The sequence below is a fragment of the Gordionus sp. m RMFG-2023 genome, chromosome 1 (genome assembly GCF_954871325.1).
Source record: "Gordionus sp. m RMFG-2023 chromosome 1, tfGorSpeb1-WG-v2, whole genome shotgun sequence".
Taxonomy (NCBI): domain Eukaryota; kingdom Metazoa; phylum Nematomorpha; class Gordioida; order Chordodea; family Parachordodidae; genus Gordionus; species Gordionus sp. m RMFG-2023.
The window spans coordinates 27213228-27278304 of NC_088775.1; the positions used below are offsets into that span (position 1 = coordinate 27213228).

General features: G+C 27.1%; 2 protein-coding genes across 4 annotated transcripts; one reads left to right on the forward strand and one right to left on the reverse strand.

Moving 5' to 3' along the window:
* Window positions 1-34750: 34750 nt before the first annotated feature.
* LOC135922186 (AN1-type zinc finger protein 2B-like) lies at window positions 34751-35621 on the forward strand. Of its 2 annotated transcripts, XM_065456610.1 has the most exons (5): window positions 34751-35048; window positions 35093-35135; window positions 35187-35376; window positions 35423-35441; window positions 35491-35621. In XM_065456610.1, exons 1-5 carry the CDS (start codon window positions 34994-34996, stop codon window positions 35493-35495), a joined length of 312 nt encoding a protein of 103 aa, XP_065312682.1. In that variant the 5' UTR covers window positions 34751-34993; the 3' UTR covers window positions 35496-35621. The 2 variants fall into 2 exon arrangements, with proteins under 2 accessions (XP_065312682.1, XP_065312681.1); XM_065456609.1 differs by having other exon boundaries at window positions 35423-35617.
* A 15136-nt stretch (window positions 35622-50757) lies between these two features.
* On the reverse strand, window positions 50758-53950 carry LOC135922932 (putative ferric-chelate reductase 1). 2 transcript variants are annotated; one of them, XM_065457479.1, is made up of 2 exons: window positions 53839-53950; window positions 50758-52674 (listed from the first exon to the last, which is right to left on the reverse strand). In XM_065457479.1, the coding sequence occupies exon 2, from the start codon at window positions 52628-52630 to the stop codon at window positions 50984-50986; it is 1647 nt and encodes a 548-aa protein (XP_065313551.1). In that variant the 5' UTR covers window positions 52631-52674; window positions 53839-53950; the 3' UTR covers window positions 50758-50983. The 2 variants fall into 2 exon arrangements, with proteins under 2 accessions (XP_065313551.1, XP_065313542.1); XM_065457470.1 differs by lacking the exon at window positions 53839-53950 and adding an exon at window positions 52717-52867.
* Window positions 53951-65077: the final 11127 nt, after the last annotated feature.

Here is a 65077-nt window from a genome sequence, read left to right on the forward strand (position 1 = left end):
CTATCGGTCTTAGACCGAGACCGGACCAATTGTCGGACCAATCTTTTTTAAGGACCGTGGTCCGAACCGGTCTTTTATTATTATTTAAGTTTGCTTTACTATTGAATTAATATAATTTTTTTGTATATTTTATTTTATGATATTTTTCTAGATGAGTTATTTTAGATTTTGTTAATTTTTATTTTACAATATGAAAACCATAAGTTTATAATAAAAAACATAGAGTATGTGTTTACTGCACTGCAGTACCAAATTTAATGTATCGTCAGCAATAAGTAACAAAATAATTGTTTATAATTTTTTAAGCAATAATGAAATCAAAATAAGCAGTATTATTATTAAAATATTTTGGTTATTATTTATATAGTTCTATTTTTTCTTAAGAAACTGTCTGAATAATTCATTGTCAAAATAACTTAACCTTATTCTTAATAAAATAATTAGGTACCTTAAGCAGACATCTGATAAAACATAAAATATATACTTCTAATGATGAAAATGAAAATATCTCAAAAACACAATCTACTCTTAATTTTAATATGCCCTCTACAAGCACAAAATCACTTACTTCAATATTGTTTATATAATACTCTTATATTTAAAAAAATGATAAAATTATATTAGGTTAAAAAAAAAGTTTTTTATTTAGGATCACGGTCTGGATCGATCTTTTTCTTAAGGACCGTAGTCCGGTCCGGTCCGATGATATCGGTCCAGTCCGGACCAACGACCGGACAGTGACCTTCACTACACATATGCACAATGTAGTTATTCATATTTGGCTAAAAAAATTAACAATTAGAGCTGAGTACTCTAGAAGAAAACCCCAGGGCTTGCAAGAAGATCGGGCTCATAAGATTCCTGGGCTCCCCTATATAATTTATAATTCATTATTTTAATCATCTTGGGGGGGGATTGTTTTATGTGGAGGGGTTCTCGACAGTGATAACCGTCGGAGGAAGCTTACAGAATGTGGGTAGTCTGGGGGGGGGGGGTGATATTCTATGAAAACTATGGCCTACAATATACCCACCACTAACCCAACCTCGTGGTCGTGAATATAATTTTTTTTAGTTATAGATATAAAAATTGATCCACAAATACACTTCCCCACCCCCCCCCCCTCCTTTCCTTCCTCAACCTGCAGCTTTCTGGCTAGAGCTTACAAAAACACATCACTTATCAGTTTAATTTTAATTATCTTTTTAAATTAAATATAATTAATATTACAATTTTCCAAATTAATATTTCTCAAAGTTAATTAATCATTTTAAAAAAAATAGACATGTTTCCGAAAATAATACAGAATAATAGGTGTCCTTTGTATTACTCTCCGACCCAAGGTTATCCATAGTGTATTAAGTTTGTCACGTTTCATTAATATAATAATTTTGAAAGAAGGAAAAAATATATTTAAATTAAAAATAATAAAATAAGGATGTATAAATTTTAATGAATTGAATAAATTCTCTACATAATATAAATTTTTCTTAAATTATGAAAAGTATAAAAAAGAATCAACTAGCAAAAAAATATTGCTTGGTAAATAATATATAAAATAAATTTAAACTACCTTATTTTTTTTTGTCATTTCGTGTGTTTCAATAAATCGAAAGTATTTAAAAATAAGATACAATTTATATTGTATATCAAATAAAAATAAAATTTTTTAATTAAATCCTATTAAGATTTAAGAAAATGAAATTTTATATACATAAATTGTTTATAAGGTTTTAATTTTAATTGTAATGTATATATTAAGAACAAAAGTTAACCCGAACAAAAAAACTTAATTTTTATTTTCAGAAAATAAAAAAACGCATAGTAATTCACTTGTTCATGTGAATATTAGCTAAAAATTATAACCTTTTTTTTTATTAACTACTATAAACTATCATTTTTATATTATTTTTATGATTTTCGGTGTTCGATGATAACGGCGAGATTTATTTGCTTAGTAAGTTTGAAAATTTGGATTAAGATAACATGACCTTTTATATAGTTTTACTAAACAAAAATGAGAAATATTTATTTAAACTATCAGTTTAGTTAAACCGGTAAAAACGCTTTTACCAACCTGAATTGTTAAAAAATTTGTTCTCCTAGCCCAGGATAACCGTTATTATTAACCGAACCTAAACCATTAAAAAGTTATCACCCGAATCTGAACTTACATCTAAAAATCCCTTTGAACCGGATGCATTGTAAAAAAATTATATTAATTTTATCAATTGATTTATTTAAGGTGTAAAAAAAATATTAAACTATCAGTTTCGTATAGTAGCAATAAAAGGGTAGAATACTTAAATCGAGTAATGTTGTTAAACCGCCCGATTAAGATATGTAAGCCTCGAGATTTGGTAAATGGAGGTCCAAACCTTTCTGCCATTTATGAGCGAAACCCCAGGCTTATTTAAATATTATATAAGCTAAAATATTGATCGCGCCGTTTTTAAAAATCTAGCAAATCGGACCGTTAAATAATCGGGCATTGCATATTCATTGTCTGCAAAACTCGGCTCATGGATTGTGTAGAAAAATTGTGATTATCCATTTTAGATTATATTTATTATAAAATATACACTATAAATTTTTTAGAACAAAATTTTGTTTTTAGGGTCAGGTTGGATATATGGAATTAATTTTATATTAAATTACTTTATTCTCATGGGTAGGGTTAAGTAAAATTTGTCTTTTACAGGATTCTATTTCATATCAATTATAATTGAATTATGAAGAGCTTTTGCTAAAAAATGGTTCAGACATTCTTTATATATATAAATGATTTAGAAAAATGTATTGGGATGTATACTTAATAAATCAATTATAAATACCTTAAAACCTATTTCATAAATTAATTTTAATTTTTTTAATATTATATATTAAGCAGAGATCACAAACAAACTATTAAAAGTAATTATAAATATTTCTTGAAAAATCTATTTTATTTTTAATAATAAAATGAAAAGATATAATACTCTTCAAATTGAACTTTATAAAGGGCTAAACATGAAGAAATATATACCTAATAATATAAAATAAAAATTGAAAAAAGGTTAAATGTTTTATTACAAATCAAATTTTCTTTCAAATATCTCTAAATAATTTAAAATAAAGATATATATCTATTTTACATTCTTTTTTTTATGTAAGAACACTTACTCAAACCTAAATACCAAGTGGCCATTATAATTAGTTTTGCTAAATTGGCTAAAAATTGACGTCGAAGAAATTCTAATTGATTTCCTTCTGCAATTCTCAAGGCTGAACCATTCCTTAGGTTACCGTTAAAAAATCAGTTTAACCAATGGAAAGATTTTTTAAACATTTATTTATAAGACTAAGTCTTCCTAAAATCATTGTGCAAGAATCTATTTTTATCGATTAAAAAAGTATATCCATGTATTTTTTTTATTATAGTCTATATTTATACATTAACTAACGTTCGAGAAATTACGTCATTTGAATATTAAATAATATATTGTTAGGACGAGTAGCCACTTTACAGTATTAATATTAATGATCAATTTATTTAAATTCGATCAAAAAGAATTAAATTATTTTTATATGCACTAATTAAATTATCAACAATTGAAAAAAAATAACGCCATCACATTGGCGTACGCAGCGGGGGGGGGGGGCTGGGTCAGGGGGACAAATCCCCCCCCAAGTCAAAAAATGCAGATGCCGGATCATATTTTTCAAAAATATTATTGTTAATATTAATTTATATTTGTTAATATTTATTCCTATCTCATATATATATATAATTAAATTTATTTATCACATTCATCTACTAAGTTATTTTATCAATTAATTTCGATTTCAAGTTTTCCTTGGCGTAATTTACCTATTATTTTCAAATTTTAGTGGCGTAATATTTATCTAAATTTCTAGTCAAATAATAATTATCTCTGAAACTCCTTGTCCAACAGGGAGAAATAAATTGCAAGCTTGCCTAACGAAATCGAGTCTCCGCCATCAGCAGTAACAGCTATTATGGAGTTAGAAGAGCCGATTATTAATTCTATTACTGAAATATCACAAGGGCTTGAAAGAGATATTTCCTCAGAAGCAAGAAAATTATTGGATTCAATACTTATTCCAAAGTTTTTTTCTCATTAGAATGTATTATTTAATTATACAACTATTTTATGTAATACTTTTCAAAAACATAACATTGACTTGATTAAGAAGATGAGAATAGCGGAGAGAATTTTATTAGAACTCAAGGAAATTAGAGCTAATGTTAATGAAGAATTTCATATTTTATATGTTATTGTTGAATCAAAAGTAGAGCTATACGTGTTTAATATTTGCCCTCCTCGACTTGCAGCAAGCAAGCTCATCGTCAAAACATTAATATAGGATCAGTAGAAGAGTATTATAAAACAAATGTCCCCCTTTACCAACCTTTTTCATATGGTGATAGAAAAAAATATAAATATTTGTTAGATTTTTATCATGAAGATGTTAAAATATCTTATGATGCCTTATTAGCTGAATAACTAGGATTAAAAGATTAACTATGGTTGAAACAGTCCCAAAAAATGCTATGGATGCTTTGCATTATTTCAAACACATTTTAGCAGTAGCGTACGCAGGAATTTGGTGTGGGGGGGGGGGGGGATAATTAAAATTTTTTAAAATAAAATTATTGTTATTTAAAAATATCAAGCATAAATTTATTAGGACTAATTCTAATATACAAATTTAAATTAATATGAATTATAAAAAATTAAATATATAAACCGATATATAAAAATAAATTTGATTTAAAAAATATTAAACGAATATAACCGGCGGCATATAAATACTTTAAATAAATCTGAATTATAAAATATTAAGTGGATATAACAAGGATATGATGACTATAAAATAAATAATCCATAATAGAAATTTAAATTTTTTTGAGCTTTTAAAATTTATATATAAAGTATAAAAAATCTAAATGTTGGAAATATGAATAATTATATTTTTTATGTAAAAGAAAAATATATAAGACATCAAAAAATGATAGCACAAAAAATATTATAGAAACATTATATTTTTATAATAAATCCAATCTTCGTTGGGAGGGGGAGCTAATTTTTCAATTATCTCATCCGTGTTTGGCGTCAAATGCCTATGAATATTCAAAAGGGCCAGACCATTCAACCTACTTTCAGAAGTTGTACTTCTTAGGTACGTTTTTAATCTTCTTAAAGAAGAGAATGTTCTCTCATTAGTTGCAGTACTAATGGGAAGAGTTGCTAATATATATAATAATTTCAATATATTGGGAAAATAATCTAAAAGATGTTTGAAATGATGCAAAGCATCATAGCATTTTTTGGGACTATATCAACCATAGTTAATCTTTTATACCATAGTTGGCATTCAGCTAATAAAGCATCATGAGATATATTAATGTCTTCATGATAAAAATCTTCCAAATATTTTATTTTTTTCTATCACCATCTGAAAAAGGTTCAGAGGGCTTTTGCGGAAGTAATATCTGCAGATTGATAAGTGTTTCTTGATAAATTAAAAACCTTTCATTTACTTGGGTTATAAATGTATCCAAAAGAGGTATAAAGACATTTATTTTATAATATTCTTCTATTGACCCTATATTAATATTTGGACGATAAGTTTGCCTTACTGTAAGTCGAGGGAGACAAATATTAAACTCGTATAGCTCTGCTTTTGATTCAACATTAACATATAAAATATGAAATTTGGCCGCCCTGGTGTTTTTTTTAAAAAAAAATTACCGGCTTGGCCCGGGTGTATTTAGAAAAATTAAAATACGATCCGGCTTGGGGGCCGGGCCTGCAAGTCTGTGAAAAACATACCTATGAAATACAACATCTGAAAGTAGATTGAATGATTTGGATCTTTTGAATATTCATAGGTATTTAACGCCAAGCAAGGATAAATAATTGAAAAATTAGCTCAAAACATACAAAATACAATTATTCCTAAGAAACTTTTTGTGTATTAATTTATATTTCCATTTAAATTTTTTATACTTATTTTAAAAGCTTAAAAAATTCAAATTTCAATTTTGAGTCATTTAAGTGATTCATATCGTGGGTTATATTCACTTTATATTTTATAATTCACATTTATTTTATAGTTTTTCAATGCCGGTTTATATATATATAATTTTTTTAATTCACATTAGCTTAAAATTGTGTATTAGAAAAGTTATTAGTCCTAATAAATTTATACTTAGTATTTTTAATTAACAATAATATTTCTTAAAAAAATCCCCCCCCCACCCCAAACCAAATTCCTGCGTACGCGCCTGCGCTATCACATTCAAAGACTTAAGAATATAAGGCAGAATGTAATGTATATGGCTAAAAAAAATCCAAAGCTTAATCTTTCAGTATATAGCAGTTTTATAAATTTTAAAAATTGTTTTGTTAGTATAATATTTGTATTATAGTCGTGTCGTGCCATAAAACTGATAATGGAAATATTTATTATAATACTGCTTAACATAGTATATAATAGTGATTGTATTTAGTTGGTTGTTGATAGATATTTTTATTATTTTTTTATGAATATTTTTAACAAAATAAACTCATTATTATACTAAAATAAAGTTAATCTATTTTAAATCAGTTTTATCGATTATTTTGACCAAATCAACTTTAAAAACCCATATACTTAATTTTTTGGGATATTTTAAGATTATTATAATGTTAAATTTAATAAATGTAAAAAAAAATATTATTAATAGATAAACATTAATCCTGCAATTTAAAAAAAAAATATAATACCTGTATTTATCTAAGAGGATATGATTGATATTTATTGGTTAAAAAATGGGAAAAAAGGAAACTAAAACCGCAAATTTCATAAAACCTATATATTGTGTTATTAATAATAAACTTTATTCAAATATACTATTGGTATATTACAAAAAGTTTATCAAAACAAAATAACTGTAACCATTTACATTTTTATAGTTTTATTTCACGTTTAAGAAAAAATAATGTGAAAATTTAAATTAGTAAATAAAAAATAATGAGTTTGAAATAATAAATTTACCTCTCAAAATTGATTATAAATTTTTTTATAAAATAATATCTAATAATGCATGATTTATGAAATTATTCTTTAAAATTTGTCGCCTGCATTATAGTAATTTTAAAAATTTGATTTCTTTTTATTTTTTTAAAAAATACAAGATGGGGTAAGGAAAAATAAAAATTTTGAATACTTGAAAAGCAGAAGATAAAATTTATTTTAATACTTGGCAGTTGACAATCATGTATGAGAGAGAGGGTGATGGAAAACAATTTTGAATATTTAATAAAGAGGGAAAAGAAAAGATGCATTAAAAATAAAAAATAAAACCGCAATTCAAGACCAAAATGGCACATGTGATATAAAAATTACATAAAATATATTAATTAAATTGCACCACTACAAAGAATAAGTACTTTGCACTAAAACATGTTTTGAATTATTGCCAAACGTGTTTTCTATCCTATATACTAAACTAAATGAAAGAATTACATTTTCATGAACTTGAATAAACGATCACGAATGAGAAAGACAACTTATTTAATTTGAAGACGATCATTGTTTGATATTGAATTAATAGTTTTTTTTAATAATTAAATAAATATATTCTGAAACTTTTTATTGGTATAATTTGTTAATAAATAGTTGAATAATTAGTTTATATTTTAAAAAACTGAAAAAATTAATATCTCAAAACACCCACCATTTTTTTCGGTTTTCCTCCAGATATCATATGCAAATATATTACAAAAAGATTTATACTAAAAATGTATTAAAGTTTGCAAATGGGCTGGTTTCAGACAAAAATTTTTAATTTCCTTGCCCATGATTTTGAATTCATAAACATTACTACCCTCCCGCTCATTGGTTAAAATTGGGATCGATCCGTCTCACCCTCTCATTGTCTTTTAATATTTTTTAATGGTTAGTTTAGTTATTTCATTTTGATATATTAGGAGAGACTGGGGCAAAAAGAACACTATTTTGTCAAAACTCTTAAATTTTATTAAAATATTAATAAAAATACTGCATCTACCTCAAATGGTGGCTAACTAAATGATAATTTTTTGACTTCTCAAATAAAATAAAAACCAGGACATATTGGACCACCTACACCTACCAGGGTATGTAGGGCCAAGACTCACATGATCAAGACCAAGCGCACGAGTAAAAATTTTATAAATGCACATACAAAGTGAACCATCATAGGAAAATTGCGCCTTTTACTGGGAAGACCGGTTCTAAGAGGCAAACTGTTCGAAAGGTTGAGTCATACCAAAGTAAGGTTTTTGAATATAGAAAAATACTAGATATGCCTATGAGGATGGGTTATGGGTTAAGTTAATTCATAAAAATTTCTAATTTTTTAAAAATTATATAATATTTATTATATAAATATCAAATTTAAATGATAATTTCTAGTCATATTATAAATATTAAAATTTTGACTAGTCGGTATTATACCTCTGAGAACTAACCCACAAACTCTTATTATCTGTAAAAAGTTAATTTTAAATAATTTAAAACACCATTTACGAATAATTTAGAATAAAGTTTAATCATTCTTGTTTTATTCGTAATACTCGAATAAAATAACGTATAATTTTTCACGAATTTGCACGATTCAATTTGAAATTGAAATGCAATATTTATGTTTCATCGCACATTAAAAACTCTTAATTAGAAGTCCTATTACAAAATAATTGTATGCAATATACTATCAGATGAAGGTAGGAAGAATTTAAAGTATTTTAACATATATCTTATTTATTCTGTTTTAAAGGGATAGCCAAACACAAAAAATTATTTGAATATTCCCTTTTTGCCAATAGCCGTTTAAGAATTTCAAAAAATTTATATAATGTATAAATTTAAAATTAGCATTATAAAATTTAAGATAAGATAAAGTAAGTTATATATTATATTTATAATATAAAAAACTTTCAAAAATAATTGAATTCACGTGGTTATCATTTTGAATAAGAAAATTAAAATAATTATTTTTTGATCTATTTCCAAAATTTATTATAACACATCAAATTTTCATGTCGACTTTCAATGAACTTGTGGACATTCAGTGATAATATAGATAATCTAATTTAAATTATGCATTTTATTAAAATATAGGCAAAAAATTGCTCATCTGTATATATAAATTAACATTTTTCTGTACAGTATAACCTTCTCACAATTCTCGTTTAATAAATTATAAATATAGTTATTATATATATTAAAATTAATTATGTGTTTTAAATATTTTTGGGGGATTCTTTTGGTCTAAATATTTTGATTATATTAGTGTTTATATAATAGTCTAAAAAATTTCTAAATCTATTCATCATGGGTATTATGCAAGGGAGGGTTTGGGGTCCCACACGCTTTAAATAAGGTTTCTAACAGATTATATAAAAAACGATCTTTATAAAACAAACTGGTATAAAATGAGCAAATGCTACTCCTTTCGGCTGGCCTATTTTTTTCAAAAAAAAATATTGGACAAAATTTTTATTTTGTATTATTTTAAAACTAATACATAGGTGTAGCCAGGTGGTGGGGGAGGGGAGGGGTGTATTTTTTTATTTAATAAGTAATGATTACTAGTGCAATTTAATATTTTTCATATAATATTTTTTGAAAAATACCCCGGCCTAGCCTAAAAAATTTTTTTAAATACCCGGGTCGAATATATTAAATCACCATTTTTATCTATAAAAATTAAAAGGAAATAAAATATATTTAAAAATTGGGTATAATCATATTTCATACTTCCAATTCGATCCTTATAAAATACTCATAATCATTTTTTTATGTAATATTGAATCAAATCAAAAGCAACAAAGATACACTTAATATTTAAAATATAATACACCTTTGAAGGGAAAATTTTATTTTCTCGTTTCCTCTATCCCATATTCCGGCAATTACAAATACTGCCAGGGAGAGAGCGAAATGACTGCTACTTATATTAAAGAATATTAAATTACAAAAGAAACTGGAAATAAGAGTTACCATCGATCAGTCCAATTATCCAAACTCACTTCTTTTACAACAAATGGGGAAATAAGATCATGCATATATGGATTTCATATTCTCTGAAAAATGATATAATGCACGGCAGAAAAAATTTACACACCCTGAAAAATAAATCTGGGCCGATTATAAAACCTGGGTCAGACAGATAAAAATTTTTAAAAAAAATCAGCAGCTCCCTGATTTATACAAATTCATAAGAATATAAATTTTTTAATTATATTTATATTACATATTTTTGAAAAATATTATATTTTGCAATTTAAAATTATATGCGATGCAAAAATATAAAATAATTTTTTTTCATAAATATAAATATATAACTTACCCCATACCATTAATTATCACGAAACACAAAAACAAATAGTTAATTTATAATAAATTTAAATTAATTAGAAGCTCTAAATTTTCTACTTTATTAACTATATTCATTTTTATTTAAATTTTTCACGTATAGCAAAAGTAGGAATTAATTAAAACTAAAAGAACATTAATTCACTGTCATGCGTCAAAAATAATAAGAACGTTTTTAAAAAGCACTGTAAAAGCTATTTATCTTTTATTTTTGTAAAAGAAAATTAATAGACAATATATAGCAACCTGGTTGATTATCTGAAGAAAAAAGGATGATTGATACTAGTTTATTGAGACATGATTAAATATATACTGGTTGTCTTTTTTATAGTATTTATTAGTAAGCCTGGACTCACCCCTAATTTTTTTAAAATCTATTTAATTATCTAATGCCAAAAATATTTGTTATTTTAAATGATTTAATTTTTCAAGATTTTTCAACCGATTAATTGATATAATGGGTTTGCAATTTTTAAAATTTTTTTAGGACCTGTCCGGATTTTTAAAAATATTTTTTGCCCAATCCTAAGCCGGGTTTAGACTGAATCAAAGGTCTCTGATATTTATACAGTAATAGATAAAATAACATTTTAAATAACAGTAAAAAATATGCTGTAAATAAATTTTAAAAAAAATGGCTGAAGTGGCCACACAACTAAAACTTTGAATTAATCATTTTTAAATTTTATATATGCCATTCAATTTTTCTCCCTTATTGAATATAACAATTAAAAAATCAGAATATGAGGCTGAATTGCCAGAAGTAGTCAATTCGCTATATCGGCTTTTTCTGCGGGTCTAAGCAGTGAGCGAATTTTTTCGGTCGCTTTTTAGCAAGATAAAAGAAGGTATCTGAAATTCTGATATTCATTTTTCATATTCCTTTTCATACAACGGGTTCAGTTTAAACTGAATATCATAAATATGATAGGCTTGAGACATAATTTATAATTTAATTTTATTTATAATAAGGTAGGACTATATGCACTATTGGAGTACTCTGTTTAGACATAAAAAGTACTCCCGTTGCCAATAAATGACTTTGCAGGACTCTATGCTAAATACCTCCAAAGTTTTAATTAGGGAAGGGCAAAAAGTATAAATCCGTTCCGTTTTTAATTATAGAACGTACATCTATGGCTCAGTTGAGTAAAAATAACTCTATATGAAATTTTCACAGACCGGTTGGGACCCTAACCTTACCACTTCTGCTCTCTTTATCTATTAAAAAAACTTTTAAAATATGAAAGAATTACAATAAAGCACAATAAAACTTGCCAAATTTGATTTATTTATAATTCTAAAATGATAATATTCTCCAATTTTATAATATTAAAAAAACACGGCTTGTTTTATCTTGAAATAAACACGTCCTTCAGACGCATTACGGAAAACGAATCGTTTTAGGATGAATTTTCAAAGATCGGCTGGGAATTATTAAACGGCTCGTTTTGAGCCGATTTTTAAATACGCCTAACTCAATATTTTATCTAGACAGGCCTGAAGATTTTGTTTGTAGAAGGAACAAAAGTTTGGATCTATTAGCGAAATCTCAAGGCTTAGGCAATATTTTCTAGCTAAAATATTGAGTTAACCGTTTTTAAAAATCGGCTCAAAACGAGCCGTTTAACAACACTACTGGGAACGGAGAAAATGGGGCCAACATCTTGATATATATTAAACTGACTTTTATAGAACTCTGTTTTGAATGGAAATGATGGCTAGAGGGTATAGACCTGGGCTGAAATGATACAACATGCTATATCTTTCCTGGTCTGATTTTCAGAGTGGCATTTTTAAACCAGCAAAATGACTCAAAGAATTGGCAAAATTTGTAACCTATGCAAAAAAATTGCAAAAAATCGCAAAAATGATTACTAAACATGCAAAATAACGCTAAAGCACAGTAAGTAAGGCTTCCAAAATGACAAATGACGCAAAAAGAATGCAAAATTGCAAAAAGCATATAAAATGACAAAAATAACGCAAATTTATAGGGTAACACACAAGATGATATAAAAAGCACTAAAATGCATAATCACAGAATAGCATGAGACAGCACAAAATATGGCATAAATTTTAGAAAAACACGGAAAATAATGCTGACTTTAGAAAGCCGCAAAAGGACGAATGACGCAAATGATAGCAAAATATTTTTGAAGATTTTATCTAATAAAAAAAATTTACTTTTCCGCACTTTATCCCATTTATCCCCCCCCCCCGATCTAGGAAATTTAAAAAAATATATATATATTTTTAAAATTATAATAATGGATTAATAGCTACCGAACTTAAATTACTTTTGATTGATAACTCTATCTTGTAGTAGTGAAGCCATTAGGGAGCGGAAGAGCAGGCATGATCTTAAAAAACTTACAAAATGAATCAAAATTTTAAACTAAGCAAATATTTATTACTAAATCTCTCAAATGATGCAAAAATCTTGTAAAATGATGCTAGCTCCCAAAATGATAGAAGCAGGCAAAAAGGATGCTAAACAACGCAAGATATGCAGAAATGTGAAGAGCACGCAGAAACCACGCAAAATGACTCATTATTCACTTCCAGCATGTTTAGGACTAATACCCAAACTACTTTCATAGTATATTCTGTATTATGAATTTTACCCAATATTAAAAAACACTTATTTCTTTATAGCAAAACGTAAAATCCTGGTCATATGACCCTGGTCTACACTATTACCAATATTATTGTAATAATCATATGGTTAGTGTTAAAAAAAAGTCACAAATTGCCTTAAAGAACCATATGAAAGTATATATCCCTGCTTTATTTAAAAAAATAAGAAAATTTATGTTTTTTATTACCTTTTTTTATTCTATATGAATTTATATTATGTAAATCAACTTGCCAAGGTTTGCCTGCCAGAATTTTTAGAATTTTGTTATGGATAATTTTGGCCTTATTTTTGTAAATTCTTTTAAAGAAAAATTAAATATGAACAAGTAAATGAATATTCAAAACGCTTCATATATATGATTTTCAAGATTTTTCAACTGATTAGTTGGTACAATTTAAAAATAATTTTTTCAAATTGCTTTCATTGGGTTTGTTTTGTTAAATTCTATGCCAATCCCCCTATGGTCGTTTTTGGTAGGTCCTTGGTCTACTATAATTTTCTTTTGAGCGATTCTCTTTGTTTTCAGTCAGCTGGATATGTAAAATGTTAACCTTTAAATAAATTAATTAAATTTTCTTGTATAAATGTGTTCGGTATTGCTAAGCGATTCAAATAATTTAAGCGATTCCAATTTTTGGTTACGGGAATTGTTTTAGAGAAAGATGAAATGGAGGGGTGGGGCCACCCGTTTAACTAAAAAAAATTGTTTTTGGCCCAAACCATCATTTATTGTTTTAAATCATTAGAAAATGTAGGAGACCTGCAGGCTTGGACTAAAAAGAGGCCCGGAAAATCCTAGCATAGGAAATATGGATCGCACCAAATTATTCTATATACATAAATGAATATCAATAATTAATTGATTCTATTTTTCAAATTATAAGTATATAATTAAAATCTAAGGGTGATGCTGATGCAAACCAATTTTAAGATAAATTGCAGTTAATCATCAATGTTTGGAGTTGTAATCCATTCATTAGCTTAATCAGAAAAGGAGGTGAACCACCCACTTTATAATTCACAATCCTTTTAAAATATAATTTTACACTAATACAACCCCCCACCCCCATACATCCACAAAAAAAAGGAATCGAATTTTGATATTTAAAAATTTAATATTTCTAATATATACAGTGTAACTTAAATATAACATTTCCATATAAGCATACAATTTTTTTGCTTCTTAGCATTGGCCGACTAATTGTCTTATCGACCATTATATTAATGCACATAAATGTCATTTAATCATCATGCTAACCATAAAATGGTGCTACAAATTCATTTAATGCACGACTAATCTAGTACTATAAATATTCTTGTTCCCACTTTAAAAAAAAATTATGATACGTCCATAAATCCAATACTTGATTGTATCATTATTTTAATTGTTTATTTTAAATAAATTTAAGTCAATTTTTATTTATTTTGTAAAAATCAAAAGTCTATATATCTTGTATTTAATTATTTCAAAAGGCACTTTTAAATAGTTTGCATATGTTCTCATTCAAGAGTGGGTTGGGGAGGTGGTAGAGAATTCAAGCGAGCACATGTGAATATTCCACATTTGATCCCAGCCACATGATTATGCTATTGGTTAAATCAAATGTCTTCCCTTGTTATTTATAGTTTCCCATTACATGTTATTCATAGTTTAAAAAAAATTATCTACTGAAAACTCTTTACTATTTGGATTGATTATAAAGATAAATAAATTCCCTATTAAAAATAAAAATAGCTATTGATATCTGCATATAAAGCTGCCTTTAAATCTATATAGCTATTTTTTATTATATTTCTAAAACGAACACTTTTCATTACAATATGATAATGTATTTATACCCATTAACATTATATCTATGTCTCCATATTCGGCAACATGTTTGATGAACAACTCAATAATATCTTTCATTATCACTTCTAAAGAAGGGCTAATTCTGTCTTGACGCTTGAAAATTTGGCCTCGCCAGAAGCTCTTTTAATCAACGTCTATATGATAGGAAATACATAGGAGGAAAACCCCCTTCAAAATCCTATACCAACGGTGATAATATTCACATATTACGAGTTTTTTTCATATATTTCACAAATTACAAACTATCAAAAATTATGAATGTGAAAGAGTTATTTGTTGAATGCAAATTAGATTAAAACTATTCTATACATTTGATGAATGTATAATTATTGTGTATTGTTTTTAAACTTGCTGGTAAGAGTGTCTACTCCCTTTTTAATTATATTTGGAAAATAGCCGAAAATTATCCAGAAATAAGTTATTTTGGAAAATTACTCATTTGATTGTATTGTATGCAATATATAGGCCAGGGGAGAAAAACCGACGCCATCCTTTACATCATCAATTTTTAAAAAGCTGTCACCCTAGACACTTTGATGTAAACAAACATACCAAGTTCTCTAGAACTGTAGGTTTAGTCGTATTGAACAAGAGAATGTACTCCTTAAATAAGGTAGGTCTATAATATATAAATTTAATAAATTTTTACATCATTATTTCATCTAGAAATTTAATTCATGACTTCCCAAGACCCTTAGATACTACCTCTCTTAAAAAGTGGAAACAAATTGTTCCACTCCCCACCCCCTCCCCCACCCATGTAGATGTTGCTTTTACTTATAGTTTTAAAAGGACAAACAAATTTTGAACCTTTGAATTAAAAAATTTTCATAAAAAATCCCTCTTTGGAATATATTAAACTATTACAAAATACAGATTGAACTAGTGAGTTGGTTAGAAGCATTACCAAGTCATAATCTAAATAACCTCTTATAATATGAACAATTAAGGGTTGCTATAAGCCACCATATTGAATGTGACATTGTTTAACCACCTATATATATTAATGAAGTGAAGTCAGACGATACTAAAGGGAGATTGGTTTTAATTGTAAACATAGTCAATTCAGATATGCAAGCAACTTTTGAATTCAAAAAATACTCATAGTATTACTAACACACTTCTCTCCAAGTACTTAATTTCTTAGAATTTTTAAATTCACTTTTTATTAATCCAATTAAAAGAATATCAGCAAAATAATTTGTACAAATAATTTATTTTTAGAAGAACATATAATTATTAGCAAAAACAAATAAAAAATATATCTTCATTTTTTATATAATTCTCCAAATCTTAAAAAAAAAGTAATAGTAAAAATTATATCAATTTCAAAAACTTAATTTAAAAAAAAATGTATATTATTAACATTTTTCCAACCAATCAACATTATATAATATTGTGATTGACATTCTGCAATATTTCACAAAAACTTGCATAAATTAATCGGATTACGACTACTACGAGAGCCCGAAAATTAAAAATCCTAAATCCTGCTAATATATTATAAGATAATGGCCTAAGGCCAGGTGATATAATTCAGTAGAGTCTCGATAATGTATATCAGGTGTGTACTCAGTGGGGAAGGAAGCAGGGGAAAAATCCCCACCTACCGGCCAAAACATCAATGCCGGCTAAAATATTTTTCAAAAATATTAATGTTATGATTATTAATATATATTTTATAATAATTATTGTTGTCTCTTATCGCATATATATTCCAATTTTCTTATTTATTATATTCACTGTAGAAAACAAGCTACTAATTTATACTATGTATTATCATCGATTTCAAATTTTCTTGGCGTTATATTATCTACCATTTTAAAATTCCCATCAAATCATTTAAATCTTTTTCCCTACAAAACTAAAGTAAAATATTTCAAAAAAATTGAAATCGGTTTGATTGAGAGTATGAGAATAGCTGAAGGCATCATTGGCGTATGCAGCGTGGGGGGGGGGGTGGCAGGGGGACAAACCCCCCCCCCCCCCCCCAAAGCCTTAAATGCAGATGCCGGATATATTTTTCAAAAATATTTTTGTTTAGAGTGTTGTGCACATTTAATTTAAAACATTTCAATATTTTTAATTCGTTTGTAAATAAGAATTTTAACTTGTAAAAATTGATAAGAATATATATAAATATGTTATTTTAACAACTTTTTACAAGTCAAATAATTTTATTTTCAAATAAATTAATAAATATGGAAATGTTTTGAATTAAATTTACATAGTACTATATTAATTTTTATTTGTATATTTATTCCTATCTCATATTAAATATATATTTAATTACATTTATTATCACATTCATCACTAAGTTTATCAATTAATTTCGATTTAAAGTTCTCCGGCGTAATATTATCTTATTATTTTCAAATTTTTAGTGGCGTAATATTTATCTACCATTTTTAAATTTCTAGTCAAATAATAATTATTCTGAAATTGTCCAACAGGGAGAAAGAAATTGCAACCTTGTCCTACGAGATAGAGTCTCCGCCATCAAGCAGCAACAGCTTTTATGGAGTTAGAAGAGCCGATTATTTGCTATTACTGACATATCACAATGGCCTGAAAGAAATTTTTCCTTAGAAGCAAGAAAATTATTGGATTCAATGCTTATTCCAAATTTTATTTCTCATTAGAATGTACAACTATTTTATGTATTACTTTTCAAAAACATGATGACTTGATTAAGAAGATGAGAATAGCGGAGAGCATTTTAATAGAATTCAAGGAAATTAGGGCTAATGTTTATGAAGAATTTCATATTTTATATGTTATTGTTAAGTCAAAAGCAGAGCTCTACGTGTTTAATATTTGTCTCACTCGACTTGCAGCAAGGCAAGCTCATAGTTAAAACATTAATATAGGATCAGTAGAAGAGTATATCTTAGATACAAATACATTTATAAACCAAATAAATGAATGGTTTTTAATTCATTATGCAGCACTTACCAATCTGCAAATATTATTTTCATAAAAGCCTTTCCAACCTTTTTCAGATGGTGATAGAAAAAAAAATATTTGTTGGATTTTTATCATGAAGATGTTAAAGTATCTAATGATGCCTTATTAACTGAATAACTATGTTTATAAGAATAACTATGGTTGATACAGTCCCAAAAAATGCTATGGATGCTCTGCATTATTTCAAACACATTTTAGATTATATTCCCAATGTATTAAAAGGGTTTTAGCAACTCTTCCCAATAGTAAACTAATGAGAGAACATTCTCTTTTTTTAAGAAGAATAACAGAGCCCTGCAGAGGTACCATTTGCAGGGCACGACCCGGATTTTTTTAAAGATTTTTACGGCTAAGCTCAATTTTCAGGCCCGACCCGGCCTTTTTTAAAATAAAATTTTCAGGCCCGACCCGAATTTTTTAAAAATAAATTATATTTATTTTTGATTTTTATAGCTAATAATAACGATTTCAAATATAGGCTGTTTTAAAATATACAGTCCGGCCCGGATATTTATTTAAAAAAATTTTCAGGCCCGGCCTAGATGTTTTTTTTTAAAAATTCAGGCTCAGCCCTGGTGTTTTTTTTAAAAATTTCGGACCCGGTACGGTCCGGCCCGGGGGCCGGGCCTGCAGGTCTCTGAAAAACATACCTAGAAGTACAACTTTTGAAAGTAGATTGAAAGGTTTGGATCTTTTGATTATTCATAGGCATTTGACAACAAGCAAGGATGAGATAATTGAAAAAATAGCTCAATCCCAACGAAGATTGGATTTTACATTGTAAATATATAACATACAAAATACAATTCCTTAAGCTTTTTGTGTATTAATTTATATTTCTAACATTTAAATTTTTTATACTTTATATATAAATTTTAAAGCTCAAAAAATTCAAATTTCTATTTTGGGTCATTTAAGTGATTCTTTACATATAATTTTTTTATAATTCACATTAATTTAAAATTGTGTATTAGAAATAGTTATTAGTCCTAATAAATGTATGCTTGATATTTTTAAAAACAAAAATATTTCTTAAAAAATTTTATTATCCCCCCCCCCCAGACCAAATTCCTGCGTACGCGCCTGGAAGGCATTATATTGAAACATAAAGAAATTAGGGCAAATGTAAATAAAAAACTTCATAAATTATATGTCATTTTTCAGTCAAAAGCAAAGCTGTGTGAATATTTGCCTACCTCAACTGGCAGCAAAGCAAGCCCATCGTTCCAAATTAATATAGGGTCAGTCAAAGATTACTATAAAACAAGTCGCTTTATTCCCCGTTTGGATACTTTTATAACTCAAATGAATTAAAGGTTCCTGATTAATCATGTAGCTCTTACAAATCTGCAACTTTATTACCTCGGAATCCTTTTGAATTTATTTCAAATCTTAATAGAAAAAAAATAAAATATTGGCAGATTTTTATTGTGAGGATTTAAAGTATTCTATGAATGGATATATTACGACGATTATTCCTTAATTTTTAGACACCCTCTTTTAATTAAATTTGGATCCTTTTCTATTTATTATTGTTATAAAATTAAAATATTTATATAGTCAAAAATCCTTTTTATATATTTTAGTAGCCACATAGACGATAGAGGAGTAAAATGCTTTATTTTCATTTTTAATTTATCACTTTTATTTAAAGTATAGAGCTCAGTTAACTACCAATAAGTAGTGGTGATATATAGTTCCGTTTTTGTTAAGTTGTGAGAACTCTAAAAAGACTAAACCGATTTTTTTTAGCGAAAACGATCATTATAACCGATCGAGGTTTAAACTTAAAGGAGAGCTCAATCTTGAAAAAAAAATATTCTTGAAATTGTTAGTTGTTAGGATTATTCGATTTACTTTAAAAGAAATTGTTGTAATTGTGGTAACATGCAAATTTACTAGATTAAGAAAAACGCCAGACAGGCAAATTACTTTTAAACAAAATTACGAAGCCCAAAGATATTCAAATCTACAAGAATTAAATCTCGGTGCAAATTGAGATTTTGCAAATGTTGATTAAAGAAAGAGGATATATAAGGAGAAATTATGATGCGAAAGATGAAGATTTTAATTTTAATTTTTTAATTTATTTTGATTATGTTTTTATCTTATTATTTAATAAAGATTTAGTATCATTTTAGTTCTAACTTTTCTTATTTGACGAATATTATAGAAAAGTATATATAATCGAGGATATTAGTCTGATGTATCATTTTAGTTCTAACCTTTCTTTATTTGACAACGGTTCTAATCACCCAATCCTTAAAAAACATCAAAATGTTACATTGGTGTTGGAGAGCGGAGGAGACCGGGCCATTACAATAATTCAGTCTAATTAACTCTGAAAAGAGATTCTAAATAAAGGGGGAAGGGGATGTATGAAATGACTAAGACAAAGAGAGCAATAAAACAATGGTATCAATATTAATGATCGTAATTCGGAAAAGGATAGAATTAGTCGTTTAGCTAAAAAGAATTCGTCACAAGAGATCGTTATAGGTACCAGTTATCGTTTAGCTAAAAAGAATTCGTCACAAGAGATTGTTATACGTACAAGTGATCGATGTAGCTAAAAGAAATTCGTTATAAATTGTTATTAAAGATAGTTAACTGTTATTTAAGTTGATAATATTTAGCAAAATATCAGGTTGTTGATTAACCAAAATCTTCATAAAGAGAAACGGCTTTTCGTCATTAGAAAATTTACGCCGCAATCGAGCTCAATTAGAGATCGGATTTTTATTTTGGATCAAAAGATACAAGAAATCATTATCGTATAAGAGATCTTAAGGCAACGTGGATATCTTTACAAGCGACTAGGGAGAACATGCAATCAATTCCAGACGAAGGCAAGAAACAGAATCTACCGGTGAGAAGAAGTAATCGAATACATGCACGACTATTGGTCTTTCGCAGAATGTGGGGTCTAATCTAAGTGGAAAGGTGTTGTAATTGTGGTAACATGCAAATTTACTAGATTAAGAAAAACGCCAGACAGACAAATTACTTTTAAACAAAATTACGAAGCCCAAAGATATTAATCTACAAGAATTAAATCTCGGTACAAATTGAGATTTTGCAAATGTTGATTAAAGAAAAAGGATATATAAGGAGAAATTATGATGCGAAAAATGATGATTAAATTATGATTTTACGAACTTAATTTTTTTAATCTTTAATTTTTAATTTTAATTTATATTAATTTATTTTATGTTTTTATCTTATTATTTAATAAAGATTTAGTATCATTATAGTTCTAACCTTTCTTTATTTGACGAATATTATAGAAAAGTATATATAATCGAGGATATTAGTCTGATTTAGTATCATTTTAGTTCTAACCTTTCTTTATTTGAACGGTTATAATCACCTAATCCTTCTAAATTCTTCAAAATGTTACATTGGTGTTGGAGAGCGGAGGAGACCGGGCCATTACCATAATTCAGTCTAATTAACTCTGAAAAGAGATTCTAAATAAAGGGGGAAGGGGATGTATGAAATGACTATCGACACAAAAACAAAGAATGAGGTCAATGAAACATGGTGTCAATATCAATGGTCGTAATTCGAAAAAGAATAGAATTAGTCGTTTAATTAAAAGGAATTCGTCACAAGAGATCGTTATAAGTACAAGTGATCGATGTAGCTAAAAGAAATTCGTTATAAATTGTTATTAAAGATATACGGTTAACTGTTATTTAAGTTGATAATATTTAGCAAAATATCAGGTTGTTGATTAACCAAAATCTTCATAAAGAGAAACGGCTTTTCGTCATTAGAAAATTTATGCCGTAATCGAGCCCAATTAGAGATCGGATTTTTTATTTTGAATCAAAAGATACAAGAAATCATTATCGTATAAGAGATCTTAAGACAACGTGGATATCTTGACAAGCGACTAGGTAGAACAAGTGGTCAAGACAAGGATGCTATCGTTAATCGTTGACAAATTATCGCCAGTTGCTTATCAAAACTTTAGTATAGGATAAAAAATCGATGATCTTAGAAACAAGAAGTCGTGGAAACCATCGTTACTCGCAGACAAATTATCGGCAGTCATTTACCGTCATTAGTTACTAGAAACCGTTAGAAACAAGCAAAGACTAGGATAATTTGGGATTAAAACTAAATATAATTAAAAGAGCTAGAAGAATGTATCGGGAATCATGATAACAGATTCGTCAATGGCCTATAGAGATCAAGAGATAATCGTTTACAAGGGGTTGACAAGAAACGGAAGGAATCAAGAATTTCAGAGTGTAATCGGATACAAACAGTCCTTAGAAGTGAAGAATATTAGACAATAGACCGCCGTCGTTAGAAACTAGAAGACATTAAAGATTAAGACGAATAGACTTGGTGGAGAAACAAGATCAGTAAAGTAAAATCGGAAGAAAGGAGATCATTCGCAGAATGGTGGAACTAATCTAAGTGAAAAGGTGTTGTAATTGTGGTAACATGCAAATTTACTAGATTAAGAAAAACGCCAGACAGGCAAATTACTTTTAAACAAAATTACGAAGCCCAAAGATATTCAAATCTACAAGAATTAAATCTCGGCACAAATTGAGACTATGCAAATGTTGATTAAAGAAAGAGGATATATAAGGAGATATTATGATGCGAAAGATGATGATTAAATTATGATTTTACGAACTTAATTTTTTTAATCTTTAATTTTTAATTTTAATTTTTTTATATTATTTTAATTTTTTAATTTATATTAATTTATTTTGATTATGTTTTTATCTTATTATTTAATAAAGATTTAGTATCATTTTAGTTCTAACTTTTCTTATTTGACGAATATTATAGAAAAGTATATATAATCGAGGATATTAGTCTGATTTAGTATCATTTTAGTTCTAACCTTTCATTTGACAACGGTTCTAATCACCCAATCCTTCTAAAATCTTCAAAATGTTACAGAAATAATAAATTGGGATATTTTCTTTATCAAGTTTTTCGGTGTCCTTTTGCCAATGAACCCCCCCCCCCTTTTTATTGATTGACTGATATTTAAAAAGATTAAATCGTTGAGAACATATTGACAATTAGTGTTGTTAAACGGCTCGTTTTGAGCCGATTTTTTAAAACGGCTAACTCAATATTTTAGCCAGAAAAATATTGCCTAAGCCTCGAGATTTCGCTAATAGATGTCCAAACCTTTGTTCCTTCTACAAACAAAATCTTCAGGCGTGCGTAATATTATTCTAGATGAAATATTGAGTTAGCCGTTTTTAAAAATCGGCTCAAAACGAGCCGTTTAACAACACTATTGACAATGATAAAATATTATTTAGGCAGCGTCTACATAACAGAAAATTTATTGGAGGCAAACACCCTATAAAATCTATCCCTATTCCCCTTTAAAAAAAATTGCGGTCTCCGATGCCAATATTAACCCACCCATTATGATATACCAATCCAATTATATTAATTTTTTAAAAAAAATCATCATATATACCCTCCAAACAATATTTAAACTCTTTCACGCCTCATGATTATTTAGACCAGGAATAACTAATAAAATAAACATTAGTTGGTGTTAAACCAGTTATTAACCGTATTCTAAATATTAGCCAAGAGCATGTTTAACTTCAAACTGTACCAAAATAATATCTGTAGATGAATGAGAAATAATAATCTATTAATGAATCTATTTTTTTTTAATTTGTATTTTTCTTCTATAATAATAGTTTTTTTTGCCTATCCCCTACTTCGGTTCAATTAAATAAATTCTACCTATCTCCTTCTCTCACGTAGACTCTGTAAATATTGATAGATATCGCTCGATTTATAAATTGAATTTTTATTTGAAAATATACCATTAAAATTAAAAATTATACCAATTTATAATTTTTCTATGAATAAATTTTGAAACGAAGATGACTTGAATAAATTTTAATAAAATTATTTTCTTATTTTGTTAATTCTTGATACATTTTTTATTCAAAAGATTCCTACTCATATTCGCCACTACATTAATCGTTTGGCTCTCATGCCTTAGCCTTTATTTTTAAAAGTTGAGGCACCGGATCTCAGTCAGAACCGAAGATCCAAAGAGAGAGGATGGCTCTAAACATAGTAAAAAATTAACTATTTTAGCTTTATATCAATAAACGAGACCAAATGAACATCCTATACTTGGTACGTTTTGAACTACTCAGCTCGGTATTGAATACATCGACGAAACCTCCTTACCTGACATAAAAGAAAAATAACTAGAAAATAAGTCTGTTTTATTAACATATTAATTTATTATGCTTTTGGATTAAAATATATTGTGTCTTATAACTAATTTTTTTTTTATAATTGATATAAATTTGAATAATTAGAAGAATCTGTCAGAGATTCAAATTAACGAATATGAAGATTGCTGGACTTAGACAATATATTGATGAAGATATTCCTATAGAAAAATTTAGAAAATTCCTCAACTGTACGGATATTTTATCCTGCAATATTGCCAAGTATGAGGGCTTACATCTTATGATGATCATGGTAGATAATCGCATGAGTTTAAGAATAAATACTTTGCCAAATTTAATGCTCATAAATATTAAAGGGCCTCTGATATCGGAAGGGATTCCAGATTCATGTATCAAAATGTAAAAAAGGAAATCGGGCAAGTGAAATCTTTTTTAAATATAAATACAGCCCAAAGATACGAAGAAATGATAGATTAATGGCAAATATTTTAATTTATATTTATGAATACAAGAAATAAAATTCACGCGGAAAAATCTATAAAAGCAAAACCCCCAGAAAAAATTCTTAAGGAAAAAACCCTTGGGAAAAACCCACAGGAAATCTTCATGAAAAATTAATCCGCTATTTTATCAAATTTCTACTTAAGATTGAATATTAAAGGCATATTATTAGGATTATATTTTTATTTGAATTATATTAGATACGATCATATTTATAAGTTATATTGAAGGTTACTAATTACCTCCCATAAAAAATGCTAAAACAAGATAGGACGGTGATGTTCAAAGTATTCATTTTTTAAATCGAACAATATTATCATTAGCACTCCCAAATCAAGATCTGGTACTTGAAAAACTCATATTCATTTATCAAATATTGGTGGACTAGCAGCTATAAAAATTTGCTTCTAATAAGGAAAAAACGATGTGCAGACTCTTTAGCAAAGCCTCTACAACTACAAGCAGAGGAAGTTGTACAAAACAAAGCGTGTAGCAGGAGAATCAATAAAAAGAGCTCTAAAGAATCATAAGGCAAGGCACAATCACAAGACCTAGTTATAGAAGGTATCCATTATATATATACATAAATTTAAAAATGTCTATTATGAGCGTGGGTAGAACTATTATGTTTTGACTATTAATATATTAATTTTTTATATATTTTATTAATTGGGGGGAATTATATTGTAATCAGAGGGTGCCCTTACTATTTGTGTCTCAAAGTACATATTATAAATTTAGAAGCTAGGCCTGAAAAGCCAATATAAGATCGATAAAACTCTAAGCTTTTTTTTATGGCATGATGGACGGCTTAGTTTTTCCCTTAGATATGGCCAATGCAATGACACTCCTAAGAACTGTTACTTCTAACAATGCAAAAAATATTCTCGATTAATTTGATAAAAATTATATCAATTGAGTATTAGGGGAGGTCGCAAGATTTGGCTAAAAAAATTCTGCTACTAATACCATGATGGGGTGCACGGCCTGCCGGATTTTATTTAATGGCAGAAGTTAACATTTATATAATTATTAAATATTTATTATGTATAAAGATAATAGAGGTGCGCGGGGGTCATGAAATTACGTGTGATACGATGGGTTAAGGCGTGAGTGTGAAAATTTAAATTATAACTGGGGGTGAGGGGCCTTCCCAAAATATTTGCCGGGTATGATTGGGCATGAGTATAAATTTTCCGTGAATCAGGGAATAATTTTTAAAATTGTTTTTTTATGAATATAAATTTGCAATTTTAAAATTATAAATTAAATTATAATATATATTTGCTAATTTAAATTAATGCTTTTTGAAAAGGAATAATTTTTACAAAAAAAAATTCGCATTTTATAAACTACATTTTTTTCCAATCTTATAAAATTTCAATTGAATTAAAAATAATTTAAAGTCTCTCACATTTCGTTCAGCAATGGAAAATTAGTTATGAATTTAATTTATCTTTTATTATTTAAATTTTCTCAATGAATATAACTGCATAAGATGATGAAATGATACCATTTTCATGCCATATATTAAATAACATAATGCATTATATTTTTGATTATTGCTTATCTGAAATAGCTTTAACTTTAAGTATAAATAGTGTAAAAAAGATAGTGCAATATTTTAAGCAATCTTCAGCAAACAGCAGCTAATACTTTTAATGAAGGTATTATAACGATAGAACTATGTATGTCATGATACAAAGTTAATTAAAATGCTATAACGAAATACAAGTTTCCTTGCTTAACAAATAAGAATTAAATAGATTAGCGGCCATTGGTATAAATATCACATGCCAGTTAGAATTTTTTTTTATCAATATTCGAAGAATGCTCAGATAATCTGAACGCAGATTCATCCATGGAAACAAAAATTAATAAAATTCCATCAATATTATAGGTGTTATAGTAATAATTAAAACCCTAAAAGACAGGATACTTCTCATTTATAGGAGAGATTTATTTTGCAGGTAATAGGGTTAATTCTAATTCAAATTTCAAAAGTCTAAAATTTTTAGCAGACAATGAAAAGGCAGATAATTATAAAACAACTTAAAAATGCTAAATGATTAAGATTCGACGATATGCATAAAACAATGTCAGCTATCATTTTTAACTTTTCTAATTCATTCTGCATAAAAACTGTATATTCTAGATAATTCTGATGAAGCATTAACATCTACTGATAAAAGTTGTGAAGATGAACTTAAAAGATCTATCGCTCGTAAAAGAAATAACAATGACAATATTTTTAAGTTTTGGATGCAGGAAGATTATATTTCCTTTTTTTGAAAAAATTTACTGGTAAAATTTTGTCAGCCCTGAAAAATACGGTTTCTAGTGAAAGGTTATTTTCTATAGTCAATCATCGAACACAATTGAAATAAAAAAAATGGATATTCTTTTTCTAAATAAAAATTTTAATTTTGATGTTGTTAAATGGTTGGATTTGACCCCTAAAAAAATCCAACTTAATATTTTAGCTAGAAAATATTGCCTAAGCCTCGAGATTTTGCTAAATATCCAAATCTTTATGCCACCTATGAGTAAAATCTTCAAGTTTGTGTAAATTTCTCGATAAAAGATTGAGTTAGCCGTTAAGAATAAATCGAGCCGTTTAACAACATTACTTTGAAGAACGGTTTAGCTCTTCTTAATATATTTTGGGAGTTGACACTGAGCACTGCTGAATAAAAAATTAGCTCAATCTCAAGAAGATTAAATTTCATATATGTTGTAACTGTTGAAAAAAAGAAGAAATAAATGTAATTTAATACATCAAATGTCAGTTATTTTCTGACAGGGGAATTAGTCTTTCCTGGTGGATGGGAAGAAAACGAGAGGATCACATGGGTTATTGTAAAAGAAAAGTCTTTTGTTGGTGGATAATTATTATTTATAATCTTTATATTTTTTTAATGGATAGATAAATATAATTATGAATAAATATGGGTTTTTTTAATATATATTTATAATATGCTTTATAATTAAATTTTTGGCCATTTTTTTATCATTAATCTATATTTGAATTTGTGAATTATAATTTGTTAACAATTTAAGGTCACTAGTCCTAATAAATTTCTGAAGTGTTGTTAAACGGTTCGTTTTGAGCTGATTTTTAAAAACGGCTAACTCAATATTTCACCCAGAAAAATATTACGCAAGCCTGAAGATTTTGCTTATAGAAGGAACAAAGAGTTAGATATATAATCGAAATCTCGAGGCTTAGGTAATACTTTTCTGGCTAAAATATTGAATTAGCCGTTTAAAAAAATCGGCTCAAAATGAGCCCTTTAACAACATTATTCTTAAATAACTTCGAGAATAATGCTACACCACCACCAGGGGCGTCGCTAGCCTTTACAATCTCAGGGGGCTCAACTAAAAAAAAATTGTGGGGGCTTCGCCGCCCATGTCCCCCAAATTACGGGGCTTCGGCCTGCTTTTGCCGGCCTTCGGCCGGGTTTTATATATATAATACTTTTTTTAAAATTTGTTAACTTTGAACAATTATTCTGAATTTCAATTTTCTCATTTATTATATTATGCATACAAAATAAACTGGCATAAATAATTAAAACAATATAAGACATTTCTAAAAATAAAATTTTTTAATACAAAATCTATTTATTACAGTATAAATATATTCGATAGCTTATATAAAAAAAATTTGCTTCTAAAGAATTACAAGTCATAAAAAATATTAAGAAATTCATAGATATGCCTCAATTAATAATAGTTTTTTAAAACCACATAATGCAATAATATAATTCTTAGCAACTTATATTGACAAAAGGTTATCAAACTAATATATCTCTCTGTTACCATTTTACACATTGGCGTACGCAGGCGGGGGGGGGGGGGACAAATCCCCCCAAGCCAAAAAATGCAGATGCCGGTATTTTTCAAAATATTATTGTTTTATTTATTAGTATCTCATATTAAATATATATTTTATTACATTTATTATCACATTCATAAGTTATTATCAATTAATTTCGATTTCAAGTTTTCCGGCGTAATATTTACTTATTATTTTCAAATTTTTAGTGGCGTAATATTTATCTACCATTTTCAAATTTCTTGTCAAATAATAATTATTTCTGAAACTTCTGGTCCAACAGGGAAAAAGAAATAGCAACCTTGTCCAACAAGATAGAGTCTCTGCCATCAAGCAGTAACAGCTTTTAAGGAGTTATAAGAGCCAATTATTTGCTATTACTAAAATATTACAATGGCCTGAAAGAAATATTTCCTCAGAAGCAAGAAAATTAATGGATTCAATGCTTATTCCAAATTTTATTTCTCATTAGAATGTATTATTTAATTATACAAATTTTAAGTATTAATTTTCAAAAACATGACATTGATTTGATTAAGAAGATGAGAATAGCGGAGAGCATTTTATCAGAACTCAAGGAAATTAGGGCGTTGATGAAGAATTTCATATTTATTTTATTGTTGAGTCAAAAGCAGAGCTATACGTGTTAAATATTTGTCTCCCTCGACTTGTAGCGAGGCAAGCTCATCGTTAAAACATTAATATAGGATCAGTAGAAAAGTATATCTTAGATGCAGATAAATTTATAACCCAAATAAATGAATTTTTAATTCATCATGCAGCACTTACATCTGCAAATATTACTTCCACAAAAGCCTTCCTAACCTTTTTTTCAGATGGTGATAGAAAAAAAAATATTTGTTAGATTTTTATTATGAAGATGTTAAAGTATCTTATGATGCCTTACTAGCTGAATAACTATGTTTATAAGATTAACTATAGTTGATATAGTCCCAAAAAATTATATGGATGCTCTGCATATTATTTCAAACACATTTTAGATTAAATTCCCAATGTATTAAAAGGGTTTATAAACTCTTCCCATTAGTAAACTAATGAGAGAACACTCTCTTTTTTAAGAAGAATAACAGAGGCTTGCAGAAGTACTATTTGCAGGGCGCGGCCGGATTTTTTTTAAAGATTTTTTACGGCCCGGCCTGGGTTTTTTTTAAAAAATTTTCAGGCCCTGCCCGGCTTTTTTTAAAAAATTTTTAGGCCCAGCTCGGCTTTTTTTTTAAATTTTCAGGCTCGGCCCGGCTTTTTTTAAAATAAAATTTTCAGGCCCGGCCCGGATTTTTAAAAAATAAATGATATTTATTTTTGATTTTTATAGCTAATAATAACGATTTATAATATAGGCTGTTTTAAAAAATACAGCCCGGTCTGGGTGTTTTTTTAAAAATAATTCAGGCCCGGCTTGGGTGTTTTTTTTAAAAAAATCAGGTCCGGCCCGGGTGTTTTTTTAAAAAATTTTGGGCCCGGCGCGGGTATATTTAAAAAAATTAAAATATTGTCCGGCCCAGGGTCCGAGCCAGCAGGTCTCTGAAAAACATACCAAGAAGTACAACATGTGAAAGTAGATTGAAAGGTTTGGATCTTTTGAATATTCATAGGAATTTGACGACAAGCAAGGATGATATAATTGAAAAATTAGCTCAATCCCAACGAAGATTGGATTTTACATTGTAAATATATAACATACAAAATACAATTATTAATAAGAAACTCTTTGTGCAAAGGCTCAAAAAATTCAAATTTCTATTTTGGGTCATTTAAGTAATTCTTTACATATAATTTTTTTATAATTCACATTAATTTAAAATTGTGTATTAGGAATAGTTATTAGTCCTAATAAATTTATGCCTGATATTTTTAAAAAACAATAATATTTCTTAAAAAAATTTATTACCCCCCCCCCCCCCCCCACGACCAAATTCCTGCGTACGCGCCTGATTTTACACATTTATAGAATGGACTAATAAGGAAAAATTTATAGGCCTAAACCAAATCAACAATCATTGAAGAAGAGAGTATAAACGACCAATCCAAATTATAGAACTATTAAGTGGTTAGAGCTTCCATTTAGATGACATGATGGTAGCTAGATAAGTAATCGAGAAAATATATTGTGAGATATTAAATTTCTAAATGATTATCATCCATTTTAAATGATATATAATATATAAACTACTACAGAGTTGACCATTATTCTTTATCTAACATATGCAATCATATGCTCTCAGCCGTCATAGTAATAATCTTAAATTACATAGCAACACAAATAATAGATGCTGGTTAATTTGCAGTAATAGCCATAACTCTCACGATGTAAACTAGTATCAGAATTTATTATGTTGGATAAATTGATAAAATAAAAACACTAAAAATCTTTGGAAGAAATAATTGTGCAAATATATTGAAGCCTTGAGTTATTTACACGGCAAGGATGCCATTTTAGAAATGAAACATTTTTGAACTATAAAATAAGGACCAGAATGAAATGATGAAATAATTAAGATTTTATATATTGTCGCACCACCTCTAATTAGTATATTATATCTTAAAATAATAGTAGTTTGTAAAAATATCAAAAATATACTTGTATTAAAAATTTAACTCAAAACTGTTTTTTGAAAAAGAAAAAAAAAGAAAAGATATCAAATTACATTTATTGTAGGATAAATAATAAAATGTTTAATCTTTAAAATTATTTATAATAAATAGAGGGCGTTATTGCAATCATAATCCCGGCCAGCAAACTCGACATTTGAAATCAATCAAATTATATCTCTTGCACTTAGGTCAGCTGGTTTTCCCTACCTCAATGGAACCTACTGGCTTATTTTCCGATTTTAGGCGTCCTGATGGAGTCACACGTATTCCATGGTCTTGAGGAAAGTTTTTAATATGGGATTTCTTTTATCTGGACACTAACTCCCCCTCTAATTTTAACAAGGACGTTCTGAACATAGCTCAAAATTTTAAGATTAGCAAATACAGCGCTGATTCCTCAAATTACATATTCATACCCATCATTTGCTCCACCTTTAACTGCATATGATGATTTAACTAAAAACATTTTTAAAGACATTGGCCGCCTAATCAGAAAAAATTCTGGGAAGTCTCGCGAAGATTTTTACTTAAGGGTTAAGGCAGAGGATCGCAATAGCCATTCTTAAGGCTAATTATGTTTGTTTTATTAATTCGATCTCTCCTGATGATTAGATGAAGGAGGTTTTGAATAATTTCTGCTGCTTTCGCTTTTATTTGTTTATTTAGTATTATGCCTCAATATTGTCCTTTTGTTATTATGATTTTTTTTTTCGTAATTGTTTACTAATTATATATTTTTCAATGATGATTTATAATAAACATTTATTTTATATATAATTATTACTATATTTATTATCAAAAGCATTTATTAGTAATTCATTGAGGATTATAAACTATATGTTTACTTACTTACTTTTTATTATACTTATTTGGACCTTGAAAATATTTTTAGGAATAGGTATGATAATAAAATTTAAAAATAAATATACAGTTGAGTCATTTTGAACTCTGCTAATTACTATATAAATTTTTTTAGTTTTCTATTAATAAATAATTATATTTATTTAATTAGGGTTATAAAATAATTTAAATAATAATAGTCAATCTGTTAGTGCTAAATTAATATTTAGTGAGTGATATTGATATTCTATTTATAACACAAAATTTGATTGCTAGCTGACATAGTGAAAATATAATTTATATGTATTAAATTAATCTAATATTTAAACTAGTATTCATTTAATAAATATTTAGATAGTCTTATTAATAAATAATAAAATTAAATCTATATTTTACTTAATAGAATTATAAAAGAAATCTTTCAGGGGGCAATCAAAAAAATTTATTTTAGTTCAAGGGGTTAAGATTTTATTTTAAAAAATTTTTTTTCTTCAGGGGGCTATTCACATTTTCCAGGGGGATCGAGCCCCTGCGCACCCCTTCCCCTAGCGACGTTACTGACGACCATATACAGCAAATATTTGCACATATGCTTATTGTATCGTGATTTATTGATTAAATGCCTTTAAAATTCTACATAAATAAAAGTCCGCAGTAGCGCCATTTTGGATATACCGATTAAATAGCAAGCCTCGAGATTTGGCAAATAGGGGTCCAAACCTTGTTGCCATCGAAAAATCAGTCTTACAAAATATTATTTTGGCTAAAATTTTAATAGAGCGATTTTCATAAATTCACCCGAATTGGCCTTTTTAACAACACTACTATATATACATTGGTCAATAGAACCTTAAAGAGTTTAAAATTGACAGAGCAACATCAAAGCTTTAAATTAGAACCAAATGAGAACTTATAGTTTCGTTTTTATTGAATTACCATTTGAGATATTTTTTTATTATAGATAATATCTCTTTTTTATTAGTTTTAATTGTAAAAAATTTAATATTTTGAATTGAAAATTTTTTTTTGACAGTAGAAAGATATTTTTTCGGATATATATGGGTCATTCCATGTCAAATGGATCAAGAAAGACACTTTTCGGCCGACCTCTTTTAAAATTGTTAAAAATTATGGAATTATTTAGATAGGTAAAAGAATGAGAAATCCGTTTATTTTAGCTCGCTAGCACACCTGGTTCTTGAGATATAGGGGCTCAAAGGTACAAAAAAGAGCCACTTTGGAATCTGTAAAATTTTTAAAATGCTTATATATCAAATACTATCTATAGTAAAAAATATTATAATATATCATTTTGTAGGTTAAATTCTCTAATGGGCTAACAAAGAATAATAAATATTGGCGCCATTATAGGCTTTTAACATCCGGTTGACCTAAATTGCTTTACCTGTATTTTTAAACAAAATAGTGAGTTTGTGTTCGAATTTTTTTTTTGCTTTTTATTTAGACACCTTTTATAAATATATATACGATGTCAAAACCTTGGCGACGCTATCGACTTTTCCATAATATACATTTTAACCAAAAATTGAAGAAAAAAGTAGATGGCGCTAATGGTTGAAAAATATTATTCTTAAGGAAAATAAAAATACGTTTATAACAATTGTGATAAAATTTTCCAGTTCTGCCCCCCCCCTCCCACTATCATTAAAATGTTTTACATTTTTTAGAGCTCTAATTTGCTACTATGGCGAGCGAATGACTTATTAGCTCGATAATATATAACAGCTGCAGTAAAAACGATTATTTTATTAGGCATATATTAGATTATATCTTACAAAATAAATTGTTTAAAACAATCTCTCTTTCTGTGAAATAATTTTAACCTGTCCGTTCAGATTAATTTTATCGTCTGTCTACCAATAACAACCTGGATTTGGAGAGTGCAAAAACACGTAATCTAGGTGTAGATCAATTAAAATTTTATTCTATATCACAGATGAACGTACCAAATATTAAAATGTTGCAACCCATTTAATCTACAGAGACATGCTTATTATCGCGAGAATCTAAGAAAGATTTCGCGAGAATCTAAAAAGAATCTACCCTGGATGACCCAAAAAAATTACCATTCAATTTAGATATCTTAATATGCTCTTCATGGCGACAAAAATTAGCAAACATTCCTTATACTTCGAATGACAATGTAGATATTGATTCTCCCCTTCATAAAATTAATCAAGAGGCTATTGATAACATTAATATATCCCTACAATCAAATGGGGAATCTCTCATTAAAATAAAACGCTTACGTGAAAAGAAATATTCGAAGAAAAAATATCTAGAGTAAAAAAAGTTTTAACGATTGAAAATATACCATTATCTTCTCATCAAATGATAAAAAATTTGATGAAATTGTAGATACCTTAAAAATTAAAAAAATTATATGAAAGATTTATTGGAAATTTGTTACATTATTAGTCTAATGGGCATATGCCCACTCTGCTCCTCAGTTAATTAGTATATTTAATAGAAAATCAAAATTATTTAATATAAAAAGTGAAAATATCTGGTTATTGATAAGTTAGAAGCAAAATTTTAACCATAATCCGTAATTTCATAAAGCGCCATCTATTTTTTATTAATTTTTGGAGTCGATAGCGTAGCCAAGGTTTTGAAATTGTATATATATTTAGCAAAAGTGTATAAATAAAAACCAATAAAAAAAATTCGAAAACAAACTCACTATTTTGCTTAAAAATACAGGTAAAGCAATTTAGGTAAACCGGATGTTAAAAGCCTATAATGGCCCCAATATTTATTATCCTTTGTTAGTCCATTAGAAAATATTTTTACCTACAAAATGATATATTTTAATATTTTTTACTATAAATAGTTTTTGAGATATAAGCATTTTAAAAATTTTACAGATTCCAAAGTGGCTCTTTTTTGTACCTTAGAGCCCCTATATCTCGAGAACCAGGTGTGCTAGCGAGCTAAAATAAACGGCTTTCTCATTCTTTTACCTATCTAAATAATTCCATAAATTTTTAACAATTTTAAAACAGGCCAGCCGAATCGTGATCGATTTGACGTGGAATGACCCATATATATTAAAAAATAATAATTTATTTAGAGGATTAATTATTTATTTTTTTTCGATGGAATTCCCTGAAATAGGTGAAAATTGTACCTTCAGTTCTTGTAACCGATTAGGTATATTTATGTGTATCAACCATTTTATAAATATATATTTTTAGATTTTTTGCCTTTCAAATGTGATGCTTGTGAAGAATATTTTTGGTATATATTGCCTTATTCACGTTTGAGACTATATAAATAATTTTATTTTAGCATATCCCATTATAAATATGAAAATCACAAATGTATTAATGTGCATAAGAAGGATAATTATATTCCAATATGCCCTATTTGCAATGAAATCATTTATGTTCCTAAAGTTCATCCCATTGATATGATTGTCAACAGACACATTGAGAGTACTTGTAAAAGTGATCTATATCCAATGAAAATGTCAAACCCAGTAATATTTATTATAATTGATATATTATTCCTATTTTATATATCAGGAAAATATATGCTCATTTGGTAATTGTAATAAAAAAGAAATTCTACCTTTTATTTGCAGAGATTGTAGGCTAAAATTTTGTATGAAACATCATTTAGCATTTGATCATAATTGTTATAAATTAAAATCAAAAACTAATTATATTAACATCAAATGATATATTGAAATCATTGAAAATTATTTTAATTATATAAAATTACAATGGCAAAATAATAATGTATAATATATTCTTGAATAAAATTTAAATGATTTAGTTAAATATTATTTATTATAATAGTATTAAATCAAAAGATATTCATTATTCCTAATTTATGTTGAAAATTAAGTTATTAAGAAATATTTAAATTAAGTTATTAAGAAATATTTAAGTATTATCCAGCATATGTATTGCCATGATTTGCAAAAGGTAGGAGGGCATTATTAGGTAGTTTTTGCTCATAATTTTATTGGAGGGCTTTAGGTCTAGTGTTGTTAAATGGCTCTCGATTTGACCTGATTTTTAAAATGGCTAACTCATTTTTTATCCAGAATAATATTATGGAAGCCTGAAAATTTTGTTCATAGATAAAAAGAAAAAAAAAGAAGAAGGTTTGGACATCTTCTATTAGTGAAATCTCAAGGCGCTTCGTCAATATTTTTATGGCTGAAATATTGAGTTAGCTATTTATAAAAATCAAGCCATCTAACTACACTAATTAATGCAGGCTTGAAAAATTATTCTTCAATTTTTAGCTTTTGTATATAATTAAAGCTTTTTTTGGAAAATTTTGAATTATAATATACTCGAGTATCCTTTTTTTCTAAATTATTGTTTATAGTAACACTGCAAACATTTTTTTGGGAAAAAGGGGTGGTGGAAGTTTACTTGGGAAATTTTTATGCTTAACAATATTTATAAAAACAGTAAAATTTCCAAAACCCATTCACTAGGCCTATGATTACAAGAGAAAAGGGAAAATTATTAAGTACTTGCATAGCCAGTGGCTCCTAGAATACTAGGTACAATGCAATCAATGGCATACCCAGGATTTCCCAAATTCTTATATGTTATTGATTTTTTGGTGGTCTTTTTATAATCTCCATTAAAGCTCGCTGTACAAGCCCTAATTCTAAAATATGACAATGTTTTATGCTTTATTAATATATTACTTTAACCAGTATGAAGGAAAAATTATAGTTAACCAAATTTTGGCCAACCTTAAGATTAAAAAGTGACTGAAAGCATTTATTCCGTAAATTTTATAAATGTTTAGAGCATAATTGTATATTAATTTAATCCATTTAATAGGCAGTAAAAGAAAAAGGAGAATTGATAAAATAGATTTTGTGCTAAAATTGGAAGTGTGAAAAACTACATATCTGGCATGTGCTAATATTTAATGCCTGACTGATACTTTTTATTCTTCATTCAAAGAGAATCACAAAAAGAAATAAGAGTTAGTGATCTACATTGGACCTAATTTTTCAAGCCCGGCCAGGGCCAGAGATTTTTTTTAAAGTTTTACCCAACCCGAACCTAAAATTTTTTAAAAAAAAATTTTGCCGGCCAGGCTCGAATTTATTTAAATATAGAAAATTTTTATAATTACTCAAAATAAACGATATATGTTATATGGCATCTACTTTCTATAAATAAAACCATATATTTTTATTTTATATAAAAAATTCAACATAAAATTGATAAATTTAGATATATTTTAAAAAAATTTTAAGGACCGACCTGGCCCGAATTTTCTTAAAAAATATTAGGCCCGGCCCGAACTGTGTATGGGCCCTGCCTACTTTTGCAGATCTCTAATAAGAGTTATAAACAAAATGAAAACTATGATGTCATGCTTTAAACGTAAAGTGAGCTTTTGGAAAACTTATACTAAACCAAAGTAGAGCTTTATTAGTATATTTTATTGCTTTATTCTGTCTAATAGTTTGAGAGAAAAATTATTGGTAAAAATTGTCAAAATTAGTATTATCCCAGAATATAGAAGTTCTAACTATGGTTTACATCAATATTTAGTGCCTTGCCTGATTAATTCTTTAATCAATTTTGCCAGCCATGAAAAAGTAACAGAATTGTGAACCATTAGTGCTGTAAACATTTCTAAAAAATTCGAACGCGTTCACGTTCAAGTTCACTTTCAAAAAAAAAGGAACGCGTTCACGTTCATGAACCGTTCAAAATTATGATAAATTTTTTTTTTAATTTTCTAATATAAATAAATGTCTTATATTTATTAACACAATATTAGCCATGTTAAAAAATAATATAGTTTTATTTTGATAATATTATTATAAATTCAAAATAATATATCAAATAAAAAGATATTTTTATTTATAAAAAATTTTTCATATTATTTTAGTAACAATATTTTTCAAAATTAACATCTGATAGACAGGAACGCTTGACAGTTAATACGGCATTAGCTATACTAAAAACGCGCTCAAGGGTAGATGAGGTGATTGCGGTATTATATTTAATAAATAACTCTTTTAACTTGGGAAATTTATTAAAAACATTTATTGTTTTGTTATTTGCTTCAAAGAATTGAGATAAGTTACCCTCCTCCAATCCATTTTCTACTTCCTCGACAAAAAAAAGGATATCTCGATATAAACAGTTCTTGCATTATCATTCTTAGGGTTTTCAATAAAAAATTTTCAATAACGCTATAGGTTTATTTTTAATAGGTTCGTTCTGTGGAAGTTTTATCCATGGCCATTGAAGCTTGAATACTGGATGTATAAATGCAGAAAGAACATATGTTCAAATCTTTAAAAAAATGTAATTAAATGAGAGTGATAGGTTTAATACCTTTTATTAATCCCATTTAATACGGCGTCTATCAATAATTGACCATATTTGAGGCCACTAATTTTTTTTAATTTTAAAATAACTCGTTATTGTTGGGGTCAAATATCCCAAATGCATTTTATCTTCAAATTTAATGATTTTACTTAGTTATATTATATTAAATAAAATAATTAATATTACAATCAAATGTCTTTTTAAATTGGAACCTGAAGATTTTGACAATATAATACTTTTTGGGCACATTTTACACTTGGTAAGCATTGAATTAGTTCCTTCAATATAGGATGTTACTGTAAAAGATTGATCATATTTGGCCATGGTAATGATAATTCATCTGATTTTGGATTTTCAGAATCAGATGATGAGGATTAAATAATAATATCCATGCTCATGCTAATTTATTAAATTAAAATATAAACAATAATATTCAAATCAATAAACTATGTGTTAAAAAAATTGAAATGTGACAAGGAAATACGGAGCCGAAAAAACTTTTTTAAAAAAAATTCGGAAATATAAATAAAAATAAAAAGTATTTTTAAAATTGAACGAACGTTAAATTCGAACGCGTTCGTCATAAAAAAGGAACGCGTTCACGTTCAAAGTTCGTCATAAGTAAAAGGAACGCCGTTCATTTTTAACTCGTTAGTTTACAACACTATGAACCATAAACTAACTGATGTCTTAAGAATAAAGTTAGCCAGACATCTGGATCTGGAAGCATTATCTTGGAAATTTATGTCAATAATTAGTGTGTATTTCATAATACTTCAACCCGTTTAGTAAATAGTCTAAAGAAAAACATTTTTTGCAAATAAAAAAATCGCCAAGATTGGCAATGCTAGAAAGAAAATTATAGATACAATGAAAAATATGTAATTCATTCATCGATCAATTTTTCAGCCAATAAATAAAAATTAGTAATAAGCGAAATAAAAATTACGGCACATCTTAGGTTCAATCTTAAATACGAATTTTAAATTACTGTTTAAAAATTAATTTCGTCTGAAAAGGTTTCTCTTTACCCGATTCAAAATATTTTTAAATTTTATGATTCTATGATCTTAATAGATGTAATTTTTTCTTTTCACTTTGTTTAATAAATATAAAAGTATTTAAATCTCATTAAACAAGATAGAACAAAGATTCTAAAAGCACAAAAGCAATAAAAATTAAATAAACGAAATATCTAAAATAATTTTACTCTTATTATAAAAATCTATCATCTTTTAAAATACGGGACCTGATGTGATGTAGCTTTTATACTTTTATATTTTAGTGGCATAAAAAAGTAGTCAAATAGACTTGTGGCAGATCTCTACTTAACATTTGTTGAAATAGGAATAAATTAATGATTGTTTCTTCATATTGAAATTGACAAAGTAGATTTTTTTAAAAAGGAATATTACAAATTAGACAAGTTTTTTGTAAAATAATTTGAAATATATAAAAATAATCAAATATTATAGATCGAAATTATTATTTATAGATTAAAACCATAAAAAGGTGTAGAAGGCTGCAAGGATATTTTAGAGTTTTTATTCTAATGTAAAATATTTTTGTTTTTTGACCATTAATTTAATATTTGCCAATTTAATATATATAGTAAAATAAAATTGTAAAGAACTTGTGTAATGTTGTTAAATAGCTCGATTTTTAAGAATGGCTAACCCAATATTTTAGTCAAAAAATATGCAAGTCTCAAAATTTTGTTAATAGATTTCCAAATTCTACCATATATGAGCAAAATTTCCATACTTATTTTGTGGCTAAAATATTGTGTTCACTGTTTTTAAAAATTGAGAAGTTTAACAACAATACTCCTGAATATTGGATTTAAGGAAATTATATCACACACTAAACTAATATTTTCAAACAAATCCTATGTAAGAATTGGCCATTAGGATTCTGAACTGATTAAATAATTCAATTTCATTTTGGTTATTAGTTTAAACTTTTTTATACACTGGGGATATTTTTTTGAATAAATTTATATAAATTTGTTCCAACTTAGATATTTTTATAGTTTTGTTTGTAATTTTATAAATATGTAATAAATACTTTGTAATAGGCCCAATCTAATAAATATAAAATATCTTAAAAATAAAGACCAAACAAAAATTATAGAAAGTAAGTAAAATAAAAATTATTATATAAATTGGTAAGGAGGCAAAATAAAGGGGAAAATATAAGTAAAACCCAACTTAAGAATGGTATCACGTCAATTTGGTGTGGAAAATACGGCGCACGACAATTCGGCGCGGCGATAATTCAGCGCGTATCTATTACAGTTGCAATTTATTATATATTACTTAGTATAAAAAAATAAGTCTGATTAAATAGAAATCATTTTGAATTTTGGTCCTATTAATTATTTCTCCATATTTATTTTTACAAAAATCTCAATTTTATTTACTAAATGTGTATATCAAAAAAAATTAACAACCAATATTTATACCTATTTCTTTGGTTGACCAATTTACTAAGATATGTTGATTAATAGCCAATGTTATGTAAGCCGAAATTTTGAAGAAAGAAAGAAAAAGAAAGGTTTGGACCTCTATCTCGAATCTTACATATTATTTTGGCTGGAATTTAAACCGACCGTTTTAAAAATAGACCCAGCCATGATCCAAAAAAAATCAAATTAAGACTGAATCATTTTTTAGATTTATTAAAAATCCTTAAATTCTATTAATCCTTTTTAAAAAAATATTTTACTTAGGCTAATTTTTTCTATTATATAAATCAAAAATTAAATGTGTAATATCAAAAAAAATTAACAACCAATATTTATACCTATTTCTTTGGTTGACCAATTTACCACATATGCTATGTTAATTAGTAGCCAATGTTATGTAAGCCGGGATTTTGGGCATAGAAGAAAGAAAGAAAAAGACAGGTTTGGACCTCTATCTCGAATCTTACATATTATTTTGGCTGGAATTTAAATCCCGTTTTTAAAAATAGACCCAGCCATGGTCCAAAAAAAATCAAATTAAGACTGACTCACTTTTTAGATTTAATAAAAATCCTTAAATTCTATTAATCCTTTTTTAAAAAAATATTATGCTTATGCTAATTTTTTCTATTATATAAATCAATAAATGTGTAATATCAAAAAAAATTAACAACCAATATTTATACCAATTTCTTTGTTGACCAATTTATCACATAAGGTATGTTGATTAGTAGCCAATGTTATGTAAACCGAGATTTTGGGCATATTACTTATCAGGGGGATATATTATTTTTTTAAACTTTTATAATTTTATTTATTTTTTTTATTATCTAAAATTAGACGTGAAAAGGGGATTTATTTAACATTATAGTACTTATCATATCAGGGGGGTATTTTGGGTCTATTTTTAAAAAACGGTTGATTAAGATTGTAGCCAAAATAATTTATAAGATTAGAGATAGAGGTCAAATCTTTCTTTTTTCCTTCTAAAATCTCCAGGCTTACCTAATATTGGCTACTAATCAACATACCTTATAATGTGGGAAAATGGTCCATTAAAGAAATAGGTATAAATATTAGTTAATTTTTTTCGATATACATTTAGTAAATAAAATTGAGATTTTTGTAAAAATAAATATGGAGAAATAATTAATAGGACCAACATTCAAAATGATTTCTATTTAATCATCCTTATTTTTTTATACTAAGTAATATATAATAAATTGCAACTGTAATAGATATGCGCTGAATTGTCGCCGCACCGAATTGACGCTGCGCTGAATTGTCGCCTCGTCGAATTGACGTGGAACCATTAAGAATATAAAATGTTATGTTTTTTAAAAAAAATAGATGTTAATAATTTTAAATATAATTTAAAAAACCAGTTCAAAAAGCAATATATGCTAGATAACAAATTGCCGAATGCAACAATTTCAAATATTTTTATATTCATTTATAATTTCCTTGAGTTCTAGTAAAATGCTTTCCGCTACTCATCTTAATCAAGTCAATGTCATGTTTTTCTAATGAGAAAAGAAAATTTGTAATAAGTATCGGCTCTTCTAACTCCATAAAAGATGTTACTGCTTGATGGCGGAGACTCCATCTCGTTGGACAAACTTTCAATTTCTTTCCCCTTGTTGGACAAGGTGTTTCAGAAATAATTATTATTTGACTAGAAATTTGAAAATGGTAGATACGTGATATATAGCACATGCCCTCTGACGTTGAATTAACAACAGAGCTACGCTAGGTTTTCCTCATTTCCATTTAATTGGAACATAAGTTAATTGGGGTGTAAAGTTAAAAAATATGAGGAGCCCTCTACACGTTTGTGGGCAAGCCGCACGTACTTGTAGGCGTAACATTTCGAAAAATTTACAGACATCCATAGGTTTAAGAAAAAGGGCGGGCAGAAAAAAGAGCCTATGCCCAAGAACTGCAGTATAAGTTAATTACTTTAAAGGTGGGTTGTGGCTGATTTTAAATTTAAGTTTTTTAGTTAAAGCCGTGAATCGTTACTAATTAAAATTTAAAGAGCATACCAATTCAATTTCGGTTTATCCTGAACTAATAGCAATGGTTTAGAAAATACTAGTTGAGATTAACGTTATAAATTTTAATCAATTCCAGAGATTTTTCTTTTAAAATATCTATTCTTAATCTGGAAGAGTTTTTTGATGGAATTTTTACAGTTGTTTAATTTGATAAATTGTTTCATATTTAAGTTTAGTTCCATTACATCTTTTATAGTTTTATAATACCATAAAGATTTATATTTTGTGTATTCTTTCTTATAAGTGTAGAGCCATGTAATGGCATCGTGAACTAGATTATGGTCCGAGTTCCTTATGATGTGAGCTAGGAATTGGATACGACGTTTCTTTAAGGTAATATGAATTGGGGTATGTTTTGATATTCTTCATAGATTATTATTTTATATCACTTTTGGGTAAAAGATGCCATTTATAGTTCGGAGGCAGTTATTTATGAATGACTGCAGTCTTCTATTCTCTGTTTTATTGATTTCCCATAAGTCCCCACCAAATAGTAATATAGGAATTATAGTAGAGTTGAAAATTCTGAGTCTGGTGTACACAGAAATCTTTGGTTTTCCAAATTTTAATATATTTATAAAACGCCCTTCTCGCTTTTTGTATTCCTATTTCCAACTCTTCTTTACAGCATCCCCTATTGTCAAGCATAACGCCTAAATATTTTATTTTGTCTACTATCTTAATCACATTTCCTTCAATTGTAAAATTTAAATTTTGGGCTGCATTTGGGTAAGGAAGAATGAAAGTTTTATTAAAGTTAATCTTTAGACCCAATCTCAGACTTAAGGTTTCTAATAAGTATAGCAAATTTTTCGTTTCTTCAACACTTTTAGATACTATGGCGATATCATCAGCATATGATATTATCCAATTTTCCACACATATCGTAACATTTGAACCCATATCCATTAGATTTGCAGCTCCCGGGGCTTCTTTTATGATTTTATACATTATGATATTGAACAAGAAAGGTGAGAGTGTGCATCCTTGTTTCACACCCTTTTTATTCTGAAAGAGAGGGATACCTTATTGTTAATTTTAAAACAAGCGGATAAATAGGAATAGTGATTCTTTAAGATGTAGATAACATTAGGTTCAATCTCGCATTCCGAAAGTGTCCTCCACAAGGCGTCATGATTTACGTTATCGAATGCCCTAATGAAATCTACAAAAGTGAAGAGGGCTGGAATTTTATAATTTCAACATTTTTGTATCATTATTTTTAAAGCAAGAATAGGTTCCAGAATATTTTTGTTGGGTCTGTAAGCACAAATATTTTAGGGAGTAAGTTTGGTACAGATGACATAATCCTGTTTTTAGCAGGACCATAAAAATCTTAGATACAGTAGATGTAAGAGCCACAGCGGATAAATATTACGTTACGCCACTAGAAATTTGAAAATAATAGGTAAATATTATGCCCAGGAAAACTTGAAATCGAAATTAATTGATTAAATAACTTAGTAAATGAATGTGATAAATAAATATATTTAAATATATATTTTAATGAGATAGGAATAAATATTAACAAATATAAATTAATATAAAGAATAATATTTTTGAAAAATATATCCGGCATCTGCATTCTTTGGCTTAAGGAGGGGGGATTATCCCACCCCCTCTCTCTGCGTACGCGTCTATGTATGTAATAACTTATAAAGTATTCATGGAAAAATATATAACAAATTAAAAACTAAAATTGCACAAAAAATATTATTACGAAGCATATTATTTATTTATAGTGTAAAATCCAATCTTCATTGAGATTGAGCAAATTTTTCATATCTTATCCGTCCTTGGCGTCAAATGCCTATGAATATTCAAAAGGGCCAAATCTACTTTCAGAAGTTCTATTTTTTAGGTATGTTTTTATTATTCTTTACCATAGTTGGCAGCTAATAAGGCATCATAAGATACTTTAACAACTTCATGATAAAAATATGCCAAATATTTGATTTTTTTTCTATTACCATCTGAAAAAGGTTGTGAAAGCTTTTGTGAAAGTAATATCTGCAGATTGGTAAGTGCCTGATGAATTAAAAACCGTTCATTTATTTCAGTTATAAATGTATCTAAGAGAGGGATAAGGACATTTATTTTATAATACTCTTCTAATGACCCTATATTAATGTCTGGACGATGTTGTTTTGCTGCAAGTCGAGGGGGACAGATGTTAAACTCGTATAGCTCTGTTTTTAACTCAACAAACATATAAAATATGAAATTCTTCGTCAACATTAGCCCTAATTTTCTTGAGTTCTAATAAAATGCTCTCCCCTATTCTCATCGTCTCAATCAAGTCAATGTCATGTTTTGAAAAGTATCATTAAATAGTTGTATAATTAAATAATTTATTAAGACATTCTAATGAGAAAAGAAGAATTGGTATAAGTATTGAATCCAATAATTTGCTTGCTTTTGGGGAATTATCTCTTTCAGGCCATTATGATATTCCAGTAAGAACATTAATAATAGGCTTTTCTAACTCCATAAAAGCTGTTACTGCTTGATGGCGAAAACTCCATTTCGTTGGACAAGCCTTTTACAATTTCTCTCAAATAATTTTGTTTAAAATATTTTGTCACTTGGGATATTCCATTAATGCAGAAATCTCATAATGCTTTAAATTTTACAAGACCACAAAAATTACCTTCATTATCATTATTATTGAAATTCCCGAATCCAAATTGGTACGTAATGCTAATGCAATCCACAATATAGAATGGCCTCAATAGTTAGTTTGTTATTACATCTACTTTTGCTATTTTTGTTAATATGTGATGAAATAGGAATCATATCCCCATTTCGAATTAATTTGAAGAAATCATCAGTCACAGCTTTTATGATAATTTTATCTTTTGTCGATTTTCAAAGATTTCTCCAGCATCTTTGTACTTGTTGAATGGAGTCTTAACTAGACTGTTAAGCTTGACTAAATTTCTTCCAGCATATCTTGGGCCAAACAGGACACATATCTTACAATAAGCTTCATTGTCTCGGATAGAGTATGCTAGCCATAACCATTTAGTAAAAAAGCTGTTTTGAAATTTTAACTTTTGTTAGTACATAAAGTTTGTGCATATTGAAAATTGAGGGGTGGAATATAAATCTATTATTAAATAAAATATTTATTATAGATATCTTTAATACTTTTTTAAGAAGTATATGTCTTTATTCTAGACTAATTATAAAATGTTATAAAATTATTTGTACTTTTTTATAAGATAACTAGGATTTTTATCATCAATATGTTTAAAAAAAATTTCTTATGCCCATAATTATTATTTGACTAGAAATTTGAAAATGATAGATAAATATTTCGCCACTATAAATTTGAAAAAATAGATAAAATTAAGCCAAGGAAAACTTAAAATCGAAATTAATTGATAAAATAACTTAGTAAAGGTGTGATAATAATGTAATATATCCGGCTTTGGCTTTGGAGGGAGGGGGATTTTCCCCCTGCCCCCCCCCCTCCGTAGCGTAAGCGCCTACCACACCAGCATTCTACAAATGTAAATCTGTATTTGATCACTCATAATTTTAATTTTTATTAAAAAATTATAATCGACAACATTCTTAGGCTATGATTTTATAAAAAAAATTATGATTTTATAAAATAAATCATAATTTTTTTTAAACAGCACATTTCTTATATGCTTATTAATCATATTTATTAATGTCTTTTTACTTTTGGCCACTTAAAACAAAATAAGGTGTCCTAGTAGGCTAAGCAGAATAAGTATTGAATATAAGTCGAATGAGGACACACCCTTCATGTTTAAATTCCGCCTGACCATTAATTAGCGTTTTAATATTGAATCATCTATTTATTGAGCTAAAAATATGATCTGGCATCAACTAAGGAATTGTAAACTAAAAACTCTATAGTTCTAACTTGAGGCAGTATAAGAAATTTATTGATTTTATTTACTTAATCGTTATTTTAGACTTATTAGGATATTTATATTTATTCTAGTAAATGTTATTTCATTTTTATATATATTGAATAATAATTTGAAGAAAATATTTAGTTATTTTTTTAGAAGCTTCAACTTTTACACGTCAGATCAGACATTTACTTAATAAAGATTTTACTATGTTAACATAAATGTTTATTGAGCCCTTGTGATTTTCATCGTATATTTTATTATTGATATATGATTGTGCCTCATATAATTCATGCTTTTTATTATTTATTTCGAACGTCAACAGAGTTAGAATCAAGCCCGGATATGCTTCTGCAAATTCATCTCATAAAATGTGGATGTTTTAACAAATCAAGGCTCGAAATTTAAGAAAAATAAGATAAGCCTCAAAAACTATATCGGTACTAGTTATTTATTCTATATCAAAATGTAAAATATTTTGTCATTCTTTAACTGCATTTTTCAACACGTGGTAAAAACAGGCTATTGGCAAAATTAATTTCAACAAATTCTGTCATGATTTAATTTTTACCAAAATAACTGACATTATCTGCACAATTATTCATTACTATGAGTTTAACGTTGGTAATATTTTTAAAATCTTTTTAAGTTTTACTTAGTTAATTTTTTTTTATTTTGATAAAATATCGCAAAACGAAATAACATAAATTAGATATAAAAAAATATATAAATAATATTTATTTCTATAATACATATAAATAAAATTTATTTATATAATACATATAAATAAAATTGAAAAAATAATATAAAATTTCATAATTTTTGATAATTTGGCTTTTTAAAATCATGATTGAATTGTGCTTCTCATCTTTTAAATATAGTATTAAGGAATACCTTCGATAATAAAAATATTGAATCTCAAGGTTCAGAGATATATCAATGTTTGTAAAAGTTTAGTTTTTTATATGAGAGTGGGTATGTTAAATCAACTTTTTATTAAAATATAGCATTCAATTTTAGATTAGTTAATCAAATTGATAAAACACTTCATTTATGTATTGAGACTCGATGGAATAGCAGAGTAAAGATGATTAAATCGATTTTTAATAAATTCAATAAAATATTGGAGATTCTCAGTTCTAGAGGAAAGTAGAATAGGCTTGAAAATATAGATTTTGAAATGATGATGGACATTATCAAGTTTCTGACGCCTTTTAAAATTGCGAGTCATTATTGAATTTTTTAGCTCATTTAAACTTAAACTTGCAGCTTAGCTAGCTATCGCACAGATGCCGGGAAATAATGGTGGATAAATTTCATATAGCTATATTCCACTAAATTTCGACATTTTTGTGCCCAAAATTTCAGGATATGAAAATTTTATCCCGAGAACATTATAAAGATTTGTGCCAACATATTAACACTTTGATTAATGCAGAGAAGATCAGCAGATAAATACCAACTCACCATCTAGCTCCTACTCAACTGATAAGAGTAGTATTTGATTTTCTTAAGAAAATACTGAGTCAGATACGTTTTTGGATTTTTCTCTATGGGAAGCTGACAATGCGTTTTCTGATGCTAGCGTTGAAGTTGACGAACTTCAAAAATACCTAGATGCTAAATTATATATTGAAATTGTTAATATTTTAAAATGGTGGAAGACAAACCATAATGACTTTCCAAATTTAAGTATTTTATCTCTTGAATTCCTAGCTATCCCTGCTTCGCCGGCTAGCAGTGAAAGAGCATTTTTAGCTGCTGGTAGGATCTTTGAAGAGAAAATGACTCATTTAAAGCCAGATAAATTGGGCTCAATTATTCGCTTTATGATACTTTTGATGATATTAATATGTCATTATAAAACGTTTATTAATATATTTTTTAGCCTCCATATTAACTATTATATCATTTACATTTGACATAAATCATGCTTATTGTTTTTATATAATCGCAATAATTTTTAAATTCGATTGTATTTTAACTTTTTATAATATTTTTTACAAATTAAATAAAATGCAACTTAATTTATCTTGATTAGATTATGGGCATCAAATAAACTTATACTTAAGGTGGCGATGAATAAATACAATAAATTTTTTAGGTTATTATAATATTTAAACTCAAATTGTAGAATTTTATTCGGGTTGGACTCAGGTCGGGTTAGACTAAGAATGTGTGCTCGGGCTCGGGTCGAACTCGGATAAAAAAGTTTTTTAAATTCGAGCTCGAGCTGCGAAATAATTACTTTGTATCAACATCCCTGCTTAATTTTTTTACAGATATAGCTTTATAATTGTACTTAATATCTTCAAAATATAGGCTTAAATGTCCATCTTTTTAGGGTTTATCAAATTACCTGAGGTCATATTTTTGCTCAAACACCCGCATATCTTACGCTGACATGAATACCTTTTTGAATATTATTATTTGGTGTAAGGCTAAGGAGGAACATAATAGCTTTAATTTCATTAAATTTTACTATTTATACAAACATTTTGAATTTTAATAATTCGAGAGGTACCCAAAAATGGCCATATTAAGAATCATAAGGCCCAATCCCAATAAAATTTTAATGTAGTTATTGCATGATAGCCCCCCCCCCCCATGATAGATGGCACTGCATCTGTAAACCAATATCTTTGAATAAACTTGTAGTTAAATCACCAAACGCAATTAAGGTTGAACTTAACAAACGAATGACATAAAGATGTAATTTTGACTAGAGTTCAATATTTGGCAATCTTTAAATTCTTGGCGGTATTTACTTATTAGTTTATATTAGAGGATGAATTCTATCAACCAATAAATATAATTGATTACACTTTAAAATATCGGGTTTGCCAACCAGAAGATTGTGATTTCAATATAAAGAATGCATGCCAAACTGACATCTTCTGTTTTAAAATGGATTTATATTTTATATAGTAAACACATTCATAATTTGCTATGAGTAGGGTTGACCAAAAAATATTATAATTAACCACGGCAAATTTTCTTTAAAATTAAAAACAAGTACTCAAAAAAAGTTAACGACTCTACCTAAACTAGGGGCCGGTGAGAAAAGCTTACAACCTTGATTGGAAGATCGGAACTTGAAGGCAACTATTGGCCCACATATGAAGTGCAATTCACCAACATTTGGTCTTGGAACTGTTGTATTTAAACTATCATTATATATTCAGAGACTCCACCCGGTGACAAAATAGGCTTTAAGGAAAAATTAATTTTGTAATTATATTTAAAATCTTTCTACTGCCATTAAATGATATTTTTAGATAAATGTTATAACTAGGAGCGAATTAGGATTTTTGATATAACAAATAATTTACGTCCAATAAAGAAAAAATATGCTTAAATGAAAATTTAAAGAGATCATTGAGGTTTTGACATGTCTATAAGCTTAAATTTATTATACGGTAAAATATTCAGAAATTATAATTATACTCCTCGAGGATGGTTCCATTTATGGTTATTTTATAAGAGATTCCTAATGGGGGTACCTCGGGGGAAGGAATTAAATTATTTTTATGGATCAATTTTTAAAACTGAATTAGTTCAGGTAATGAGTGTAAAACTAATTTATGTGATATTAGCATATTTTTAATTTAAAATTTCCTTTTAATTCTTCAGATAAAATGGCATAAAACAAATTAAAAAATTCTGATTGGTGGGCCAGGAAATTTTATCCCGTTCTTAAGATCACCCAATTGCCACCCTACTATATAGATCAACCTGGTATTTTTGATTTATTCAATGAAAATAAACACAATATTTTAGTGTATTTAAACAATCATTTTGTTTGCAATACTGAAATTATTATTAAAAGAAAATATTTTAAAGTTATAGCACCTGTTTTAAATAAATCAAAAAATGAAAAAATTTTAAGCCCAAACCCAGTCCATTAAAAAAATCAAGGTCAGGCCCGTTATAAATTATATTAGGCCCATACCCGGCCAATGTAGGTTTCTGCGCTACTATATAAAATTTTGCAATTAATTTATTAAACTGATTTAAAATGTGATTATAGTAGTCACTTTTAAATATTAAAATCAAATTTATGAAATAACCACTTTACTTTTTACAAAAAAATATGATAACCTTTATTCTTAATAAATAAAAAATTGAAATAGACAAATTTAACAATATAATTTGATTAGTCAATGAAATAAATGTTTAATATAAAAATATATTTAAATTTATTTTATTATATCACCATTCTTAACACTTCATAGCAATCATTATAGCGATGATATAAAATAAGAACATTTTTGACCTTGTAATTATAGTATCCATTCTCTCAAACAATTTTTTTTACAGAGGAGATACGTCTGAAAGACTATTTCTAAGCTCTAGCCAGTTGAACTATCATGGCTATTAACAAACCTAAAAGTAACAAACCTAAAAGATTTACGATGGCAAATTTGATTAGCTCCCATTTGTTGTTTAGTTTTAATTCTGCTGTGATATTTTGGGGGGTTACCGGAACGTCAGTCGGATTTGAGGCGACGTAGTTGGTGTTGTTTCCATCCAAATTTGTCAAGTCATAGCTTTTCTTATTTTTGTCATGTTTGTTTCTTATATAATAGGCCCGTACAAAATGGATGCTCCACAAAATGATCTCTGCTGTCCCATAAAGAAATACAGCAGCGATCATTAATTTCAGGATGGATTGTATGAAGTCGTTATTTGAAAAATACGTGAACTTTGTTGCCAAAAATATAGAAGCGACGGCTAATAACAAACCTAGGGTTCCTATTAACCTATGAAACCAATTAAAGGTTATTCTTTTAACACTCACACCTGGATGGGGTCTAAAATAAGCAATGATTGGCTGAATAACAGCGAAAATAATTGCCAATATTCCCGTTATTGAATGAGCCAAAGGAACTTTATTGGGTAAATATAGTGGATTATAGCTCCAACCTCGAATCCGTACAAATATTAGTATAGTGGCAATTATTATCAAAATGACGGCCAATATATTGAAAGATCTGTGAATAACAAACCATAGTTTTAACCCGCCGCAATAAGTTTTTTGAGGGCAAAATAATTTTAGGTGCCTGGCATATAATGTCGCTACACTCACTAAAAATATCCACCCTATGAGCATGAAAATACCGTGTAACTTTGTCAAAATATGAATTGAGCTTAAATGACCACCCATCACCACCGCGGAGTTTATTAACAACTGAGCGAGTGCAAATTTTTGTGTGCTTACATGGGGTTTCCTTTGTGCATGATATTTTGGTTCACCGTTATCATTCATATTCCCTTCAACTAAGATTAGATGATATTTTTCTAAATTAGTGTCAGATTGATTTGAGGTTTTGGTGGTAGTTGATATAGGTACAGTATTATCTTGCCTTTTAAGACGTGCCTTCTTGTTATCGGGGGAAATCAATTTGAATACTTTATCATTACCCAATGTCTTATCTTTCGTGAATTTACAAGATATTTTTTGAGTATTTAGTGAATCGACATCTTTAACAAGCTCCACTTTGGTGTCACTCAATCCCAATTTACCATCCTCTATTGGTAGAGCTTGATTTTCATAACCTTTATTGTAACGATTTAAAACTTGGGCATTATTTCCACTGCCAAATATCATGCACATAATTGCACTAGAACCTGCCATCACTTTAGTCGGACCCAGGCCTAAGGCAATATATTTATTCTTTGAATCATTTTCTTTTATTCCTTTTCTTTCTAAGTAGAAATCAATTTTATTTTTATCTTTCGGATTTTGCCTGTGTAATAAAAATATTTGACAAAGTGGAGTAGTCAGATTGTTCATTGACTCTAGCTGGGTAAATTCGCAAACTTCGGGGTCTGAGAAACAGCCATATTCGGTGCCACATTTCGCTCTAGAAGGTTTGGCGTACCATATATCTATGATTGAATTCGTTTCAGTTGTTGACCCAGTTTGAGCATGCGCAAACCAAGGGTATAATAAGATGGTGACGCAAGGAATAATATGCCGCGTAAACATAATTGTATTTGTGTTAAAATATATGGGAAACTTAAGAATTGTGCCTAAATAATTTATAAATAAAAATTAATTAAATTTTTATGTACTTCAATTATCTTCTATAGAAGAATTTGAATGTCATAAAACTAAATTAATATCCACGAAAAATACGAATTGCAATTGTAAATACTTTACATATTAATTTATATTTAATTACACTAATATAAAAAAGAATAATTTTAACTTATATTTGTGATGGTCATATAACATTGAAGCTAGAAAAAAGGAATTGAAAGAAAATTAAATTAAATCTTATTAAATATTTATGTGGTTTTGATTTTGGTATGATTCCAAAATTAGAAATATAATAGGATGTTAAAACTTTAATTTCTTAAATGCATAATTGACTTAAAATTTTTAAAAAAAATATAAACGTGTAAAATAACGAAATAATTGTTTTTTTAAGAAAATTAATCTAAAACCACAAGAACAAAAGTTGACAATTTAATTAAATAATGATTAATTTAAAAAAATGGATTTCTTATGTCTTGCAGCACAGTGCCGACCAAACCATGAAAAAGAATTTAATTATTTAGATTGGGTTTCTTAGAAATTGCGCTGAGTTTCAAGAAATAAGGATTCAAAAAATCGATAGACAGTTTAACGGGTTTCGGATAATCAAAAACTTTATAATACTAAATATACTACAAAGTTAAAATTTTTCCAACAGATGGCTGGACTTCCACCGTTTCGCCGATAATTTTTTAAAAAAGTTTTACATGATTGTTTTAATTAATTATAAATATTATTTTCAAATTATAATAAGTATAATTATTTTAATTTTTTTTAAAAGCTCAAAATTATTTTAATATTTTTTAACAGCTCATTATTTTATTTTTGAATGTGGTCGGTGTATGTTTATTCAATTTTTTTATTTGCTTAATATAATATATTGTTGTAAGGGGAAGGGGGAGGGGGTAGTGTTCCTACACCATTTACGATCTAAAAAATGTCCCCTCATAACAATGGGATTGTTACGTAGTAGTGTATCTCGGATTTCTCCTTGGGTGTAAAAAATTAGTAATATTTTTAATAATAAAATATTTAAAATTTTTTGGAGAAAATCACATGCCCTTTTAACCCTCCCCCTTCCTCTAAAAGTCAATCTTCAATGTTAAAAAGTCAAGTAATATGTCTTCTATTTTTTTAAAAATTATAAATTCACTTACATTTTCAAGATAACTGCTTCTTTCTTGGAGATCCAATATTACATACTTTATAAATTGCAATAAGAATTTCGAAAAAAAATTTGAATTAACTATTCCATGTTTTTGAAAAAAATTATATTATATTATTCGGAATTGTTTTCTTTTCTAAAAATCTGTTTAAAATTATTATATAATAATCATTAACTATTTTTTTTAAATAAAAATTATCTTTTATATTCCCTTGAAGGCTTAAATAAAATCATTACAAAACAAAGTGTCATATAGGAAAAATGTATATAAATTTTTATTTTTAATGTTCCTTTTGGTTTAAAAAAAATAATAATACAAACAAATAAAAATTAAAATAATCCATAAAAAAATTAGATATAAAAACAAGATAGGTTGTATTTCACCTTCAAAAATTGTTGTAGCGTTTAAAAATAATACATTTAATATTATATAGATGATTTTTAAAATAATCTATATTTTATTTTCGATAAAAGTAGCCTTCACATATGCATGGAATGAGATTTTTTTTAAAAAAATATGTCAAAATAAAATTCATTTTAAAATGTATTTGTTTACGGATATATGTGCAAAAAACCAAATAAATATTTAGACATTTCAAATTATTTTTAATAATATTGAAAGAAAATTGGGATACAGCATTAAAATTGTTTTTTTAAACACCACAAAATGAAATGAAGCAAGGATAGTAAATTATAATTAACTAAGTTATAAAAAGTGGCCTGTCAAAAATAACTGGTAATAACTAATGGTTGTAATGAATCACAAACAGTGGCAAATAAGTCTACAAAAATTATGGCTAGAAAATTACTAATTATGATCTGATGAGATAAAACCCTCGTTTTAATAAAATCACTCGGATTTGAATTCAGTGAAAAATTTCTGGATCGGTTAAGATAAAGGAGATTTACTTAAGTGAATTATGAGATCTTCCAAACTATCATCATTCCATCCCAACTCACCCTGAAATATATATTTTAATGATGAAAACCTAAAAAAGAATGAAAATATTGTTTTGTGACTTCTTTTTGAACTAAAAATCGAGTCTAGTATTGAATAAATAATAAATCTTAAAAAATATTTTATTCGTTAAAAAACCAAACTAATTTAGACATAAAAATTATCCATTCACAATTTATATTAAAATTGCCATTATATGAAAAATTTAACAAAAAATACCAAATTATAAAAAAAATATAAGGTTAATTAATATTCCTTAAAAACCAAATAAATATTTATATACTATGTTATGTTAATACATAATACATACAATGCCTATAATATAAATTTTAGATACACCAGCCACTTTTAAAGAAATCATTACCTCGTTTGACTGATCAGGACATATTCTTTAGACTAAAAGAACATGTTAAAATTGCCTAACCTAAGTTCCCAGGGCTTTGCAACTTCCAATTAATTTTAGTATTTTACCCTTGTTCATTCCGTTCTTTTTTTCGGCCTTACTTCTTTTTTCAATATTCTAAACAATAAAAATAAATATTTCAAAAGTATATATTATTTAGGATATAATTATATTTAAAATATAAATGGTTCTACTAAAGAAAAAAAAGGTTTTTATAATGATAGATGGAAAATACAATTTTTAACCATAAATTTATAAAACGAGAAGGAGTTAGAATTATCAGACTTCAAGCCAGAGTTGTTAAAGGATCCTGATATAAAAATTATCTGTATCTAGATACACTTCAAAAGTATATTATCTTGATACTATTTTCCAGGTATTTGTATCTTTTAGAGACTTAGAGATACATTTTGATATGTAATTTAACGCTTTTCTATCTTAAAAATAAAAATATTTGAATGCAATATTCATTTTATCTCATATGTGCATATAATTTAAATAAATATATAAAAATAATATTAAGACTATTATATAAAAAAATCAAAAAAATATATATACAAAATATTAAGACTATTATAAAAAAAATCAAAAAATATATATATACAAAATATTAAAACTTCTATATAAAAAAATATATATAAATATTCATTAAATATTTTTCCCATTTAAATCTATCGATATCAGTTCAAAATTGTGAGGGATATTTTTATCATGTAAAGGAATATATAAATCCTTGCTTGCTTAGCCATGACCTCTATTAATTATTAAAAACAATATCATTGATGCACAAAATTATATCAATAGAATTTTTTTAATTTATAGATAATTCGCTAACTTTTAATTAGCAAATTAAATAAATGCTCATTTTAAATGAGAATTTGTTCAAAAATAAAAATAGGGATGTTGACATTATTTTATTATCTTTTTATATGGTGTTGAATTGAATGAGAACAAAATATTAAAATGCTGTTTACGTATTTTGTGCTCTCATAGTCAGAGTTTCTTTTCGATAACAACAACGAACCCTGTATATATGTATGATAAAAATATATCTATATCTAGATATGTTTTTAGCCGATATATCTGTACCTGTATCTAAGTCCATTTTTAAATGACATATCTATATCTAGATCCATTTAAAAAGTATCTTTTAGCAACTCTACTTAGTACTATCAATAACAAAAAAATAATTAATAAAAAAGAAACGAATATTTTTTTAATAATACAAAATTTTTGTTAACTATTAAACATGAAAAAAATCTTAAGGTCACGCCCGGAACCCAAATAAAAAATAGTTGGCCAATATTTAATCATTTAGAAATGTCATTTGGTTTGGCAGACATCAAGGCATCATAATTCATTTTATTCCCCAAAAAACATTATCCGAGTCAATACTATAAGTAATTAATACGAAGCAATAGATAATATTAACCAATTCAGTGATTAACAAAATTAGTGACAAAACTCTACGGAAGATTATATTGAATTGTGTTGTAAATCATAATTTTAAAATAATAAACATTGGTGATCTGCAAAGCTTGATCTGTTTTGCCCCTTATGAATTTATGCACGTCCCATTATGACTTTCTTAAAAATTTCTTAAACCCGCCATTAATTTGCGAAAAGTCCGTCCGCCAGTTATTTTTTTTTGTGCGAATTTTCCTGTTATCACATTTTTAATATCTATACCTTTTTTCCCTAATGCCAATTGAGGCTCTTATATCTCTCTTCTATAGCTATCTATTTTCTACAATAAGTTTTATAAATTATTTGTGTTATTGGATTCTATCATAAATTTTTTACTTTTTAGTGAATTTACTATTAAAATACAAAGAAATAAATAAATTATAATTTACTTACAAATAGTATTTATAAAAATTAAAAAAAATTAGCTTGAAATTCAAAATTTTTTAAAATTTTTACGAAAAATCAGAGACTTATGAAGTCAGGATTATATATAAATTTTCCGACATGGCCAGAAAATTTTTGTACTAGTTGTCCCACCAGTTCAAAAATTTTTTTGGATGAATTGCCCCACCTGGCCCGTTATTATTTTCCCTGCGTAACCCGTTATAGTTTAAAAATTTCGCGGCCTCGCCCATGGGCTAAAATTTTTAAAGGACCAAGCTGGGCTTTGCAGATCTCTGATTTACATTAAATAAAATTATTAATTATGCAACGAATGTGCAAAACAAATTTTATCGTTCATTTAATAAATAATATATTTTCTGTGTTAAAATATTTATACAAAAAATAAAATACTTTCTTAATAATTTCATTATTGGTGACTTGGTCTTTTGGGAAAAATGAAATTAAATATTATTCATGAATCTAGATGAAAAATTTATAATGCCATATTTATAAAATAATTATAGAAATAAAATTTATTTTGTATTTATTTTGAAGATGACCAACTAAATTATTAATATTTTTGATCTTAAATAGTTTTATTTTCAAAGATAACTAAAAATTATTTATGAGTATATGAGATATAGTAACCACGTATTACTCAAGCGATGGGACACATAACTGAGTATTTTTCAAAAGCAAGTAAATAATAATCCGCTTATTATAAGAGTTAAATGTGTATAAAAGTTATATAATCTAATCAATATAATTGTAATTAAACCATAATTAAGAAAATCTAGTTAGAAATATTCCATATTAATCAACCAAAAAAACTCGATTCTCAACCCGACTCCCTTCGATTTTTTTTTAAATTTGTATGTTGGTAGTATGTATATACACTAACTAATAAAAATGTAAAATTTTACTTTTAAATCGGCTTGACATATGCCTATCTTTAAAAACGTCAAAATTTGAAAATGCACTTCATTTAATTTTAAATATCTCAAGAAGCTAAAAACATAATTTTGATTTTATTAAAGCTCTAGAATAGCCCTTTAATATGGTATAAGATTTATTTTATGGAAAAAGTTTATTAACAAAAAACGGAAATAGAAAATCGGAAATAGCTATAAAATTAACGTTATTTTTATTTCTATCAAATTTTTTTTACAGATAGACATTATATTCTCTAATATTTATACAAAATCCTAGACTGGAACAAACACTGGGTCAAGAGTTATTGCACTTTAAAAATAAGTTGTATTGTTTAAATCCTGTATTATAGCAAATATCAAAGACCTGCAGAGATATCATTTGCATGGCCCGGCCCGAATTTTTTTCGGCCCAGCTCGGGTTTCATATTTTCAGAACCGACTCGGTCCGGTCATTTTTTTAAAAAATTATCAGGCCCAACCTGATTTTTTTATAAATATATTATATTTATTTTTAATTTTTATAAGCTAATAATGTCTATTTAAAATATTTAATTTTAAAATACACGACCCGGAATTCGGGTCAGTCCGGGTATATAAAAAATTAAAATACAACCCGGCCCATGTACCCGAGCTGGTAGGGCCGGACCTGCAGGTTTATGCCAAATATATAGTAATTTCTTTATTAAAAATGGTCTATATACAAAAAAAATAAAACTAAAATCCTAAAAAACCTCCAACTATTTTACATTTTTTTGAATATTAAAAATGCAAAAGAAATTTACCAAATTGTACCATATTATTATAAAAGGACCGAATACTTTAATTTGGACGCATTCTAAGGAATAAATAATATTGATTTTATAAAGAGTAATAAAGTAACAAGATAATAAAAACTCAATAATCTCTTCATCCGACCCCATGGACCTTCGCCCCGTTAAAATAATTTTTTATATTAAAATATTGTATCCATAGATTTACATTAATATATACTGCGAAAAAAGGTGTTTACATAATAATTTAAGGTTAAATATTTCAATTTCATATTTTAAAAAAATTTTGTATTTCATTAAAACGCATATAAATATAAATTCTAACATTTTTCAAAAAGATATAATATAAAAATAATTAACTATTGTTTAAATATTCATATTTAATTAATGTAGAAAATTAATTATATAAATTAAACAATTTTTTATAGTAATAAAGAGTTTAATTAACATTTGGAAATAACTAAGGGATCCTAATTCCTGATCTAGCATATGCTGATTAAAAAATTCTCTTTTAACTACATAAGTCCATTACTGAGCCATATTGTTAATTGGAAACCCTAATAATTTAAAAAAATTCTGATTCAAAGCCACATCCTATTTTATATAATAATAAAGTGATCAGGAAAAAATAATAGGAAAAAAGAAATCGGAGATAATAACATTATATCTATAAATTAAAAAACAATAAAGAATAATATTAATTAATTATTATATATTATTCAGATTTAATTTTTATTTTATAAAGATTGTTAAAGGTTTAAGAAAATTTCAGAATGTAATTATTAGTAAAAACAAAAATTATGTAAATAAATGCTTAAACATATTTTTCATTAACTATTAATAACTTCTGAAAAGATATTTCCTTATTTTTGCTGTATAAAAAAAACTTTTACATGAATTTTAACATTTTATTATAAAATATATATTCATATTCTATTGTAAATTAAACAGGGGCGTCGCTAGTCTTTACAATCTCAGGGGGCCCAACTAAAAAAAATTTTATGGAGGGCTTCGCACCCTATGTCCCCTTAATTGGCGGGCCTTCGGCCCGCTTTTGCTCGGCCTTCGGCAGGATTTTATATTCATATATAATACATTTTTAAGATTTGGTAACTTGGAACAATTATTCTGAATTTCATATTTTGCCATTTATCATATTATGCAATGCATACAAAATAAACTAGCAAATAAATAATTAAAACAATAAAAGACATTTCTAAATATAATATTTTTTAATACAAAATCTATTTATTACAGTATAAAATATTTTCTCTGATATAATAAAATTTTGCGTCTAAGCAAGTGATAAAAAAGGTTAATTAATTCATACGTATGCCTCAATTGATAATGGTTTTTGAAAAGCACATAAGGCAATATAATTCTTAGCAACTTACATTGACAAAAGATCATGAAACTAATGTAACTCTCTGTTACCATTTTACACAATGTTTATGGAATGGAGCAATAAGGAAAAATTTATAGGCCTAACCAAATTAACAATTCTTCAAGAAGAGAATATAAACGACCAATCCAAATCATAAAACTATATAGTGTTTAGAGCTTCCTCTTAGATGACATGATGGAAGCTAGATAACTAATTGAGAAAATTTGTGTGAGATATTATATTTCTAAAAGATTATACATAGACACACAAATAATAGCGGCAGGTTAATTTGCAGTCATAGCCATGACACCACGATGTTAACTCATATCAGAATTTATTATGTTAGATAAAGATAAAACAAATACATATAATTAGAAGTAATTATGCAAATATAATGAAGCCTTGAGTTATTTACATTTCTAGGATTAGTGTTGTTAATTTGCTTGGTCGTAAAATTTACAACCCAATTTTGTGCTCATGCTTGCTCTAAGCACGAACCCTGAGCACAGACCCAGGGTTCAGACCCGGGGTTCAGACCCGGGGTTCAGGTTCAGACCCGGGGTTCAGGTTCAGACCCGGGGTCCAGACCTGGCACAAGAACCCATTTATTTTTAAATTTTTTTTTGAACTTAGTAGGAAGGTATACATAAGATTTATTCATTAAAAGAACAAGCGTTCCCTCTAGGTCTCGCTCGATAGGCTAATATGGCTAGGTGTTTTAATTATATACTGTAGTCTTCTATTAATCATAATTATTATTATGAATATTTTTAACAACATGATGATATTGATATTATGTATGGGCGTCAAATAAAAGGTGTTTTAATTAAATTTTGCTTTATTACTTATTATTATATTAATATTCGTCTTATGAGGTCAGAAATATTTTTAACAATGGAAAATATTGATATGGGCGTCAAATAAAAGGGAATTTAATTATATCTTGATTGTAATCTAAATTATTATTCCAGGATTATTTTTAACAATGCACTATTTATCCGCAATTTGAAAATTTTGACCTGGAAACAGGGTTGCCAGATATTATTCACTTGAAAACGTGAGTTTTTCTTTTAATGGGGGGCTTTGCCCCCCATACCCCCCAATTTGCGGGCCTTCGGCCCGCTTTTTGCCCGGGGATGTTGATATAACATACTAATCTATGTAAATATGTTATATTTAAAAAATTTTTAAGACAATGAAAATTTAAATTCTTTATTGATTTATTAATCTAATGTATAATTTTCCATGTTATAAATATCGCATAATATTAATTATTATATTTTATAGATGATTTTAAAAGAGGTAATAAAGATTTCCCATCAGCACTGTGGAGATAGGCTGAGAACTCTTTACATGAATAATTAAAATTTTGTTTCACCATAAGTTCCGCTTCCAATGTTGATAAATGTAATCGATTGCGTTCTTTTCTCCAAGCAGTATTCATTAAACTGAATATTCTCTCGGATGAAGCATTTGAATGTGGAATAGAAAATATAAAATCACATATTTTCTCTATCAAGGGTGAATTTTTATTAGAGAGGAAATCCATCCATTTTTCTTGAGCATTCATATGATTGTTTTTTGATAATTTTTCTTCATAATATGAATAAAATTGTGAATATTCCTCAAAGAGACTATCGATATCTATATCTGGTTAACTAAAGTGCCAACATTAAGGACAACACCTAAATAGGCCTCTGCAAAATCATCTTCAAAAAATATTTTCAAAATTGGTGGGGTTACTGATAGTGATAAAAAATATTCTTTAAGAGGTTGAAAATACTTAAGCATCCTCTCAATCGCTGGGATTAATGTAAGCCAGCATGTTGGAACATGGCGAAGTAATTCTGACCATTCTAAATTGCACCATTCTACCAATTCTTTTAAAATTGTAACTCTTTTTGTCGAGTTGCTAAATTCATTATAGCATTTTATTACTATACTCTCAATATCATATTTGAGAAAAATTACAGCCTTTTTGAACGAATTGTGGAGAATATGGCATATACAGCCTATTGGTATAATATTATTATGACTTTTCAATTCTGTCCAAATACTTTGATTTTTCCCAAAGTGTACAGATGCGTTATCTGCACAATAGGCTGTTACATTATAAATATCAAGTCCAGCGATTTTTAAATTTTTTAGCAAACATCTAGATATGTCTTTAGAGGTTTCACTGTCAGACGAAAAAAATTTAAGTAATTTAACATTTATTCCATTATTTTTGTTGAAGTATCTAAGTAATAAGGGAAATGTTTTTATATTACCTTTATTCGATGCATCCGTTAGTATTGAAAATGGATGATTGTTTTTTAGATCTTTTATAATATTTGCCTTTGTTTCAGGTGCCAAAATATTTTTTATTATTTTCGAGCCTTTTGTTCTGCCACATGAAAATATTGATGCAATTTTAGAGTCAGGAAAAAGTGTGGAAAATAGCTTGCCTGAACAATCAGCCGACATATAGCTATGAGAATGTTTTATGGAATGATATATGAATGTTGTTTCAGCAATAACACACAAGGTCTCATTCTTAGAATATTTGGTTACGTATGATGATATAGTAGTATTGGTTCTAGATTGTTCATTTGCCAGCTTATGTTTGTTAGAGTTCATGTGTTTGATTATATCATACTCTCCACTATGGCTTATTGAAAAGCATGATGCACATATACTACATTTTAAAGTCGACCCTGAATGCTGCTTTATCCATTCATATTTTTGTTCCCAACTTTTATTATAACCTACCTTATATATTTTCCTCTTTTTGGTTTGTTTATATTTCAATTTTTCATCTTGAGAATTATAACTTGAGGTTGAGGATGAGCTTCCTGAAATATTTTGAATTTGAAAATCCATTCTGTAAATAATGAGGTTTTTAAGAAGATACTACAAAATCATAAATTAGCATTGACCTACAGAATATAAATTACCTTTATTATAAATTTTATTTATTTATTTTATAAAAATGTTCCTGTCCTAAATCTAATTAATCAACTCTAGAAATTAATGTTTTTAGTTATATCTTAATTTGATTGTATATTTAGCAATAACTAAGTTAAATTAAACTGATTATAATATGTGAGAGTTTCCTTAAATATTTTGAATTTGCAAATCCATTCAGTAACAAGTTCAAGAAATAGATATTATATTAAATGTTTAGATAATGAGGTTTAGATACAGAATAAATCAAATTATATATTTTCTTTTAAACCCTCATTTTTCTATTTCTTGAACTTGTTACAGAATGGATTAGCAAATCCAAAATACAGGAAGCTCTCACAAATTATAATTAGCTTAATTTAACTTAGATGCTAAATTAACAATCAAATTATGAAATATCTAAAAACATTTTGTTAGAGTTGATTAATTAGATTCAGGATCATTTTCATAAAATAATTTAGCAATACCTAAATTAAATTGAACTAATAATTTGTGAGTGTATGTATAAGTAATTTATTTCATTTAAAACATTACTAGTTTTAATATATGATTTATAATATCCATAAGAGTTATTATTTAAATTCATATTATACTTGTACTATCCAAAAATTGAACTTGTAGGTAGGTAATTATTAAATGAATATGAATTTGATATGTTAATTTTAATATTATCAACTATGTTAAAAAAATTTAAAAATGAATATAAATTTAAAAATATATGATTGGTTAGTTGAACCATTAACAAATACTACAATTTTTTAAATATTTTAAAATAAAATTAATTTAAAATTTTATATTTGTTTTTAAAAATATTTAAAAATATTTTGAAAAATTTAAAAACGTGAGAAAAAGTGTGAGACTAAGCGTGATTATTTTAATTTACTCAAAAAACGTGAGAAAAGCGTGAGGTGTGAGAAAACGTGAGTAAGTAAAAAATTAGGTAAGAAATCGTGAGAATCACGGCCAAATCGTGAGATCTGGCAACCCTGCCTGGAAACCCTTTTCACATTATTTAATAAATATATATTTTATTATATAATATTTTATATTCCAGGCACAAAAACCCATTTATTTTTTTAAATCATCTCAGGTTTTTAAAAAAAAATATTTAAGCCTGGTGTACGGTAAACCGTTGTTTAATATTGACTGCATTCTACATAATTTTTTGAATTCAAAACCATTGGCGATATCATATTTCAGTTGAAAATCGATGTTTTAAAATAATTGGGATAAAATTGATATTTCGATTGATAATAATATCCATTTCTCACTTCAAAATTGACGGCCATTTTCTATAAAAATTAATGTTTGAAAATAAATTGGGTTAGTTTAGTATGACTACAAATAATATAGATTGCTAATATATTAAGTTCTCTCTTTAAAAATATTGGCGTATTTAAACAATAATTAGTGTTTTGGAACTAAAATGAATGCGATTAATGCCAGGAAATTTCAGAAGCAATAAATCCTATTCCTCCTTCTATTGGATCTTATTTTAAAATATAATTCAAATAATAAAAAAAATAAATCCCTAATATCAAAGTTTCTACACATGGAATACAGTTCCGGCAAAATCAGATTAAAAATTTAAAGAACCCAATTAATTATTTAAAATGCAAAAAATAGAACAAAATACCCATCATACTTTCACCTTACCTTAATTTTGATTACCTATATATGGATTTTCATTATAAATTGTTAAATACAAAATTTTTTTAGCATAATCATATGAAATTCTCAGAGTAGATTCTCTTCAGAATAAATTTGGTAAATTCACATTTATCAGGCAAATAAAAAACGCGCAATTAAATCAGACCCAGCCTTAAATCCGGCTCGGGTACACGGACCGGGCTGTATTTTAATTTTTTTAAATATACCCGGACCCAGCCTCAATTTTATTTTTTAAATACAAGGGCCAGGCTTATATTTTAAAACCACATATTTTAAATTACCATTATTATCTATGATATAATATATTTTAAAGAAA

Bases quoted from the DNA above. Each gene is read 5' to 3' on its own strand.
- LOC135922932 (XM_065457479.1), bottom strand. From the start codon at position 52,630: ATGTTTACGCGGCATATTATTCCTTGCGTCACCATCTTATTATACCCT.
- LOC135922186 (XM_065456609.1), top strand. From the start codon at position 34,994: ATGGAATTCCCTGAAATAGGTGAAAATTGTACCTTCAGTTCTTGTAAC. The intron at 35,136-35,186 runs GTATATATTGCC...ATTTTATTTTAG, and splicing joins GCTTGTGAAGAATATTTTTG to CATATCCCATTATAAATATG. The intron at 35,377-35,422 runs GTAATATTTATT...TTTATATATCAG, and splicing joins CAATGAAAATGTCAAACCCA to GAAAATATATGCTCATTTGG.